The sequence below is a fragment of the Periophthalmus magnuspinnatus genome, chromosome 3, assembly GCF_009829125.3.
Source record: "Periophthalmus magnuspinnatus isolate fPerMag1 chromosome 3, fPerMag1.2.pri, whole genome shotgun sequence".
NCBI classification, from domain to species: domain Eukaryota; kingdom Metazoa; phylum Chordata; class Actinopteri; order Gobiiformes; family Gobiidae; genus Periophthalmus; species Periophthalmus magnuspinnatus.
The window spans coordinates 3,654,525-3,726,613 of record NC_047128.1 but is presented as its reverse complement, the minus strand read 5'-3'; the positions used below and the strand labels follow the sequence as shown (position 1 = coordinate 3,726,613).

The 72,089-nt window shown below is 39.2% G+C and overlaps 4 protein-coding genes across 5 annotated transcripts in view; 2 read left to right on the top strand and 2 right to left on the bottom strand.

The window, feature by feature from the left end:
- Positions 1 to 4,642: 4,642 nt before the first annotated feature.
- Positions 4,643 to 4,885, bottom strand: ctxn2 (cortexin 2). Its single transcript, XM_033986328.1, has one exon. The coding sequence runs from the start codon at positions 4,883 to 4,885 to the stop codon at positions 4,643 to 4,645; it is 243 nt and encodes an 80-aa protein (XP_033842219.1).
- An 11,661-nt stretch (positions 4,886 to 16,546) lies between these two features.
- On the top strand, positions 16,547 to 33,821 carry myef2 (myelin expression factor 2). Its single transcript, XM_033986325.2, has 17 exons — positions 16,547 to 16,713; positions 17,497 to 17,684; positions 18,397 to 18,449; positions 19,114 to 19,121; positions 19,193 to 19,286; positions 19,464 to 19,652; positions 19,987 to 20,140; positions 25,314 to 25,363; positions 25,469 to 25,529; positions 25,653 to 25,754; positions 26,556 to 26,600; positions 27,762 to 27,839; positions 29,270 to 29,365; positions 29,505 to 29,564; positions 30,512 to 30,693; positions 32,042 to 32,093; positions 33,449 to 33,821. The coding sequence occupies exons 1-17, from the start codon at positions 16,610 to 16,612 to the stop codon at positions 33,610 to 33,612; spliced, it is 1,680 nt and encodes a 559-aa protein (XP_033842216.1). The 5' UTR covers positions 16,547 to 16,609; the 3' UTR covers positions 33,613 to 33,821.
- A 3,302-nt stretch (positions 33,822 to 37,123) lies between these two features.
- On the bottom strand, positions 37,124 to 53,664 carry slc24a5 (solute carrier family 24 member 5). Its single transcript, XM_033989082.2, has 9 exons — positions 53,508 to 53,664; positions 52,140 to 52,319; positions 49,829 to 49,912; positions 49,629 to 49,732; positions 48,395 to 48,495; positions 46,185 to 46,468; positions 44,217 to 44,423; positions 39,033 to 39,134; positions 37,124 to 37,559 (listed from the first exon to the last, which is right to left on the bottom strand). Exons 1-9 carry the CDS (start codon positions 53,662 to 53,664, stop codon positions 37,237 to 37,239), a joined length of 1,542 nt encoding a protein of 513 aa, XP_033844973.1. The 3' UTR covers positions 37,124 to 37,236.
- A 12,841-nt stretch (positions 53,665 to 66,505) lies between these two features.
- The window catches only part of LOC117391317 (E3 ubiquitin-protein ligase RNF128-like), a 6,549-nt gene continuing 965 nt past the window's right edge, over positions 66,506 to 72,089 (top strand). Inside the window, exons 1-2 of one of the 2 annotated variants that reach the window (XM_033989096.2) lie at positions 66,506 to 66,777; positions 66,975 to 72,089. The exon at positions 66,975 to 72,089 is cut by the window's right edge and continues 965 nt beyond it. In XM_033989096.2, the coding sequence (XP_033844987.1) occupies positions 66,987 to 68,048 (1,062 nt within the window). In that variant the 5' untranslated portion in view covers positions 66,506 to 66,777; positions 66,975 to 66,986 and the 3' untranslated portion in view covers positions 68,049 to 72,089. Of the gene's footprint in view, positions 66,844 to 66,974 lie in introns of both variants that reach the window. The other variant, XM_055231078.1, reaches the window with a different exon arrangement.

Below are 72,089 nucleotides of genomic sequence, written 5' to 3'. Positions count from 1 at the left end.
CAAACCGAGAAAGGGGAGAGAGAGAGAAACAGGGAGAGGGAAATGGTGAGAAAGAGAGAGAGGGGAAGATAGAAATACAGGGAACATGAGAGAGAGAGAAAGAAGGAGAAGAGAGAGAGAAAGAAAGAAAGGGTGACAGAGACAGAAAGGGCAGAGGCAGAAAGAGATACACAGAAAGAAAGAGGAGGGGGAGTGAAAAAGAAGTACACAAAGAGAGAAGGAGAGAGAAAAGGAGGAGAGAAAGAGAGACAGAGCAGGACAGTAGGTCGTAAAAATTCGCCAACTGCATCGAGTCGTGTTTAAATCTCTCAGCGGGAGTTTCCGAGTTTATCTGCGAATAGTTGGTCTGGAGTTTGCCGAGTCCCACACTGCGGTCCACTCTTTGTATCGTCTTTGAAAAATAACTCTGTAGAGAAAGTCCTTTTGGATTTTTGAGTTCACAAGTGGCAGTCTGAATTATCCCAGTGGTGAAAATGCACAAAATAGTCAAGTTTACCACAACTTTACAATCAAATCATTTCAGTTTAAAGCGCGTTAGCTGTTTCGAGTCGTCGTCTTCTTCTTCTTCTAAAACGTGAAGGTGTCAGTCAGGACATTAACATATATTGTGACTAAGTGGACTTCTGTATTGTTAATGTTTTGTTTGGATTCAGTTTGGACAAAGTAAAATGTTTAAAGCGTGGATTTTAATTAAAGATTGATCGATATTTGGTTTTTCATGGCCGATGTCGATAGCGAATATGGAAAAAAAACGATGGCGATAAGCTCTGATGATATTTTTGGGCTGATATCTTGAACCGATTTGGATTATTTTGCTCAAATGCTGTTATTTAAACTCACCCACAGCTCTTTGTTTATCATAAATCTATAAGAGAGCTGTGAAGTCAGATTTTGTGCCGCTATCTCTTCGAACTTAAAGGTTTTATATTACACAAAACTGATTCTTGCAAGATTTAAGTCGTGTTATAATGTTGTTACCTCCTCGAAAACAGACCTGGAGTTGTGTTTTGTTTCATTCACACGTGCTTCAGTAACCTCTTATTATTAGTCTGTCTACATCTCCAAAGCTCAAAACACTCTGTTCCAACTTGTGATGTCATGCAGTGGAAGTTTACAAGTTTAACATCTACTTTTTTCCCTTTAGTTCAGTAGAGTTTGGCAATTCCAGAGCTGAAATCATCTAAATGATTCTAGAAATGAAGGTGTGTGGAGTTTAAAAACACAGTGGAGCACTTCCTGTATCACCACATGATGACATCACAAGGTGGAACAGAGCGTTTTCAGTTTGAGAAAACTCAGCCTAAATATACAGGTGTGTTTGTGTTAAAAAATGAGGAAACAACATTATAACATAGATCAAAATAGAGTAGTATGGCCTCTTTAAGTGTTAAAATAAATAATCGACCAACCGATACATCGATCTATCTCTAATTTGGATTGTGATGAATGAATATGGATTATTTAACAGTTTCCAGTCTGTGCATATTAATCCTATCATTTAAAGCCCATAGATGTCAGGTCATGTGACTACAAAAAGCTGATTAATGTGCACTGGAATAAATAAAATGCCACTTTTACACAATATTTAAATGCCTTTGACTAACACCTTCAGAATGGGTTGGCAGTATTTCCACTGTACTGGCCAGAGCAGCGCAGATTTAAAACAAAATACTTCAGTACGTCACATATGAAAGCAGGGTTTAGCACTGCAGACACACACAGAGGAGCCACAACATTACGACCACACCGGCTCTCAAAAAACACTGATTGGAACTGGGTTTGACAGTAAAGTTTTGGGATCCGGCTCCAAAATGTTGGCAGCTGATTCGACCTTGAACTAGTACTTTTGAAACTGCTGACGAGTAACGGCAGATTTTGTCTTTCAAGGCAGTTAGAACAAGGTCAGAATTTTGTTCCCGTGCGAGGACGCAGTTGAGAAGTCCTGGTGTAATATTGTCATTGGCCGGTGTGTGTGTGTGTGTGTGTCTATTGAATTATAATGACCTTCAGTTTAAACGGGGCAAGGTCCTCAGCCACAGCCTTTAAACCTGCCTCTGTAAACAACATATTTACTATTATACCACTGACAGAAGGACATTATGACAAGGAGCGTGATGTACTTTAAAGTGCCCATGACAGGTTTTTATGATTCTCAAAGTTGGTGGGATAAATATGAATTATAGTTTTAAACCAGTGAGGAGGCAGTTTACAAAGAAAAATTGAAAAATAATACAATAACACTGCAGGAAGTAGAGGGTTCAGTGAAATTAGCTCTGTGCACAACAGCGCCCGGCTAGCTCACTGTTAGCGTCACTACTTCCTGTCCAGTTTTATCCCTATGAGGTTTTAGCTGAGTCATGCAAAGATGAATAAATATTTAAAGATCAGGAAGTGGACAGAGAGCTGCAGGTGAGAGGTCAGAGGTCAGGGGGTTAGGGTCAGACAGTGGACAGGGAGCTGCAGGTGGGTCAGGGGTCAGAGGTCAGGGGGTTAGGGTCAGACAGTGGACAGGGATCTTCAGGTGGATGTCACTGTCACATGTTAAACACACAAATAAAATGAATACTTCACCAGAGACACTTCTGTGTTTAGAAAGAGACGTGTTTGTGTCTCAATGCTAACACTAATGCTAACTTTGAGGCATAATGAATATTAAAAACAATGCCACAAACTGATGTGTTCTACGTGTATAAATAACTGGGTAGTCTTAATTAATTCAAATTTTAATAGGTTGTTTATTTTATGTTTTCCAATTTTAATAAAAGTGATGAATAAAGGTTAGCTGCGCGGCACTGACAGCTAGCTACCATGCTGCTGTGCACAGACCCTATTTACCCAAAAGAAACACATTTTTCTGATACTTTAAACATTATTTTATAAAATAAAAGGTGTTTTCTTCTCATTTTTATTTGTCAAATAATAATCTGTGTGTACATTAGAGGAGCTTTGGCCCTGTGTATGACATGGTTGCTAGGTAACAGTTAAGGAATTCCCCAGTGTGATGTCATCATTTCCAACCAGGAAGTAACATTTTTAAACCTAAAAAATGGCCACCCTGGGGGGAAAAATGTAAATATTTTAGCAAAATCTTAAAAATATAATGATCTTAAGTGTGTTTTAGTGAAATGTTCCAACCTGTCATAGGCCCTTTAAGTCAGAGGCGGGTCACCAAAATACAAAACTAGAAATTACTCAAGTAAAAGTAAAAAGGTATTTGGGGAAAGTACTACTTAATTAAGAGTAATTGTAACAGTCTTGACAAAACATCTGATTTTGAGAAATACTTTTACTTTTTACTCTTGAAGTACATTTTTTAATTGGTATACTTAAGTAATTTTTTTTTTTTATGTGACACTTTTACTTTTACTTGAGTATTTTTCACTCTGGTGTCTTGTACTTCTTCCACCGGAGCTTTTAACACATAAACCTTAAAGACAATTTCTTCAGTCATTACCAAAATTAATGAACAGATAAATGAAACATCCAAAAATAATCAACATCGCAATTCAAAACAACATTTTAATGCATGAACTGAACTGCTGCCCAATACTGCTCTGTTCCAATCAGCTGACATGTCCTTTTTTCACTATGTCACCTCCTCCTGCTCCAGATACTAAGATTTAAGTGCTTCATACAAAAATATAACTGTCGACAAACGCCATCCATCACCTCAGATCAGACGCACACCGAAATTCTCACATTTAAACAAGAAACCGTGGCAATTCTCCCAGGCCATCACTCAACTTCACTCACAGCGTGGCCTCCTGGATCTGCTTTTGCATCCTGTACAAGCAGCGAGATTAAATACTTTTTCACACAGGCTGTGGAGTCCCTTACAGTCACTACGAATTTGGACTTTTTTACCCTGTTTCCAGCCATATATTCTTGTGCAGAGTCTTGTCCCTGAGTCTTCAGATAAATTAATCCCTCAGCGGCCTAATTTCTACACCACTGACATTCAGCTCTATGGCATGGCTCATAGTGTAATAGTGGACCCCCAGAATCCCTCCGCCTCTGGGTATGTCACATGGTAAAGCTCTCAAAATGGAAGAAGTGATGGCATATTTGGAAAAGGAAGGAAGCATGGCAGTTGAAAAGCTATCGGTTTTGTAGCGAGCGATGCTAACAGCTTGTGAACACTTTGCTCAAGGCCTACGAGAGCCGAATCGTAGTCATAGTATATCACAGTCGTCCATTTTCAAGGTAAACAATAAGATTTAAAGCAAAAATATTGATAAAATATGGCCTTTGATTGGTAGCTTTTGCTGGTTGACAAAACGCAAAAATGAAAATCTGCAAAACTGCTCCGAAAAAGTGGAAGACGAATAAATAAAAGTCATGAAAAAGTTTGTAATCCACGCTGAGAGGAAGTCAATGTCGGCATGAATGCGTGACACTCATCGTTGTTCCCTTGGCACAAAATTTCACCCTCGGCCATTTTGATTCATAAAAATAAAAATATTTCAAATGTGCTTCCGAATATCCGAGTGTCCAAGTATCTCATTCGCTCCGATAGACTCTACACGGACATACAAAAACATTAAACTCCCTTTAAATCCGTTTTCCGAATTGGGCTCGTGTGCTTGTGTCAAAACAGTCCGATCATTCCAAAGGGCAACTCCACTGTCTCTCTCTCCCTGTGTTAGGTTAGGGCGTATTCAAACGTTCCTTTCTCCAGCCCCTCTATGCCGTCCGACCAGTTGGACGATGGCATGCTGCTGTACGGGTCCAGCAGAATCCGGAAACACCTGATGATGAGCAGCGCCAAAAACACCAGCAGCATTCCCACAAAGGCGAAGGCGGTCTTCTGCTCCAGAGTTAGCGAATGGGCCATGTCGGCGCCGCTCATGGCAGCCAGAGAATGGTTATAGTGGGCACTGAACATGGTGCTAACGCGGCGTCCGACCTCCTCATCCCTCCTCAGAAAGACTCAGGGCGCTGAAAGCCTGCATCCTACCTGGACGACAGTTATAAGAAACGATATGTGAGGGCTGTCTGGGATACCCGGGAACATAGAGCGGGGATTAATATGCACAAAAACGGTGAAAGAAATAAACAAATACAATGATTTTCTACAATTACATTATAATATATGGTGAAGACAACAGTTAGCCTGGATCCTACTTGGACAGTTACAGGAAATATGACGATATGTGAGGGCTGTCTGGGATGCCCGTTAATATAGACTCAGGTCAATATGCATAAAAGTGGTGAAACTGGTGAAAGAAATAAACAAATACAATGATTTTCCACAATTACATTATAATATATGATGAAGACAACAGTTAGCCTGCATCCAGTTACAGTTATACACTGGACATATGAAGGGGCTCTCTGTTAATACGCAGATACAATACAATAAGGTGAAATGCCGCAGGTAAATAGGAAAAATTCTTAAATTTAAAGATATCAATTTGAAAGTTATCTTGTAGTTTACTTGTATGAATGTAAGAAAAAAATGTATTATAAGTTTTTCATCGTGTAATGTTTTCATATAAAAATAAGGCGTTTTAGGTGTAAAAATGGTCAAAATTAACTATTTTTGGGACACAGAAACATGAAAAGAGCTGGGTTTTACTTCATTTTGATGGCATATTTCATTAAAAAACATTTACAGAGGGGATTTTGGATCAGATTTACTATTTGAGTAAACTAAATCTGACTGAAAACTTGCCTAAAAATTCAAATTTCGCTTCATTTTTTGGAGTAAAAACTTGAATAAATCAGACTTGGAATTAGATATCAAAAAATCCTTCTGTGTGTTTCTTCAAAATCTTGTTAAGTCCAACAGTGTTAAGTTTGATGTGTGTCAGTGCTATTTTAAGGCCTGATCTTTATGTCTCTATTGCGGAAATGCATTTATAGAAAACTGTCTTTGAAGTTACAATGTCCCATATAACACTACGCAGGCAGGTGGATTAAATGAAATATTAAAACATCTTTCAGAGCAGAGAACGATTTTGTTGTTTCCATATGAAAACTTATACGCTAAGAGAACAAACTAACCAAAAAATAAAAATAAATAAATAGTTTTGCCTGTAGCGTCTCACCTATATTATGATTTTTAGCATAAAAATCATAATATTGATAATTTTCTAATGATTTTTCACAATTATTTTATGGTGAAGCACAAGGAATGAGCAATTAACGTGCATGCTACTAGGACAACAGTTACAGTATATGATGAGGATGTATGCACGGGGAATTAATGGGAATTAATATGCGCAAAACAGTTTTCAATTTAAAAAATGCACAACCGCTACAAATTATAATAAGGATCATTTTAATTAGATTTTCCTCAATATCATTAATGTATCAACATATGGGGAAGCATAAGAAATGAGGAATATGTCAGGAAGAAACAGCTGTTAAGAATCAAAACTGGGCAGTCTCTAGATCCTGGTCCATATGTATCAAATATCAGCGTTATTTCGAATAAGGGAGCTACACAAAATGTTCCATATTGCATAAAGTTTTTAGTTTTTAGGTTTTTTTCTTAACAACAACAGTCCCGTATTTGTAATGTTCCTATCACTGAGGTGTTATGGTAATCTGCCCTTTGGAGTCATAGCAATACTAAAAATAGCTGATTGGAAGGTTAAGGGCAATTAGTCTAAGGAATATGTAATTTGCACATAGATTCAGTGAGATGTACAGTATTTTTATAGTGTATTATATAGTACACGATATAAAGTACATTTTTCATAAGGCATTTTAAAGGGCCCATATTATGCTGTTTTCTGATCTGTTCTAATGTTGTTTCCTCATCACAAACAGACCTGGAGTTGTGTTTTGTTTCATTCACACATGTTTAACACACAAATCTTGCATTATTTGGGTGAAACTGAACTGAAAACACTCTGTTCCACCTTGTGATGTCATCAAGTGGTAAAACACAAAGTGCTCGGGTGCGTTTTTAAAATCCACACACCTTCACTATAATCATTTGGATGATTTAAGCCCTGGAATTGCCAATCTCTACTGAACAAAAGGTAAAAAGCTAGCTGTAAACTTGAAAACTACCACTTCATGACATCACAAGGTGGAACGGAGCATGTTGAGCTTTGGAGATGTAAAAATATTAATAAACCAGGATTACTGAAACATGTGTGAATGAAACAAAACACAACTCCAGGTCTGTTTTGAGGCGGTAACAGCATTAGAACATGACTAAAACCTCACAAGAATTCGTTTTGCGTAATACAAGACCTTTAAAATGAGTTATTTGGCTTTTCTAGAAACCCTTTGCCCGAAGATTCTATGAAACCCTATGGTCCTTAAGGCATCACAGCATCCACCTGAACCATGGCAACAAGCCCCCAACACTGGATTAAAAAAGGAAAACCTCAACCGCAAACCTCAACCTTATCTTTCACGGTCTAGTTCTACGAAGCATGTGTGTGGCTTTTTACCTGTTGCACTGGAGCAGATGGCAAACCTGGCAACGCAATTCCATCACACAAGACAAGACATGAGCGGCGATGGCAACCGACACGAGCCCGTTCACCAAACTAAAGCCAATGTCATAACGACGACTGCAAAAAAGTGTTTCATACGTGACGGGGACGCGGCAGGTGTCCGTGGAAGCGCATTGTGAGAGGTGCAGATGTACGAGCCAGATGTGCAAACCAAGTCGTACTGTGAAAACGACACTGCGTTAGCGAGGAGGGGGCGATTCCAGACTATTCTAAACTGTATACAGGTTAAACGCACGGGCTACTCACCAACAGGCTTTCATGATCATCCACACAGACCTGTTGCGTCTGCCGTCCCTCGCCAACCAACTCCCCCAGACATCTCCGCTGCCGTGCGTGCATCCTCCCCTCATCCGCCCATGGCTGCTCTGCGATCCCTTCCCACGATGCACCACTTCTAAAGAGAGCGAGATAAAGCGGGAGGGACAGGCGAGGGAGGACAGTTCTTGCTCTGTGTGGTACGGCACGGCACGCAGCTCTGTGTTCCCGGCGCCTTCTTCGACTCCCGACGGCTCATTATCATTCCGACTCCTATCTCTCCCTGCCGACGCTCGCCCCTGCTGCATGGCAACCACTTGTTAGTCTCACTCTCCGCTCCACCGCAGCTCCGGTCACTGAAAACATCCCTCCTCCGCGTCCAGCACAAGCCTGTATAAACAAGCAAGGAAAACGGATCAGCACCTTCGGCTTCTGTTCCGGGATTTTGTTTAATAAATCCAAAGATGGAACTTGTGTGTGGGATTATGTGCCCGGAGCAGAAGAGACAGTCAAATAACAGTGCCATGTTCACTTAGGCTGAGTAATAAGATGAGATTTTAATTTCTGCTCTGGTCCCTTAAGGTTATACAAGCTCTCAAAATGTATCAGCAAATAGATTGTCATAGTTTACAGAGTGCACCACTATTACATTAAATATTTACAATAACCTCAAATGAACCGAGCTCTAAAACGAGATGGGGTTTAATATGGAGACACTGAGATTTCACTTATCTCTAAACAAACATTGCGAAGTTGTGCAGTTATCGGGTCTAATAGTGATTAAATACATAAATACATACTGTTCTGAAGGACAGTGTTTGCCTACATAACCAATAAGTGGGTTTTAAAGCATAAATTTGTCAGTAAGTGAAAATAAATCTATACTTTTCAAATAATCCTGACTTCAGCTGGAGCGACAGTGGTTCAGTTAGTAGAGCGTTTGTCCACTGATCTGAAGGTTGGAGGTTTGAATCCTGCTCTCAACATAAACATCATTGGTTGAGCGGTTAGATACACTGACCCACAGGTTGGCGGTGCGATTCCAGCTCCCACAAATGAATGCTCTTGTTGTGTCCTTGGGCAAGACACGTAACCCCCCCTGAATGGGTGAATGGTTCATTGACGTAAAGTGCTTTTGAGTGCCTTTAAGGTGGAAAAGCGCTATATAAAAATTAATTAATTCATATATAAAAATTATTTCTTCACATAATCGAGTTTCTCAAATTTAAACGAAGACTTTTACAAGATGTGAAGGTGGAAAAGGCAAGGCAAGTTTATTTGTATAGCACAATTCATACATAAAGTAATTCAAAGTGCTTTACAGAATAAGAAAGACATTAAAATCACACAAATTAAAACATAAATAATCACAACAGTGTACCTTAGATTTTTGCAGTGTTTTTAGATGGTAAAAAGCTGCAGATGTTATTGATTTGATGTGGCTGTTAAGGTTCTGAGTCCATTATTACCCCTAAATTTCTAGCCTGATTTGAAGGTTTTATAGAGAGACTGGAGGTGACTGCTAACACTTTCTCTATGTTTCTGTGGGCGAAAGATGATGAATCCACTGATCCATATTCACCTGCTGCAGTGAGACATAAATCTGAGTGTCATCTGCAGAGTTGTGGTAGGACACATTATTTCTGCATATTGACTGGCCTAACGGCAGCATGTAAAGATTGAACAACAGGGGTCCCAGGATTGACCCCTGGGGCACCCCACAGGTCAGGGACTTTTTATCTGAGACATATTTTCCAATTTCAACAAAGTACTCCGTTTTCTAGATAGGACTTTCTGATGGAGTTTCTGCTACATGTCTCTGTGGCGATGTCATAAAATTTCAAATGTTCCACTGTATGATGTTAAACTTGTGCACTGTATGAAGAAGGGGACTAAGTGAGTGCGATGTCACCCATATCATTCAGCTCCAGTCAAATGAAGCTCATCGAGGCTAGCAGTTATAGCGGCCAATTTGAATTACCGTATTTTCCGAAGTATAATGAATAATGAAGAAAAAAACATATTTCACATATAAATTGCATCTAGGTATAAGTTGCACCTCCGGCTAAACTTGAAAAAAAGTGCAACTTATAGTCCGGAAAATACAGTATCCTGACTTTCCTTTGCAAAACAAATTAAATAAAAACTCTGGGATACTGGAACCATGTGTCTATTTTTCATAAATGATCCCACGGAGAGTCGTAACAAAAGTCCATACTACACAATGATAGTGATATTAGTTTCACTTGGAGAATTGGAGGAAGTTATAATAAAATAAGCAGAACAACATACGGTGACTTTGCCCAGAGCAAAACTGCATGACTGTGTTCACTTCTGTTGGATGATGTTTTATTTGCTGGGCTGAGTTAGCTTAAGGTCAAACAAGCTTGTTCTCTTCTGAGCATGCTTTACAACAAACGTCTGGACAAGCACCGAACCCTACAGCGCATCAGCAGACACACTGTGCTCAGTATAAAAGGTTATTTCTATACGGTCTATGAAAACCGGACTTATTATGCAAAATCAACCTTTTACAGCTTTTAACCATCTTATAGTTCCCCTCACCATTTACCGTTTCAAGGTTGTTTTTGGAGTCATTCGTGTAAGTTTGAGTAATCTTTAATCGACTATTTTCATGACGCCATTTTGCCGATTAATCCCCATTTTCACTGCCACTGTGAGACACCCCCTGTGACGTACACCCTTCCTTCTACAGTTTTATTTTCTTAATCAGTGACACTCGCAGGATTCAGCAGCGTCGTATAGTCATTTTGGTACAAATGAAAAAAAAAAATCTGCTACTCGCTCGTGTAATGTCCAGCTAACCATAGGGGGCTCCGACAGCTACACGGCTCTTTGTTGTGATAACGTTTACGCCGATGTCAGCTCCCATTGGACACCGCAGTTTCCCAACGTGAAAATCAGCGGTCTTGTTTCTTTTATTAAGTCATTTTGGATGAATATTGCGATTCAAAATGTCCAAATTATAACATGATGATCCACGAGTGTCAGGCATTAGAACTATAGAGCGACGCAAGCACAATAGTTCTGCTTTGAGGTAAGATGTTAAGGTCACTTTTTTCCCCGAAAGTAAATTTGTCTCGGGTTATTGCTAATCACAGTCTACTTAAAATGGTCGAGAGAGTCTGACTGCAGACCTCCACTCAGAGAACCCTGCCCCACAGAACTCTATATGATGCACCTCCACCTGTATGTCCCTCACCTTTTTTCATTAGTTTACTTTAAAAACGGCTTCAAAGACAGTTCATCACCAATAGATTTAATTTCACGTTGTGTTGTCTCCGCTCTTTAAAACCTAGTGCCATAAACAAAAAAACATGTTTACATATACAAGGGCGTTACAGCATAAAGACGTTTGGTTAAAATTAGGCACAAATCTGTAATGGTTAAGGTTAGGAACAGAGTTTGGGCTTGTCTTTAGTGTTAAACAACATCAACTTTTGTAACTAGCCTGCGTCAACCTAACTAAACTAACTAACTAGCCGCTGTGTTCCAAATAAGTGATCATGGGCTACGCTTCCGGCTCCATCGACTCTGGCTCAAATTCACTTTACATTAGAAAACTGTGGACCCTCTTTCTGTAAACTGCTGCTGTCAGACTCATCATTTTTGTCTTAAAATGTTGGTGCTGACCCACTCTACATCACCCTGCTGTTTTTATTTTGCTATTGTGTGATAGAGGTGCCTCACGTGAGAGTCCTCTGGGTGGAGGTCTGCAGCCAGATCCCTCTTAAAATGGCTGCAAAAAGAGCACGTTCAAACTGAATAAATAAATAAATAATAAACAAACTGGAACTAAGAGCTGTGGTTAATTTTACAGCCTATTCACTTTTATGACGTTTGATAAAGTGATGATTAACCTGACCCTTGACAACATTTATTGACAGGCACATTTCTGATATATAATCTGAATATTGTTATCAGGATAATCCCCAAAATATATATGGAGATATTTATTCTTGTCAGTGTCACGCGTAGACTGTACATATAAATGGGCATAGCTAACCTGCCATGTTCCAAATATGAAATGAGCATGGACGCCCTTCCGGCTTCATCGACTCTGGCTCCAATTCACTTTCTATTGAAAAACTGCGTCCCCTCTCTCTGTAACTTTTTGATCTTAAAATCTTCGTAACAACCCGCTCTACATCATCCTGGGGTTTTATTTCGCTATCATGGCTGTAAATCAAGATACGAACATTAATAACAGACAATTCAGACAGCTTCTTTACTGAAGGTTGCTCCCGTTAGCGTTAGCAACAGGTTTGATTGACAACGTTGCTAAGTGGCCCGCTCTGCGCTAAACCAGCGTTGTGGGCGGGAAGGGGCGTTACCTTCAACAGCCTCTCTCCTGATTGGCTCTTTGGTTGCCATGATACTCTGTCAGAATTCTAAATATGTAACTCAGCTCCAAATTCGCCCCTGTAACTGTTAGCCTCGATGAATTTCATGTGGCTGGAGCCGACCGTTTCTTCCGCGTCTTTATACAGTCTATGGTATTGCCCCCAGTGTTTTGTTTTTCTAGCAAGCTCTTAAAATTCTAAATATTTCAGTAGTCCATAACATTCTGTGCCTGTCTTTCTGATAAAATATAACAATAGTAACTCAAGCTGTAGCTTTTGTCCCATTTGGCCGTGGGCTGACCTTCCGAGAGAATGTCAGCCATCTTGGGACTGTTGAGTGCTATAATTCAGGTCTTACAAGTTGCCTCAAACAGCCCAACTTTGCCTGCAGTAAACAGAAAGTGAGAGGTCTTCATTTTAAAAGTTTAAAGCCTCTGCAGTGTCTGCTCTTGTGTCTCGGGTCACACAGAGACACTGGCTGAAGGCTGCAGTGTGGAAGAGAACGAGGCGAGGTACTGAAGGTCATTATGCAAGGACGGATTCTGCAAATTACTCTACTCTACTATGTCCAATGGGAATGTGCTGCTCGGGAATAAGGGCTTATGGCTAATAAAAAATACTATTACAGAAGCTGGAACAGGAAGGGAAATAGACTAGTGAGTAAGTCAATAATGTGATTAAAATAAAAGAGGAGAAATGAGAAAAAATTTTAAATTTAATTCTGAAGAACAAATATGATTGTTTCAATATAAAAGTAAATAGTCCAAAAATAACTGATCAAAAAGAGGCGACAAGAGATGTTTTTTTAGAAAATTGTAATAAATAAAAAGGTTGTATAATCGATAAATGCATCTGGGGTCTCTGTAGAAACCCTGTATTTTTTTTCTTTTTTTAAGTGAATGCTCACTCTGGCTTCTCTTGTTCCAAATCAGAAAAAGTATGGTGGTATTTCTCTGCTGTCCTCTGGTTGCTACGTCAATCAATAAGAAATTTATTTTTTATTTTTTTTATATCTCTGTGAATGTATTGATCTGAATAATGTTGTTTTAAAGGTGCACTGTGTAACTTCTCTGGTGGAGAGTCTGGCAGTGGCTCAGTTGGTAGAGTGTTTGTTCACTGATCTGAAGGCTTAGCGGTCAGATCCACTGGCTAACAGGTTAGCGGTGTCATTCCAGCTTCCACAGATGAATGCTGTTGTTGTGTCCTTGGGCAAGGCACTTAACCCACCTCGCCCCAATGTGTACACTGGTTTATGAATGAATGGTTGAGTGGTTCCTTGGTGTAAAGTATTTAAGTGCCTTGAAGGTGAAAAAGCGCTGTATGAAATTACTATTTACCTTTTGCTTCTCTCCGTAGAGATGTTATTGCTTTGTCCGGAATGTTCCACAGTCTGGCATTAAATCTATCTACTTCCATGGAGACAAGCAGGTGGTACCAGCAGGCCGAATTACAAGTCAGCTCTGTGGAGAGGTGAGACTTCTTACAGTGTATGCATATTTTTTCAGTTTTTCAGTCTTCTAGCAATAAAAACACCTCTAATTGAATAAAAAATATGAGATAGATAAGTTAAATACATGTATGTAAAGCAATACCATCTCGATGGAGACAAGCAGAAAAGTTACACAGTGCACTTTTAAAGGGCCCATATTATGCAGTTTTCTGATCAGTTCTAATGTTTCCTCATCACAAACAGACCTGGAGTTGTGTTTTGTTTCATTCACACATGTTTAACACACAAACCCTGTATATTTAGGTTGAGTTCTCTCAAACAGAAAACACTCTGCTGCACCTTGTGATGTCATCATGTGGCAATACAGGAAGTGCTCCACTATGTTTGGAAACTCCACCCACCTTCACTAGAATCATTTGGATCATTTCAGTCCTGAAATTGCCAATCTCGACTGAACTAAAGGTAAAAGGAGCTGTTAACTAAAACTACCACTTGATGACATCACAAGGAGGAACAGAGCATTTTAAGCTTTGGGGATGTTACAGACTAATAATAAAGTGTTACTTAAACATGTGTGAATGAAACAAAACACAACTCCAGGTCTGTTTTTAATGAGGTAACAACATTTTAACGTTGCTAAAAGCTTTAACAGTCCATGTTGCGTAATATGGGATTTTTAAAGTTTACATATTTTCATCGTGGCTTCTCTTAAATCTCTTTCAGACCTAAGACACAAATGCACAATGTATTAACTAAACAGTAATTAGTAACATATTAACACATGCTTCCAGATAGATTGTTTTATCACTGAGTATGTAACACTGGAACACATCACATCTGAGTCCAACTTTAACGCTGCCATTTCCTTCACAGCTCTATTAAATGCTGAGACAGTCTAGTTACATAGGTATAAATAATACAGCATCATAGAAAATCATTATCCAGTGTCCATCGGACCAGAGTATAAAGATTGCCTGGGTTTTATAGCTGCTAGACAACAGGTCAAACTGATATTAGCAAGCGATTTACTGCCTGCAGAGTAAGTAATTATGATGTTAATGAACACCACCTCACACCGGGTTTTACAGCAATGATAAAATGTGATAATGCAATCTCTACACAAAAGTACAAAGAGAAAGTCATGGCAGCTACATCGGCTATTCATGTGTAAAGTGTAAGAGGTGACTGTAAAGGGGGTCCAGCAGAGATTAAACGCCAGCACTAACAAAAACTACTCACTAGAATCAGTCCCAGCGTCAAACATGGAGGGCTCGTTTTAATCTCAAACAAAAGTCAGATTATGTGATAGAGCGAGTGGCCTTTACTAGAACAAAAGGGGAACCAGTTTTCAACAATTCTGCCAAAATCTGGAATAAATGTCCAGATTATTAGATTAGTTGATATAGTTGAGTATAGCAAGTATTTTTAGGAATGTAATGGAGGGCTGAAAAGTACAAGTATTTATTACGAGTGTCTGAGACCTGCTGAAAAGGCTAAGGGTTTATTTTTAAGATGTTTGTAGTTTGAGAAAAACAAAAAATATACAAATAAAACTAGGAAAAAAATATTGATTAAATTGTGTCTGTTGACCAAAATTCAGCACAAATCTTTATCAAAATTACTACATTTGAAGCTCAGAAATCTGCACAGAATACTTTGCACTTTAATACTTTTGCTTAAGTAGATTTTTTTATGTGATACTTTTACTTAAGTATTTCTTTGCTTTGGTATCTGTACTTTTACTTAAGAAACAAAACTGAGTACTTCTTCCACCACTGAGTGTTTTAATCAAATGTGTGTGTAATCCCTGAGTCCAGGTTCCACAGCAAAAGAGCAGATGAGCAGCCAAACGTCTTCACTGTTTTTGTCCAGTTGACAGAATAGATTTTTTTTTAGCTATTAATAAAAACTATAAAGTAAACTTTAATCTTTCAGTTCTTCATATATTTATCATATACTCTTTGGTTCATGAAGCTGATAACCAAATAGAGGAATGGTAGAGGTTTTGAATGAAAGAAAATGAATGATTTCACTGTTTATTTTTCCAATAATCACGACACTACAATTTGATATTGTGACATGCCAGGTAATAAAATAGAGCAATGAAAAAGTAAAGATTTAAAGGATCATGTCAAGAAAGCAGTCTTGTTTATAACCCATTGTATTAAAATAGTCCTTATTTTCTCAGTTTTTATGTGTCATTGTGGTCAGACTTACCTCACCTCAAACTCCATCGTCAGCATTGAACAGCAGCGAGGATGGGAATAATTCAATTCAATTCATCTTTATTCCGGACTCATGGTCCATTTTTAAAAACAGACAAGGACAGTGGCGATACAAACAGTAAACGTTTTAAAAAGACAGCCACACCAGTGTCTCACATCTTGGAGTGAAGCTTATGTTTGTGAGTGACATTATTATTTCATTTTCTGACTTATTCAGCCTGTAAATAAAAAGTACATAACTCCTTTATTGTCCTGAATGCATATAAATTAGATCATATACATTAATAAATATAATTTTAATAATTCACATTTTTGCCCCATTTTGTCCCCACCAAAAACAAGACATTGGTAAAATTGGTAAATAGTTTTATATAGAAGTAGATCTAACTAAACAGAAACAGTGATTAACAATAGACACACAGTAATTTTCAGTGATTTGACCTCAACTAAATAAAACATGTTGACTTATGCTGATGCTAATGTTATTGATGTTGAAGTTAGCTTATCACAAACTTGTTCAGACTTCAGTGAGTGTTTTTTAATTTAACTCTAGGCATAAATTCAAACAAGGACACGGGATTGTATAGCTGGATTATTAATATTTAAACTTACGCCTTTAAGTTCCCTTTGATTCCTCTGCACGAAGCTCCTCCAAAAGTGCAAAAATGCGACTTTATTTTATCAATATTTCACGGCCCTCGTGCGCCTCTTCAGCTCCTGCTCCATCTCCACTGAAGTCTCGCGGCTGCCTAGCAACAGCTCAAATCTCGCGGTGTTTCAGAGTCAAACTGCGCAGGGACAGCAGGGGCATCTTGCGTTGTAAAAACAAACCTCAACATGGCAGATTTTCTTCTTCTCGAGGATGATAAGAAGCCAGAGGAATCCACTGCGACGTCTGAACACGATGAGACGTCCCAAGAAGCGCATAATGGAGACAAAACGTGAGTAAAGACGCGCCATTGTCCCGAACATCCCGGTCCCATTCATGCGCCCTGGAGCTAGCTAAGATGGAGTCCATGGATGTTAGCTATTGTTAGCGGCGGACCATGCGACATATGCACAGCCTCTGCAGGAATAAAACAGGGCAATTTTAAAGTAAACATAGACTGTGCCTTGACATCTGAATATGCCGAACAACAAGATCGATTTATATTTCGATTATGGCGTGTTATTATGCTCACGTGTTAGCCATCAGGGTTAGCTTGAAACTGATGTTGACTAAATGGGATGAATAGTATTAAGCGTTAATTAAACAGGGATACAGGTCTTTTACAACAACGCCCTGTAAACACACCTAAAACGACTGCAGGATTAAAACAAGATGCAATATAAACGTGGGACATTTGTCAATAAAAAAATTTAATATATTCCTCATTTTATATTATATCAGTCACATTGATCATTTAAAATCACTGACCAAAGGTTTTCAATATATAGATATAGACTAAACTGGTGTATATAGACTGTTTCACTTTACAAATTATAACAAATTAAAAGTATGTGTTTAACCCACTCTTTGAATGAACATCCATCTGAGCTAATGCTACATGAGAGCTTATCCATGCTTGTTCATGAGCTTACCATCACAGATCTTTCACAGTGTTTTGGTCACCCGTTTTCCTTTACTAAAATGCTCAAAGTGAGTTGCTCATCAAATGGACATAGTTTAGTTTGATAGTCCAGTGTCATGGCAGTCACATACTGATTATCTTTCTCTGTTGCAGGGAGAATGAAGAAGATAAAGGTGATGATGACAAACAGGATGGCAAAGAGCGCTCTCGAAAAGGAAACCGCTTTCACCCATACAAAGACAAACAGGACAGGAAGGCCGGTCAGAGGAACCGGGTCTTCATCAGCAATATCCCATATGATATGAAGTGGCAGGCTATTAAAGATCTAATGCGTGAGAAAGGTAATGTGTGCAGTGGGCAGGACATAAGACTTAATATTGCTCTCTCTTGAGCCCAGAAATGCTTAAGCTACCTATTTTTGCTGATGGCTTTATTTGCTTTACAAGCGCCACACTTTTATTGTAAGCAGGTATTATATTGTGAATTACAAGTGTCATTGGTGCTTCAATTTTAAATTGGATTTATTGGTAATAATTTAGTCTGGGCTGATATGTGAGAAATGGCAGATGATAGTCCATTGTTATATGGCATAGTCAGCTCCAAAATGTAACCTCAAACTCTAGACATGATTGTTGAGTTTGTTGAATATGCTGCAGGGTGATTATTTTAAACTAGCAGATCTGAATGAAACTTTTGTAATGTTTTACACTGATACATGGGTTTTAAAGTAGCATTTGAAAGCTTTAAGGATAGTTTTTATTCATTTGAAATGCCAAATGTGGAATCTGTTGACCACTGATCACTGTTGAAGTCTTCCCCAGGTTAAATGTAGCTGTGTTTCTCTCTGGCCTTGGTCCGTGGCCTTGGGGTCTCAGTCACGGCCCACAAAGGCATGGTGTTGTCTGTGGGGTGTTGGTCTGGGCTGACTGTTGATCATTAATGGGACATTTCCATCTATAGCGGCAGTGCCAAGGCCGGCAGCGACTGAGAAGACTTGGTGACTTAAATCCCTTTTGTTCTCTTGGTATTCTTTCCTTTGTATGTCTCATGTAGTTGGTGAGGTTACATACGTGGAGCTCTTTAAGGATGCAGAAGGAAAGTCAAGGGTAAGTGATGTGGCACAAGCAGGTTTTTATTCTACAGTGATATTATTAGGTCCTTTTTGGTCTTATGTTACTGAACTGGAGTTACTGTAGTTGTTTAGAGCCTGATAGATGGCTTATGTTTGACATTCATTTGAAAGGGAGATGGCCTGTTGATCTTTGGAAAAGTAGCCCAATGAATGAACTCATTCAAGATTAGACTTTTGCTTTTGTTGCTGTTTCTCTAAATTGCTGTTAAAGTTTGTTTTGGCTATTTTCCAATGCGGGTTGTGTGAATTGCTTCCATGATTGACATGTTTCAAATTTAAATGTTACGGCTCTCTCTTCAAAGGAACAAAATAGTTTTGAATGAAATTTGTAATTTTAACATGGTAATTCAATGTTATTGCTTACTGTTAACTTCCCTGTTAGTGCTAAATAGCAATGTTAAAATGATTATTCTGACAAAGGTGGGTGTTTTTTTTATTTTTTTAAGAAAAAAAAATACAATGAATTAGTTGTGGTAAAATTCACGACTCTGCTGACTTCAGTCAGTGGATCCATAAAAATTCCAGACCATAGTAGAGGCATGTTGACACATGTTTTTCTTCTGCCCATTGTAATTGTGCTTATTCTGCTCCCTCATCTCTGGTTGGATTCTTCCTTGACTCCTGAAACTGTGTTTTAGGGCTGTGGGTAAGTTCAACATTTAATGGACAGTTTTCAATCCTTGTCTTTGTGTTTCTCACTCTGATGTTTCCTCACAGTGTGGTGGAGTTCAAAGACCATGAGTTTGTCAAAAAGGCTCTGGATGTTATGAATAAATATGTCTTAAGTGGAAGACCACTCAACATTTCATCAGTAAGAACTGTTTTTGTGACAGTCATGACTAAACCATCTCTGGGTTTGAATTAGTGGTTTAAGAAGCTATAGCCTCTGCAGCCATTTCAAACAAATATAAAACATCTGCATCGTTGTAAATTTATGCCTTCCTGGGATAAGTCTGAAATCCATTTTCCTCACCGTTCTGATTTGTAGGATCCCGATGGAGAAATTGCCCAGCGCGTGCTGCAGCGTTTTGCCAGGGGGCCACTAGGGGGCCGTCCTGACATGGCCCCTGGAGTAGTGAACATCCCGCCCTCTATCGCCAACAACCCCAACATCCCACCTGAGGTCATCCACGCACTGAGGGCTGGACGCCTCGGAACCACCATCTTTGTGGCCAATGTGAGAATACTTAAAAAAGTAGTTTGAAAGTATACTAGAACTATCCTATATTATAGGATAAAATAATAATTAAAGCTGCAAGCGGCATCATAGGCCCTTTTTTAAAGAGCATTTGAGCTTGGGATTTGTAGACAGACTAACAATAAAGGGTTGCTCAAACATGTGTGAATGAAACAAAACACAACTCCAGGGCTGAGTTTCATGAGGTAACAACATAACATGGCTTACAGCTCAAGAGAGTCAATTTTGTGTAATATAGGACCTTTATCTATACAATATTACTGAGCTGAGGACAGGCGCAACAGATTTTCTAAAGGTGTTTTTTTTGTCTCAGCTTGATTATAAGGTCGGCTGGAAGAAGCTGAAGGAGGTCTTCAGTATGGCGGGTGTAGTGAAGCGAGCTGACGTGAAGGAGGACAAAGATGGACGAAGTCGTGGAATGGGAATGGTCATCTTTGAGCAACCACTAGAGGCTGTGCAGGCAATTTGTATCCTTAAAATGATTTGACCAGGTGTCTGTTCACGCTATTCAGGAAGTTGACAGCTAAGAAGTTCTATATGGAGCCATTTTGAAGCCTGTAGAGAATCGGTGCATTGTTGACTTGCAGTGGTGGAAGTACTCAATTTTGTTAAGTAAAAGTACATATACAGAGGCAAAAAGTTACAAAAGTAAAAGTATCACATGAAAAAATCTAGTATTTATGTACCGTTAAAAAAAATATTTCACTCAAGTGTAGTTCATTTGGTAAAGTGTTAAATGTAGTGATATAGATTAAAAAATACATATTTTTATACATACTTGACAGCAGCAAAACAAATCAGTTTGTTAATTTTTCTTATGAATTTTGTGTATTTATTTTTGCTCAAAGCCGATGGTTGAACTCAAACGTTAGTCAGGATATTTCCACAAACATGGTAAAAATAACTCCTCAAATCATATGAAAAGTACTTTTTACTTTTTGTCCAGTTCAAAATTGTAGTGGAGTAGAAAGTGTAAATTCCCAAAACACAAGGATCTTATTGGAGAGAAATTTCTTATTTAGCCGCCATGTTCGCACACAGGCAAAACAGTGAAACCGCAATTACCACAAGATATCGCGATTAAACATCACCTCGCATGGGAAGTTAACAGTCTCCCTCTTTCTTTAAATAAAAAATAAAATTCAGGTAACATTTTAAGTAACCCCCTTGTTTCTGAACAATAACTGCACACAAAAGCATTAGTGGCACAATTACTAAACAGGTTTTTGGTAAACAAAAACATTATAGTACCCATGAACCCTCATCTCGAACTTTGAGAAGCATAAGGGATGAAGCTCGCTTTTTAGTCACAGTCAGCGAGCTGTGACTTAGCCTCTGACCAACAGACCTCTTTAATTTTCTTAGACTGTAGGAGCTCCTTGATGCTGCTTATTTCTAGCCTGAGCCTCTTCTCTCTGACCTGCTTAGTAGACTTAAATGCATCAGAAAGTGAATGGTTTTTGGTAACACAGATAAGGAGAAGAGCGTTCAGACTTGCATTTCCAGCACTGAGCTCAGAAAACCATGTGGCCAGAAACATTGCACTGTCTATACCATTTGACATGACAAGGATTTCTCCTGCCGGAATGCTTCTCACCACATGTCTGATCTTCTTAGAGTGACAAAACCGAGGGAAAAACTTGCCACCTTTTACCCATGAGTGCAATCAAAATTCCTCCCTGTGTACCACCGTCTGGAAGATTGCCAAGGAAACCATCACTCAAGACGACTAGACTCAAGTCAGAGAAGGTGACACTTAAGTTTCAGCACTCAGGAAACAATGCTGATTTAAGTTTACGGATCACTTTGTTCACCTCATGAATAGACTGGACAGTAGCATTTTTAATATTGGACACCAGGCTACACGTTTCAAACATTACATCTGGCCTTTAGCAACCAACAGCATCTGTCCTTTTTTGGACCTGAGCTGCTCTGTCTCTGTTTCCTTTAAAAGAACATGCCTCTGCACAGCCCGAGTTGCCTGTAAATGGATCGGTTGCAGATTTTTAATGTAACTGTGCTGATGATCTAGTATTTTATGACCAACTGTGGTAATGTCCATCCCCACATAAGAAAAACTCATGTTCTTCACGCTCTAAATGAAATGAAAGGTAGACTTAAGTACAGGATTGACATTTCTTACAAAGTGGTCTGATCCTGCCCAAAGAAAATCATCTACATGACATACCAGTAAACCTGTGACGTCAGAATCCTGGTCCTTCAGCCAATAGAACACTGGTGGTGAAATGTCTCAGTTTGATCCTGTAGAGGTCAGCATCAGTTCTTTAACCTTATTGTACCAGTAGAGGGAGGCATCTGCAAGTCCATAAACACATTTCTGTAGTTTCCACAGTACTTTGTCCACGCCCGCCTCAGGTGTGGGTCGAATGTAAATGTCTCGAGAGCGTTTCATACCCTGCAAAAAGGCAGATTTAATGTCCATAGAGGGAAACCTCCCCTTGTTTTGACTGGCAACAACTAACAGTAATGTAAGATGCACATGTGGGAGAGTCTGTAAATCTGTATTTACTTCTTCAAAACCTCTTGATACAAGCCGTGCCTTTGGGAGCCCGTTTTGTTTCTCCATGGATGCTTATCCATCCAGTGAATGAAAGAGTTAATGATCTCTGATGGTTTCTTGGTCCTCACGATGTTTCATTAGCTGAATCGTGTGAAGTGGTTCTTGATGTGGAGGCACCATATGCCAGGTTCCAGCTCATGCAGAACCATTGCCACTGTCTCATTGTACTCTGAGGCTAAAGGCAGACCAACAGCAGCCTTGGGCTTGGTTCTTCTGTATCTTTGACATATTTCACAGTCATGAATGATTTCTTGCAGAATAACAGGACAGTCTTGATCAGTATTTCCAGAGCTGGGTGAGCTTCTGCAGTCTATCTGCGGAGGTGTGGCCAAACTGCTTGTGAGGTTTCAGAAGAACTTTATGCTTTTCTTTTATGGGCATGTCTGCAGTAACAGCCAGGACATCATTGTCATTACAGCTCACTTCTGCATTTACATCTCTAATGTCCCCACAATAGTGTTCTGAACCAGTGATTGCAGAGGCACAGGCTACTTGAACATGACAACTCTGTCATTCACCATGTCTAAAACTGTTCCTGCTCTGATATTCCTCTCTTGCTCAACAAGAGAAGAATGTCAGCAGGGTCTACTTAAGTTTCAAAGTGGCACTTTGTCCTATTTTTGGCTGGGAGTTTCACAACTTGCCCATCTCCAAATCTTAATAGTCCGCAGCTGGGAGATTCCGTTTGCAACAGTTAGTTAATTTGTCTTTTGGTAAGATCCTTCAGTCATAACGCATCTCTGGTACGGCACTAAACTGGTTCAAGTCCTATTTAGAAAACAGGGAGTACTTTGTTGAAATTGGAAAATGTATATCAGATAAAATGTCCCTGACCTGTGGGGTGCCCCAGGGTTCAATCCTGGGACCCCTGCTGTTCAATCTCTACATGCTGCCGTTAGGCCAGTTAATACGCAGCAATAATGTGTCTTACCACAACTATGCAGATGACACTCAGATCTATGTCTCACTAGCAGCAGGTGAATATGGACCAGTGGATTCACTCTGCCACTGCATCCAACAGATCAGTGTGTGGATGCAAAACAACTTTCTTCTGCTAAACTCAGACAAGACTGAAGTTATCATCTTTGGCCCACAGAAACATAGAGAAAGTGTCAGCAGTCACCTCCAGTCTCTCTCTCTAAAACCTTCAAATCAGGCTAGAAATCTAGGGGTAATAATGGACTCAGACTTGAACTTTAACAGCCACATCAAATCAATAACATCTGCAGCTTTTTACCACCTAAAAAACATTGCAAAAATCAAAGGTATACTGTCAAAGCCAGACTTAGAGAGACTTATCCATGCATTTGTCTCCAGTAGGTTAGACTACTGTAACGTCCTGCTCACTGGCCTCTCCAAACGAGCCTTAACACAGCTGCAGTACATCCAGAACGCTGCTGCTCGGGTCCTGACTAGAACCAGGAAGTATGAGCACATAAGTCCTGTGCTCAGGTCTCTGCACTGGCTTCCTGTAGCTCAAAGAATAGACTTTAAAGCAGCTCTGCTTGTGTATAAGTCTCTCCATGGCCTAAGTCCAAAGTATATCTCCGACATGTTAGTGCCATATGAACCATCTCGCAATTTGAGGACTTCAGGGATCGGCCTCCTGCTGGTGCCCAGAGTCAGGACTAAACATGGGGAATCAGCATTTAAATTTTATGCAGCTAAAACTTGGAACAGTCTTCCTGAAGATGTGAGACAGGCCTCTACTTTGACAATGTTTAAATCCAGACTCAAAACAGTTCTGTTTAGCTGTGCATATGACTGACAGGTTTTTATTCTGCACTCTTCTCTTTTAATGTTAATTTTATGATGATTATTTGTGATTATTTATGTTTGATTTGTGTGATTTTAATGTCTTTCTTATTCTGTAAAGCACTTTGAATTACCTTGTGTACGAATTGTGCTATACAAATAAACTTGCCTTGCCTTAAGCAACAGGGTGATGTTACACTCACACATTTTCATTTTCAGTCAGCTTAACCTCATTCCTCCGATGAGGACAGTCTTTCGCCCAAGGGCATGTGCTCTGACAAACGATGCCTCTTGTTCACCTACTGTATTTGTCAAGTGGATTGGTGCCTTGCTATGGCCGCTGATGCGTGCCCTGTGATGGGCCATTACGTTTGAATTTTCCAATTGTTTTTTGCTCTGTGAAAAACATTGCATCTTGATTTCCGTTGCTGTTGATCGTTCCACCTGTTGTTTTTCCGCCGAAGATCCGTTCATAGATACAAAAGTGCACTCAGTAAGGGCGAGCTGTCTGTTTTTTTTCTCCAGACATGCCGTGTCCAGAACCTTGAAGGCAAGTACAGTGTCAGAGCAGAGATACAACCGAATGAATGTCTTATTTTTGATTCAATAACAAAAGAGTATGCTTCGTAAGCGCTGTCTTTTTCTTTTTTCAAAAACACCTCATCCAGTTTTGCAAGCATCGTTTCCATACCGTTGTCCTAGTTCAAACCTTGCGAGGATATTTCCAACTCTGTTTCTCGGGCTTTCCCTTTGAGCCCCTGTGCCACTGCGAGTGCTTGCTTTTTCTCGTCCAGCTCCATAATAAGTCTCCAGATATTAACTTCCTTTTTCCAGCACTCTTATGTCCTGGCTTTGTCAAACTTTGGCGGTACTCTGTACTTTGCTACCATTTAAATTGCCAAAACACATTTGTGCCTACCGCGGGATATCGTGATAAAACATCACTTTGCATGGGAAGTTAACAGAAAGTACAGATTCCTCCTCAAATGTAGTGAAGTGAAAGGTATCCACTGTAAAATGTACTTTGTAAAGTACAGTACTTATGTAGAATTTTTAGGTATCTGTACTTTAGTACTTTGTTACTTTCCACCACCGTTTAATTTAACACAAATCAACCTACTGTATACCATTTTTAGTGGTGAAACATTTCTCAAATTCTCTATTTAAATGAATGGGATTCCTGCTTAGCCAGAAGTTAGTGATTTAGGAACATTTAGGGGCAAAAGTGGTTGGGGCAGAGTAAAGTCGATAGAATACAAGGGAGCTAAACATAACAGTATATTTAACCTTAACTCTAGTATCAGCCATGTTCAATGGACAGATTCTCTTTGACAGACAGATGCTCGTCAAAATGGTGAGTATTTTCATGTTTATCTGAAAAAAACAAAAAAAAAAAACAAAAAAAAGCTAAAGTTACTACTTATGAAATACGATTCAAAACATTTTTTAACCATTGCAGGATGACAAGTCAATTGTGCTTGATGATGGTGGTTCAGTGGACAAAGGACCTCACTTGCCTCGTAAGTTCACTTATACTTGTATATTGTTATTTCCTTTTTAGATCTAACTCATTTTCCCCCTGCCTTTTTACGTGGTTATTTAGTGTGGTCACTGTGTCCTGACCCTGTGTGTCTTGTGTGTAGGTGGGCTGTCTGGTGTCGGCATGGGACTGGGACCAGGGGGGCAGCCCATCAATGCCAACCGTCTGAGCGGAGGAGGAGACATTTGCCCCATGAGGCCTGGAGGTGGGTTAGACTTTATTTTGCCCCAGTTTGTTAAATAGATTTTAGCCCATTTTTTTTTTCTATCATCTCCTTATATTTATGTCATCAAAAAATGCGCTCCTAGCTGCTCTAGTACCAAACCTTTTCTCACCTGTTTTACCTGTGGATACTGGGGCGACAGTAGCTCCGTTGGTGAGTTTTTGTCCACTGATCCACAGGTTGGAGGTGCGATTCCAGCTCCCTCAGATGAATACTGCTGTTGTTGTGTCCTTGGGCAAGACACTTAACCCCCCCTCGCCCCCAGTGTCTGTGTACACTGATGTATGAATGTGTGTGTGAAAAGCGCTACATAAAAACGTGACCATTTACGTTGTGGACTCTCGTATCCTTGTCCGACCTTTTAAGGAAAAATACATTTATGGTTGCTAAAGATGTTATAGAACAGTTTTGATCAAGAAATAAAACTGATATCAAACAGAAAATAAAATGCATTCATACCCCGTGTTCAGACTTTTAATACAACCCAGCATTAATTTTCAAACATTGATCTGAATCTTGTCCTAAACCTCTGCGTCTCGTTAATATGTAAACTCTGCCCGTGGAATAACTAACTTGGCCAACTTTTCCTTGGCTCATCTTTTGACCTGGATGACTCCTGAATGTGGGTTACACAGATAAGATCTCATCGCGCCAGCACCATTTTTATTGGCGTCTTTGTTTTTTCTTTGTTAGATTATTATCGTTTTTTTGTTTTTTTTTTGTGGTGTAAATAAAAACCATGAACTCGCTGTTCCCTGATCGACTTGTGTTCTTCTGATTTAGGGATGGACATGTCCGGATACGGTGGAATGAACAGACTTGGAGGAGGTATTGTTTGGTAATATTAAAACTTAAAGTGCACATGGCAGGTTTTCATGTTTTTCTAATTACTACTTTGTTTGGTGGGATAGTAGCAGTGGTGAAAAAAAGTTGAAGAAAAGTACAAAAATACACGATGTTCATCAACACCTTCATCCAAAAATCCATAAAGCAGAGACCGTTTATGAGCAAGGAGGGCATTTTTGTCTGTTTAGACTTTCACTTGACAAAATAAAGGTGTCGTTATTTATTTTTATGAGTGTAATCATAACTATTGTTTTGTTTAGACATGTTTTGGTCCTAGTTAACATTATGGTTGTTGGGTAACCGTTACATAATTGCGTCTACATACACAACCAGTCAAAAGTTTGGACACACCCTCTCATTCAGTGGTTATTTTTTCTATTTTCTATGTTTTATATACATACAGAAGACATCAAATATGTGAAGTAAGATATATGGATGTGTAGGAAAAAGAAAAAAGGCAAGGCAAGTTTATTTGTACAGCACAATTCATACACAAAGTAATTCAATGTGCTTTACAGAATAAGAAAGACATTAAAATCACAATACAACACATCAAAACATAAATAATCATAATAAAATGAACATTAAAAGAGAAGAGGCAGAATAAACCCCTTTCATATGCACAAATAAACAGAACCGTTTGAGCCTGGATTTAAACATTTAAACACAAAACTCAGACACTGATTCCCCAGGTTTAGTCCTGGTTTAGTCGTCCTGGTTTAGTCCTGGTTTAGTCCTGACTAAACTGTAGGTAAAAAAAAAAAAGGTAAATAACTGCTGAATACTGTTGTTATATTTTATATTCAAATCCTCTGTTTTTTCAAAAAATATTTTGTAGAGTTAATTAACTTTTTTTTCTTTACTACAAAATCCCATATATTTTACTTGATGTCATTTGTGTGTATATACATTTTTGAAAGTAATAAAAATTAAGAAAACACATTGAGAGGGTGTGTCCAAACGTCTGACTGGTCGTGTTTGTCATGTCTGTTGCCTGTGTCCAACCAGGAAGTAAAGTCATAATCATAAATCACACCTGCAAAATTTTACATTAAATATAATCAGTGAAATCAGTAACCTGTCATACGCACTTTACATAATAGAGTTTACAGACAGTGTGTTGAGAATGTGCTTCTTTTTCAGGGATGGGCGGAGGCTTTGGAGGGATGGACAACATGGGCAGTATGGGAGGATTCAGCAGAGACATGGGTCGAATGGGAGGTGAGTCCTGTACATCCAGAACAGCCAACTTCTCCACAGGGTGATTCCATCTGTGAGGCTTTGTGGTGCTTTTTTCTCGTCTCCATGGAGATGTTATTTTTTGGCTTGGAAAGTTCCTCAGTGTGGCATTTTTAACTTGTGTATCCATGGGGACAAGCAATTAACTCCAGATGTTTCTAGTAAATAAAACACATGTAAGTGCATCGATACTAGATAGATGAAATAAAAAAAACTTTGTGTCTAAACAGCTGTTCACACAAAAGTAGCACAATGCAAACAAAACAAAATGATACTTTCCTAAAATTAAAGATCGACCATTAGGGTTTTTCATGACTGATGCCAATATCGACTGTTTATCGTCCATCAGGCACTCTGGATTCTAAACTCTGATGTTATTTTTGGGCCGATGTGTCTTGGACCCATTTGGATTATTTTCACCCAAATTATATCATTTAAATGACTATAAACAACTCTGTTTTAGTGCAGTGCAGTCACGTTTTGTGCAGTGTCCTCTTCACAAGTGTTCAAATAAAGCTTTATGTGGATTCTTTTGGCATCTTGTTGGCCAAACAAAATATAGGCCTGGGCTGGAGATTTAAGGCTGATACACTGAAAAGTGCAAATATCAGCCCAAACTGTGCATCAGTGTATCTAAAATTAAAAGCAGATAAATTGGCCAAAAACCTGTGAAGACAAACATTTTGAGCAATGATTTAAAAACTTTTAAGTTCTTGACCTGGTGTAATTCTAAAGGAAAGGGGTTCCATAAGGAAGGGGCTCAAACAGAAAAGGCCAGATCTGCTCTTGTGGCCATTTGAGATCTGGACACTACAGCAGAGTTTCTGGACCTCAGCGCTTGGGGTGGAACACGTGGGTGTACGAGGTCACTCTGAGAGCTAGGCGCCAGTCCATTTAAGCATTTAAAAGTTAAAAGTCAAATCCTAAAATCAATATGAAACTTGAAGACTGGTGTAATGTGCTCGTGTTTCCTTGTACCAGTTATGAGTTTAATACCAAACTGTGGAACTTCACAGACAATGAAACAACATCTCCACGGAGACGAGCAGGTAGCTGCACCTCCACTACGAAACTCGCATAGTGCACCTAATGTCGTAATGTCTCTCCCCAGTTTTTTATTGTATTTTGCAAGATGTGAGTGAAGCAGACAATTTCTCAACTAAAAGACTTGGGACATGTCTGACTATGAGTCCACTAAAGGGTGCAGGACTGTGGAGTGAGTGAGGGGTCAGGGGCTGGGGGAGACATTCAGACACAGCCTTGATAAGTAAACATCATGCATTAGTTGAATTTTTTTCCCTGCAAATTGTATTCTAAGCCAATACCTGTTTTTTGAAAAGCAACTGAAGTGAACTGAATGTTATTCCAGCCTGTAGTTTGTTCCAGTTCTGATTTGTGTAATTCGTGCGCAGACATGTACCGGTCGGGGATGGGCGGAATGGACCGGGACTTTGGCCGCAGTGACATGGCGATGAACAGAGGGTTTGGAGACTCGTTTGGAGGAATGGGTAAACTGACCTCCATATTTCACATGCCTCACATACTTCAGCTGTTAAAGAATGTGAACTATTTTTACTGTGCTGTTTGCTTTGTGTGGACCTGCGCACATGTCTTATCTAATCTGCAGTTTCATTCTGTGTCTTTTAGGAGCCGGTGGGTTTGGAGGAGGCATGGGCAGCAGCGGCATGGGCATGGGATCAGGGCTAGGTATGAAACTTTTACAAACAGGGAGGCTGGGAGGTTTTGTCTGAAAATTAAACTTGTTTTGCTAAAAAAAAAGAAGCCAAAACAAAAATTATGTAGAATTGTTTCAGTTAAAATAGTTGTGCAGTAAATGGGAAGCTCGTTTTTTCAATTCAAGTCCAAAACAAAACTGATAAACAACGTGTAGAAGCTAAAAGGAGCTGAAGAATGTGGTGTTACATCATTATAGTCAGTGCTGGGAAGTAACTGAATACATGTCCTGAGAATAACCTGTAACCTGAATTCTTATTTTGAGTAACTGTAATCTGGGTACAGTTACTCTTTTTTTTTTTTTTTTTATTGGTTGGGTTTACAGTTACTTTACTAAAATCTGATTGTGTCATTTTGGCTTCAAACTGCACAGTATCAGTGAGAAAAAAAAAACAAAAAACCTCAGCTCTTGTAGTAAGGCCTCGAGATTTTTGCTTCTCTAATTTGTGACATGAAATGCAGAACAAACAGTGAAACATAAAGCTGTTTTTAATCCTATATTGCTTCTTTACTCTATAATTTTTAAATGTGACTTCATGTAAAAATAATCAAAATATTTAGAATACAGTACTCTGATAGGACCATGTACAAAATACATTTTAATGCAGGTATTCCGTCTTCTAAATACATTTTCAAAGTATTCATTCCTCACAATAATCTCTGATGGGAAGATCATATTTAACCATCATGACAAAATTTGAAGGATCGATTTTTCTTAAAAAAAAAAAAAGTTTTATTATATTTTTAATGCTTTTTTTGTATTATATTTGTTTTATTTATTTATTTATTTATTTATTTATTTATTTATTATTTGTTTTCCCATCCCTACAAACAAACATGGTAGAAAGAAAAAAAAAATAGATTTTACATATTAACCCCCCTTGAAATGACTGCATCCCTGTTTTCCTTGTGTTCTGCAGGTGGGGGGATGGGCGGCATGGGCATGGACAGGATGGGCTCTGGCTTCGACCGCATGGGGCTGTCGGGGGGGCTGGACACGAACCGCGGCTTTGGCGGCTTCGGAGGCAGCGGCTCGGGACACATGAGCGGAGGCATGTCTGACGGAAGAGGCAAACCAGGCTGCCAGATCTACGTCCGAAATGTAATTATAATCAACACAAATAAATACGGTAAAGACAGTAGTTCAGTTGGTAGAGCGTTTGTCCACTGATCCAAAGGTTGGTGGTTCAAATCCCACTCTCGACATAAAGCATCATTGGGAGATTGGTCATATCCACTGACTCACAGGTTGGCGGTGCGATACCAGCTCCCACGGATCTTTATTTATTTATTTGTCAGGAACCATGTACAAATTCATTAATCTTACAAAAGAAAAGATGATTTGTACCAGTTTTAGCTGCTGTTACTTTCCATGTGCAGTCTCTGGGCAGGTGAACACACATTCAAAACACACATTTCATTACAATTACATTATAAAACTAACTGTTCATTAACATTAGCAGTTAAATACAATAAAATGTCCCCATGTCCAATACAGTATGTTTCCTACAGTCCAAACAAATATAATAAAAAGAGAACGACAGGAGACAGACATCATTATGGTTTAGTCTCACCATTTTAGATTTTGTCTGTTTGCTTTTTATATTATAACTTCTCAAGAAACGCAACACATTTTTATCACGTGTTTATGATCTTGTAGCAGTTTTGTTTCTCAAGATCTTGTCCATCCCTATAATTAAATACATAAAATGAAGTTAGACTAGTGTCATTTTACCTCTAAATTACTCAGCTGAATGGTTTCAAGAGGACTCCCACACGCTGTCTCACTCTTGATTAACTTTTATTAGTACATTTCACTCCCTCTGACGCTCTTCAGGTAAGAAGGTCAGCGGGATCTGTGATTTGGGGCTTTACAAAAATAAATTGAACTAGTAAAAGTGAACCGAAAGTGAGACTGCGTGCGGGAGTCTTCTTAAAACCTGTCAATCAAGTGTCTCTCCTCCAAACGCACCTGTCGCCCGGTCAGGGGTGCAGAGTCTACGCAGAAAGGCATCTAAATTACTCGTCTATAGACCTTTTAAAGTTAACCTAAACATCCAAACTCCTCCCACAAGCATTTCAAATAAAGCTGACTTTTTGTGCTTATGTGGGCAGTACCTGGAGGACTAAAGAGGAGAGTGAGGGAGGAGGAGGGGGCGGGTCTGGAGGTATAAGGAGCAGTGTGATTGGTTTAACACATTTGAAACTCCACCCCTCCATCCAAGTGTTTGTGATCGGAAATTTACCTTGTTTGGGGGTAGGAACAGAAGAAGGTACTATTAAAACACAATATACAGAGATATAAGGTGCACAAAAAGTTGATTTAATGTTTAGTTCCTTTTTAAGTTTAAGTCAGTACAGTTCTGTCATGATTTGGTTCCATTAGTAGAAGTGATTCGTTTACTTTTAATACTATAACACATTTTGTTTTTGTTGTGTGTTTTTTTCAGCTTTCTTATGATTTGACATGGCAGAAGCTGAAGGATAAGTTCAGTCACTGTGGTAAGGTTTTTATGTACATTTATTTTTAAACTACAAAATCGTCGTTAAAACATGTAGTTTCAGTTCTGTTTACTTTCTGCAAGTTTTTAATTCAAGTTTATTTCTATAGCAGATTTAAAACAACTTAAGCTGACCAAAGTGCTTCACATTAAAGGCAACAGAAAACAAATATACAGATCACAGGATACATAGCAAAAAAAACAATAAAACACCTGTATATCCTGTGTAGCTAGTGTTAAATACCAGGGAGAAGACGTGAGTTTCAGTCTAGTCTTAAACTGCATTAAAGACTGAGAGGATCTGACAGGCCGAGGGCGGCTAATCTACATTCTATAGTGTTGAATTTTATTTATTAAAAAGGTATATAATAAGTACTGTGATAAGATTTGCAGTTTTATGGTTTCATATTTTAAACGTCCAGGAGCACCAAAATAAATATAAATAAATAGAAGTAAATTTCAGTGGTGCAGCACAAAAGAAAACAAGAAAGAACAGCAGGAACATAGGATGCAAACTCAAGACGAGTAACTGAACTGTTCATGTAAAAAAGAAGTGTAACACTTTTATAGTTGTCGGGCCCTTTAATAGCCATGTAATAATGACTATTAAAGGGCCCGTATTACGCTGTTTTCTGATCTGTGTGATAATGTTGTTTCCTCGTCACAAACAGACCTGGAGTTGTGTTTTGTTTCATTCACACATGTTTAACACAAATACTGCATATTTAGGCTGAGTTCTTCTCTCAAAATGAAAACACTCTGTTCCACCTTATGTCATCATGTGGGAATACAGGAATTGCTTCAACCTGTAGCTGGGGAGCTGCCAGTATCTGTCCAGCCTGTTCCAAGCAGCTCGCCAAAAGATTTTTGAATTCTATGTATTGTACTGAATAACTAAAATCTGATTAATTACCATTGTCATTGTATAATTTTGATAATGGTTTATGTTTTATAGGCATCTAACTGTACCCCATCTAAGACTTGCTGTGGCACTAATATTTACTCACTTTCTTGCCTTACACCCGCTAAAATTAGTAGCTCTCTGCATTGTTGTTTTATAAAGGTAGCTCACTGGGGAAAAAAGGTTGGAGAGCCCTGACTTGGATGATTTCAGCCCTGGAATTTTCACTCTCTACTAAACTAAAGGTAAAAGGAGCTGTTAACTTGAAAATTAGAGTTAGTGTTTTCAGTATGAGAGAAGAACTCAGCCTAAATCTGCAGGGTTTGTGTGTTAAACATGTGAATAAAACAAAACACAACTCCAGGTCTGTTTTTGAGGAGGTAACAGCATCAGAACACGACTTAAAGCTCACAAGAGTCCATGATGTGTAATACAGGACCTTTTTCGCGTTGCAGGTCAGGTGATGTACGCAGAAATCAAAATGGAGAACGGCCGCTCTAAAGGCAGTGGCACGGTGCGTTTCGACTGCCCCGAGAGCGCGGAGAAAGCCATCAGACTCATGAACGGAACGAAGATCAACGGGCGCGAGGTGGACGTGCGTCTGGACCGCACCACCTAAACTTTTTCTAGTCCCCACCCTCCTGCCCCGTCATTCAGCCCTTTTTGGCCAACTATGGTTTTTGTTTTGTTTTAAAAACGCTAATTACTCCACAATCATGTTCGTTCTTTTATGTTTTGTTTATATTCATCATAGGTATTTTATCTTTGTTTTGTAAATCCCTTTTTTGTCAAGGCAGTTTGAAGAAATAAACGTTTTTAATTTTTAAATTTGTTGGTTGTTGTCTCTGTGTTCAAGGTTAAACACAAAGAGAAACATTTTTAATCAAACCTGCTCCTGTTTTTAAATGTTTTAAAATGGCAAATACGATTATTTTGTTTGTTTTTCTGTATTTTAACAAGATTTTAACAAGGCAGACATAAAAAAGGGTCTGGTTCTCCCTATAAAAATAAAGATAGATTTTTAAAAATAACCAAAATACAACAGACGCTTTAAAGCTGCATTGTGTAGCTCGACTCATAGTATCATAGTGGGAAAGCCTGGTGTTCAAGGTGTTTTATGAGCAATAAAAACACCTGCTGTAATGAAATAAATGCTAGTTAGTTTAATGCCCTAGTGTGGAGCATTCCCCACACGGATAAGCAGGTATCCATCGCCAAAACAAGCTACGCATTGCACTTTTGTTGCAAATAAACAGCAGTAGAGCACTTAACCAGGAGAAGCGCCTCATTAAATCCTAAAACAGATTTAAACTATGGCCGTACTTGATTATAACAGTGATAAAATAGGGCAGAAGTGAGAACAAGGTGTTGTTTCTTCAATTGCCTCCATATAACCCAGGACAGGACACTTTAAGGTCGGCTGGAAGATTTCGTCACAGCCAGTCTGAGGTGAAGTATTCAGTTTTGTAAGTAAAAGTACATATACTGGAGCAAAGAAATACTCCAGTAAAAGTATTAAAGAAGCAGTTTAAAAATGTAGATAAATAGAAAAAAGTAAAAGTATTAGAATTTCATGCAGATTTTGAGGTTTTATAAGGCTTCTAACTGGTTTTATTTATTTTTGTTTTACTTTACCCTCAGCCTTTTCAGCAGGACTCACACAATTTAAAAAACAACAACAAACTTTTCAGTCCTGTTGAAAAATGTAGTCGAGTAGAAAGTACAGATACTGCTCTCAAATGTAGTGAAGTAAAAATTAAAACTATCCACTTTAAAATGTACATAAGTAAAGTGCAGATACCTAAAATGTATACTTAGACCAGTACTTTACTACTTCTACTTTGTTACCTTCCATGAGGTAAGACTCTTTCCCAAAACAAATGTATTCAAGGGAATGAGCTTCCTGTTATGTGCAACATTCTGAGGATTTGATATTTTGTTTTTGATTGTTTAGCACGATGGTACGGAGCCCGGAATAGGACATTTGCAAAATACAATAGTAATGCATGGTCACGAGATAATATTCCCACACAATGTTATCTTGAGGGAACGAGATATTATTTTTATTTTTGAAGTTAAATATCTCGTGCGGTTGTGAAAATATATGTATAGACACTATTATGTTCCCTCATGATAATATATTTTTTATTTTCAGTCATCTGCGAGGCTCCGTACTATGGCGACGGCAACAAGTTTTAATAATTTTGAAAACCATAAAAGTATAGAGAGTGCATGATAATACATTCAAATGGAAAAATACATGTAAATAATCCTGAAATATTCTCAATGTTCTATTCCCAGGAAGAAGAGTCTAAATATAGTTGAAGAAGCAACGGAAAATTCTGAAGTTCTCCCCTTTACGATGTCGTCTGCTTCACTTTCAGAGATTATAACAGTCTGTCCATAAACCCTTATCAAACCCTGTGTGTTCTGTCTTCACTTATTGACCCAGTTTTGAAATAAGACGAAGGTTAAACAAGTTCAGTGGACGCTGTGTGTTTATTGGCTTAAACCGGTTGTGGTCAGATTGAGGTAACAGTATAATAAACATATATGGATCTGCAGGACAAGTTTATACTCTACAACGCTGAGGTTACAAGACAAGACGAGGTGTAGTGTCCTGGAGCAGCTCATAATAACAGTTTGGAAGTTAAAAATAAATAGAAACCAAACAAAATATGCAAAAACTGATATAAAAAAAGAAAAAAAGAAGATAAAGAGGGGGAATTTACTTCTATGGGGTATTAATGAGTGACTTTAAATGCCAACACATGAGCAAAATGACACATCAGAAGTTATATTTTATCTTAAATCATTTCATCATAATAATATTAATAACAATTCAAGTACTTTTTATTATTTAAATGAATACAGCTCATGTTGAATTATTATTAGAGGAATTCGCTGCGAAAAAAAAAAAAAAAAAGTTTCCCAAATGTAAAAAAAGGGTAGTATTAATTGTTTATAAAGAGGACACTGTGAAGTCGACACTGTCATTATGTAACAGGGCGCTAGCTTTTCACGGAGCCTGACTCGTTCCACGGAGCCACACGTCCTGCTCCATTTGTTGGAAATTAGACAATTTGTGCTAAACATAAACTGTGTAAAGAAGTGGACTGAGTGAGAGTGACATCACCCACAGTGTTCAGCTCCAGTCAAATGAAGCTCGTCGAGGCTACAGCAGTTATAAGGGAGAATCTGAAGTTCCAACCTGCGAGTATCATAGCAACCAAAGAGCCAATCAGGGGCGAGGCTGTTGACGGTAACGCCCCTTCATGCCCACACCGCTGGTTTAGCAGGGAGCGGGCGCCCTAGCAACGCTGCCAATCAAACTTGTTGCTAACACTGGTGGGAGTGACATCGGGGGAAAAAGGTGTTTGATTTGTCTGTTATTAATGTTATATCTCAAGTTTTGGACACAATAGCGGAAAAAAAATCCACCAGGGTCATGTAGAGCGGGTTAATACGAACATTTAAGACCAAAATGACGAGTCTGACAGCAGCAGGTACAGAGAGAGGACACAGTTTTTCAATAGAAAGTGAACTAGAGCCAGAATTGATGGAGCCGGAAGTGCGCACATGATCACTTCCTACTTAGAACGTGATGGCTAGCAGGTTAGCTATGTCCATTTATATAAACAGTCTATGGTGCTAAAATAAATCAGTATTTAAAATAATTACAGACAGGGTGTTAAGACCGTTACTACGATGTAAATACTTTACCGCAGGATGCTTCTGTGTTTATAGATGTAGGTATTTGTGTCTTGAAGCTAATGCTAATGCTAACTGAAATGAAAAATTAATCAATGACGTACAATCTGAATTAATTTGCACCAAAAAACAATGGAGTTGTCATTAAATATGTTTTCATAAAGTTGTTTTGTGTTTTATTGTGAGATTTAGATTAGCATTAGCATTAGCTTTGAGATACAAATTGCAACTTCTATAGAAAACAGAATAATACGGGCCCTTTAAATAGTGATTTGTTTTAGTAAGACTCATGAATGAATCAAGCAGGAAGAGTGACTCCACACTTTTTGAAAGAACCGACTCAGTGAAAAGAGATTGTCTTGTCCACTCCTTTGGTTCATAACGTGACCAGCACAGTTCAAGCATAAGATCATCTGCTTACGTTGACTTTGGACGACTTAAAAGCTTAAACATTTGGAACAACTGAATTTCCGTAGCATTCTTTTGGCCGACAGAAAGCCGAGGGGGGTAATAAGTCGTACAAGTCTCCGCCTCAGTCACCGCACAGTCTTACCGGATTATTCCCTATAATTCCGAGCTCGTACAAAATGGACAAGGTTGCAAAAACGATGTAACAGAAGAGCGACACCAGGCCGAGCTTCCAGTCCAGCCTCCATTTGTTTATATGGACAGCCACGAAGAGGAAGACGATGGAAAGGAGCAAAGTGGCCGAGATGAAGACCAAACCGTTGCTGTTGACTTCCACGGGGGAGCTGGTGTCCACGAAGGCGGTTTTAATGAACCAGGGCAGACCGAGGCACAGCATGTCAAACACGTTTGAGCCCACGATGTTGGACATGGCCATATCAGCTTTACCTGGAAAGCAAAAAACGTAACTTGAGTCAGCAGATTTCAAAAGTTTACACATGAACATATCGCCAAAGTAAAAGTTTGGTTTTCCTAGCGTGACCATATCTAAACGAGGACTATTGGTACTACATGCGTGTCTGTGGTGGAATGTTTAGCTGTTACCATGGTTACGCAATGCACCCGTTAGCAAACACAGCCAAAAATGGTTTGAAAACTTAAGAAAAAACACAAAATGTATTTAAAAAGCACATTTTCAGGAGACTGTGATCAATCCGAGTGTTTGTGGTCCTGTTTTAGTTTGATTTTTGACAAAAAGGTGCGTGACTAACTGAAAAACAGTTGGCTAACGCTAGCTAGCTTGCGACTGTAATGTTATTTGAGAGGGACTTGTTTAATCACCTGTTGTATCTGCAGCTAAGTCAGTTCTTTATGGTCAGATTGTGTTAAAACGAGCTCAGATTAAAGTCAAACTTGAGTAACAGAGCTTCAGACAGAGCAGTGCCCACAGTTAGCATAACACGTGCAGGGGATGTTGATGACACCAGCTTCAAAGTGTCAATAACAGGTCTAATACAGGTCCAAAACTGAACAGCAACTGACATATTACTAAAACGAGGATGAAAATGTAGATAAAATGGACACAAAATTGGTTCTACAGCTGTGTTTTCACATCCAACCAGCAGAGGGAGGCAGTGAGCTCCACATTTGGAGACCTACTTAATTAGGTTAATTGAAGGAGTTAACGATATGATGATGAAGCACTGATACACAGTGATTTACGTGTCCAGTGTTAAAGAGGTCAACTCCATGGAAAACTCCCAAAACTCCCAAGTCCCAAGTCCAGTGGGATTAACATAAAAATAAAATACAAGCCAATACACGGGTTTATACAGAACTCCTCACTAATTATTCAAATATATATATAAAAAAGACAAGTATCATAAAAAACAAGATCAGCATTTCAATTTTAAGTGGTGCAGAGTTATAGCACTTCTGCCCCCTAGTGTTAGTACAGGGAATTGACAAACTTCCCATTCCCCTTTGACCACAGAGACACACATTTTGTATTCACTTTATCAAAATTTTGTGGGTTTATTCTGATTTCTTCTAGATATAAAAATGCAAAAGTGAAGATAAAACAACACTGTGACTTTGAAGCCTGAAACATTCACTACCAGACAAAAGTTTGGACGCACAAACTGTCATAAGTGTATGTTTTACTACTTTTTGCATTTTTATACATCAAGACATCAAATATATAAACTAAGATATATACAGTTATGTAGTAAAGTTTTAAAAATTCTTGCGTTTACTTTTTGTTTACTATCTTTCACATGCTTCGTTCATATTTTTGATGCTTCAGTGAGAATCTACAGTGTAAATAATCATGGAAATAAACAATAAACACACATGACTTTTGCCTGATCGTGTATTACGTAACATATTGAAAACACACGTCACATAATACTGATTTTTCACCTTCTCTGGCAACCATGACGCTGGCCACTGTGTCTGGGATACTCGTCCCGGCGGCGAGCAGCGTCAGCCCCATCACTGTGTCGGGGATGGACAGAGTCTCCCCTGAAACAACAAAGGAAATCATGATAAACGCTCATGTACGTTCTCTTTAAACTATTATTTAAACAATGTACAGTGGTCCCTCGTTTATCTAGGGGGTTACGTTCTAAAAATAATACTATCAGCTTTATTTTTTTTACAATTATTCTCTATGTTTTTGTCTGTAAAACCCCTCACCACACACTTTATACACTTTTCTCACTCAGGCGTTAACATTTTCTCACATTTCTCTCTTGTTTAAACTCTCTCAAAGTTCAAACCTTCGTAGGCGTCTTTGTCGGTGCAGAATGTTTCGACATTGTGGGTTTTGTCCAGGAGAAAACAAATTGCAAACGTACAGCACTTCAGAGTCACACTTAGCCAATCAGGATGCAGAACATAATGCACGTTCATACGCTGTAAAAAAAAAAACATGTGAAATTGCACTAAAACAATCTGCAAAACTGTATATTATTTTACTAGGCTGTACGTCACATTTTTAGAAGCTGTTTTTGTTTAGTTTTATTCGAATCCAGCTATAAATAAGCTTCATTATCACCAACACCATCACCATAGTAACATCCATCCATTTTCTTTCATTTCGCGGGGCAGCAGTCTCCGCAGGGACTCCCAGACTTCCCTCACCCCAGCTCCTCCAGTGGGACCCCAAAGCGTTCCCAGGCCAGGCGAGGAAACATAGTGACTCCGGCGTAGTGACATTATCGAGACAAAATGCAGAGTTTATATTGTATTGCTGTAGTTATAGTGTTTTGTGTCCATTTTATCTACATTTTTGTCCTAGTTTTAGCAGAGATGTTGGTTACTGTTCAGTTTTAGACCTGGAATAGATTGTTGTCTAATGTCTTGGTGTTGGTTAATTTCATGTTTATTAACCCTCTGGTGCATAGCGGTCACTGCAGTGGACAGCTACTAAAACATAACTTTCTCTTTAATGCATTGGTTTATGTGGTGGAGCTGCATATCAGCCTCTAGAGTGCTCTCTGCTGCCACACTCCATTGAGGTCAATTCAGTGGTCAGTCGGTGTAACTGCAAGTAAATTTCCTTGGTTTTTGATTGGTTTTCTTATTCAGGCCTAAACATATACAGTGTTGAAATTTCCCAAAAACTGTTGAAATGTTTTTCAAAGCATAAAAAGAAACATGTGCTTGTATATTTACAATAGAACACAAGTTAATTCATTTTTACAGGCAGTTCACAATGTTGTTTCATGTTCTGAGAAGAATAAAAACACTTCAGAAAAAAATCTTGACCAAGGCTTTCATAATTCATGCATCAGAGGGTTAATTATGTGTGTTCTGTCTCTGTTCTCTTCGCTGTCGCCTGAGGGATAATAGTAATAGATGTTTTGTTTGTTTTTGAATTAAACCCACGAATGCGTTTAACCAATGATCCGATTATTCACGCACACGCTGTGAGGAAAGTAGCTCTGAAATGAGTTTAAAAATGTGTCGGGGTTTGGTCCAGAAAATCTAAGCAGCTGGAGCTTGTCAGTGTGACCTTTTACAGATGGGTTTAGAGTAGATTTTTAGAAAACGTCACAATAGTTCTTAGGGTGGCATCGATCACCCACAGCGTTCGGCTCCACTCGAATGAAGCTCATCGAGTCTGTTATTAATGTTCATATCTTGATTTACAGACACAATAGTGAAATAAAAAGACAGAACAGAAACAGAATCATGTAGAGCGGGTTAATACGAACATTTAAGACCAAAATGACGAGTCTGACAGCAGCAGTTACAGAGAGAAGGGACGCAGTTTTTCAGTAGAAAGTGAATTGGAGCCAGAGTCGATGGAACCGGAAGCGCAGCCCGTGATCACTCTGTATTTGGAACGCAGCGGCTAGCAGGTTAGCTCTGTCCATTTATATATACAGTCTACGATCAGAACTGAAAAAGCTGGATTGGTTTCACTCCTAATACATTTTGTGCAATTTCACCCCCATAAAAGTGCATTTAACCAGGATAAAATCATTTAAAAAAACAAAGATAAAATCCTTCCATTTCGATATACTGTTCTTGAACAAATAGCATCTGTGAGGATAATGTTTTAGTTCTAAATGAGCACATTGTGTTTTAGATCAGAATCTGCCCCATGAGACAAAAGACACTGAAATACTGTACATTCATTTGTCAAAGGGTCATAATCTCCACACCACATGACTGCACCGTGTGAGGACATTTTACACCGACAAAATTCACAAGGGACAGAAGAAGTCGGCCTAGATATAAAATAAAATCTACCTTTTACTCAGCTTTATCACCACTTTATGTCAATTTTAGTTTTAGTCATTTTAGTATAAGCCATTTCAATGCATTTATTTTTCTTCCAGTTGAATTAAGGACGTGTTCCAGGCATGTCCCACCGGGAGGAGGCTGCGGGCAAGACCCTGGAGGGACTGTGTCTCTCGTCTGGCCTGGGGACGCCTTGAGGTCTGACCGGAGGAGCTGGAGCACGTGTCTGGGGTGAGGGAAGTCTGGGAGTCCCTGTTTAGACTGCTGCCCCCGCGACCCCACCCCAGATAAGAGGAACAAAATGGATGGATGGAACTTATGTGGGTGGCAGTGGCTCACTTGGTAGAGTGTTTGCCCACTGATCTGAAGGTTTGTGGTTTGAAACCCGCTCTCGACATAAACATCATTGTTGTGTTCAGATCTATTGACCTGTGTGTGTATGAATGGGTGAGTGGTTCCTTGATGTGAAGAGCTTTGGGTGTCTTGAAGGTGGAAAAGCGCTATACAGTAGTCCCTCGTTTATCTCGGTGGTTACGTTAAAAAAATAACCCACAATATGTTTTTGACTGTAAAACCCCTCACCACACACTTTATACACTTTTCTCACACAGGCATTAACATTTTCTCACATTCCTCTCTTGTTTAAACTCTCTCAAAGTTCAAACCTTCGTAGGCGCCTTTGTCGGTGCAGAACGTTTCATCGACATTGTGGGTTTTGTCAGGGAGAAAACAAATTGCAAACGTACAGCACTTCAGAGTCACACTGCGATCCAACATTTATGTAAATTTGTCTGAACACATTCTGTACTGTACAGGAGACACGGCACAGAGGAGACTGATGGACAATGGTCTACAGTCCAACAGCCAATCAGGATACACAACACAATGGTCTACAGTCCAACAGCCAATCAGGACGCACAACACAATGAATAATAAATAAGAAATAATAATAAATTAAATGAAATGCATTATCTCTCCCATGGTTCTTATTCTTCCCTATAAACACTCTATTCATGCTTCCTGGTGGACTTTTTCCCCATTCAAAAGCTATAATATTTAGTTTCAAATTGTTAATCGCTATGGCAACGGTCATAATTTCCCAGTATTTTGTACATGGATATCCCTCACATGACCAGGTTTTCTTTGGGGGCGGGGGTGGGTCTTATAATCCCCCCCCTCCCGGGTGCACTGGAGCTACAAGAGGCCTCGTCCGTGGTGGTATCCCAGGAATGAGCCAGCCGACCGCCATGTGACTGCGCTCGGGCTCAATAGGGACGTTTCTCACCAGCTTCAGACTCTGATCTACAAAAGTCACCGGGAGATCGACCGTTTGAGGGGCTTACTACTGCACGTGATGTACGAGACTGTAGCACGCGTCTAAGAACATCCAGTCCCTTCTATAGTGCAGGCTACGCTTCCAAGAACAAGTCCCTTAGGTCCAAACGTTTACTTGGAACAGAGTGATTATTATAAAATAGTTACCTATAAGGCCAAGCGCTACACATTTTTATTTTTACTTAAAGCGCTCATATTACGCCGTTTTCTGATCTGTTCTAATGTTGTTTGCTCATCACAAACAGACCTGGAGTTGTGTTTTGTTTCATTCACACACGTTTAACACACAAACCCTGCAGATTTAGGCTCTCAAACTGAAAAAAACACTCAGTTCCACCTTGCGATGTCATCATATGGTAATACAGGAAGTGCTCCACTGTGCTTTTAAACTCCACACTCCTTCATTTCTAGAATCATTTGGATCATTTCAGCTCTGGCGTTGTCACTTATCTCGACTGAACTAAATGTAAAAGAAGCTATTACCACTTCATGACATCACAAGGTGGAACAGAGCATTTTGAGCTTTGGAGATGTTACAGACAAATAATAAAGTGTCACTCAAACGTGTGAATGAAACAAAACACAACTCCAGGTCTGTTTTTGAGGAGGAAACAACATTAGAACATGACTTAAAGTTACAAGAGTCAGTTTTGTGTCATATAGGTTTGTGTTGCTGGATTGTCATTTTTTCGTTTCATTTGTTCTAGAGAGACATGCAGGGTCTATATTGCAAATAAACCTGTTGTATTCAATGAAACAAGGAGTTAGGCTGTGTTCTTTGTGTTGCACGTGAGTCCAGTTCACTACATGCGTGACAACAGGACGCCACCTGGCAGTGTTACAGGTCAGATCTGTGGAGAGGCGACCCCTCTTACAATAAGAATGCATGATTTTCGATGTATTTTTGAACAAGAAAAACACTTGTAATTGAATAAATACAAGATATCTGTCACGCCATTCTGTGGAACATTCAGGACAAAGGACATCACCAGGAAAACAAGCAGAAAAGTTGCATAGTGCAGCTTTAAAATGTTCTATATTGCACAAAATTGTCTCTTGTGAACTTTAAGCCGTGTTATAATGTTGTTACCTCCTCAAAAACAGACCTGGAGTTGTGTTTTGTTTCATTCTCACATGTTTAACACACAAACTCTGCATATTTACGCTGAATTCTTCTCTCAGACTGAAAACACTCTGTTCCACCTTGTGATGTCATCATGTGGTAATACAGGAAGTGCTCCACTGTGTTTTAAACTCTATATACCACGGTGGAACAGAGCATTTTGAGCTTTGGAGATGTAAACAGACTAATAATAAAGAATTACTGACCTGTGGGGTGCCCCAGGGGTCAATCCTGGGACCCCTGTTGTTCAGTCTCTACATGATACCATTAGGCCAGTGAATACGCAGCAATAATGTGTCCTACCACAACTTTGCAGATGACACTCAGAGCATTTCGAGTCCATTTTTTTTCGTGATACAGGACCTTTAAATGTGATTCCTGCATGTTCTTCTTACCTACAACGGTGACCATCCAGACCAGGACATAGGTGAAGCCTGAGATCCACACAGCCGACATGAAGAACGTGAACATGAACCACTGCTTCCAAAAGCGCCTCCTGCAGTCCGGGATGGTGAGGTACAGCAGCACGATGATGGGCAGAGACAGCACCCAAAGGACACGCTTGAGGTCGCTCTCCGGCACCGCAAACACACTTTTGTGCTCTGAAAGGGATCATAAGAGTGTCAACGGTAAGCGTAACAGTGCCTCAAGTGGGAAGGTTGACGGTTTTGTCTCAGCTCGACTTGTGAGGCCTGATGTTGTGTCCTTGGGCAAGACACTTCACCCAGCTTGTCTGATAATCAATATGGTGCGATGATGCGTTAGTGATTGGTGGTGATCAGAGGCTGTTGGGGCAGATTGGCAGCTTCTATCAGGTGAGTGTAATGAGTGAATAGTGCCATGAAAACTGACCTTTGAGAGTCAAAAAAGTGACAGATGTAATAAAATAAATGGAGTTTATATAACTAATATGTCTGAGATTCAAGAGCAGGACCACGCCTCAGCCTCCTCCTGCTCCTCTCCGGCAAACCATAATGAACCTCTACCACACCTCCAATTACCCAGAAGCCCTACTTATACACACTTTTTCCATCTTTCAAGCCTGAAGACGTCACAATCTAGAGAGTTAGGGGAAGGTTCTGAATCGGCTGAAACAGAGCCCCCATCCTGAGTCTCTACCAGCCTCCACATCTGTTCACATCATCAGTAAATATCTTCATCATATCCCAGTGGAGTGACTAGTTCTTGCTAGTGAATAATAATTAGGATTTTGCTATGGAGTTGTTTGAAATACACATTGGTTCGAGTTTAAGAAGTGAAGGTAGTTTAGGTTTAGATGATTTTGTTTTTATTGTGTACATAAATGTTGAAAATCAAATTCTATTTTCATTCTGTGCTTCAAGTATAAAGCTGTGCTCCGCAAAGTCTGAACTAAACCAGGATCAGAACAGGACCAAATCAAGTCTATGACAGGATTCAACTGAGCTCAAACCAAGACCTTTTAGTTCTTACCAATTAAGTCTGGAACATAGACTGTATAAACCCACAGCTCCGCCAAATGAAGCTCATCGAGGCTAGAGCGGTTATAGCGGGTAATCCGGAGCCGAGTTCCATATTTGGAATTCCGACCGCGAGTATCACAGCAACCAAAGAGCCAATCCAGAGTGAGGCTGTTGAAGGTAACATCCCTTCCCATCCATACTGGTTTAGTAAGGAGTGGATGTCAATCAAACCTGTTGCTAATGCTAACGGAAGCAACCTCGGGAAAGAAGGTGCCTAATTTGTCTGTTATTAATGTTCATATCTGGATTCACAGATAGAATTGTGAAATAGCAACACCAGGATCATGTAGAGCGGGTTAATACGAACATGTTAACACCACAATGATGAGTCTGACAGTAGGAGTTACAGAGAGAGGGGGCGACGGTTTTTCAGTGTAAAGTGAATTGGAACCAGAGTCGATGGAACCGGAAGTGCACCCATGATCACTTCCTATTTGGAACATGGCGACTAGCAGGTTAGCTATGTCCATTTATATATACAGTCTATGGTCTAGAGCACATGTGTCAAACTCAAGGCTCACGGGCTAAATGTGGCCCACAATGTCATTTTATGTGGCCCACAACAAGGTAAATTAAAGGGTATGACTGTTTTAAAATGTCACTTTATCAGGAGATACGCACTTACACAGCCATATTTTTGTACATCTATGGAAATGCATATGTAATATTTGTAACTTGAATAAATAATAAATACAAAAAAGGTTAATGAACAAGTTAAAGGCCCATACATAAAACCACATTTTTTTTTTAGGTGTTTGGTTTGAATTGTTTGAGAGCCCAATATATTAAATATTAAATGATATTAAACCTCATTACTTCTACTCATTTATACTTTCTGAATGAACACAAAATCCCACTGACCCTCTGGTATCTCGTTGAGTCCGTGGAGGCTGAGGGACAGGTGTGAGTACCCGGAGCTGTCCTGAAATATCCCGCTGTCTGTCCTGGAGCGGCGGTGCACCCTCAGACTGGAGTCCTGGTTCCAGCCAATCAGAGTCTGCGTCTCGCTCTTCTCCTCAGACCCTCGTCCCAAACACCAGCAGCACGGGCTCAGTCTCCTCAGCACAAACTCACTGATGCGCAGGTCAAAGCACAGCACCACGATGTAGACGGCGTACACCAGCAACAGGCAGGCCGCGTCGTACCTGAGAGCATGGGTCAGGTCAAAGGTCATATTACACTATTCTCTGATCTGTGTTCTAATATTAATGATTTGAGCGTTTGAGATGTAGACAGACTAATAAAAAAGGGTTAAACATATGTGAATGAAACAAAACACAACTCCAGGTCTGTTTTTGACAAGGTAACAGCATTATAAAACGACTTAAAGCTACAAGAGTCACTTTTGTGTAATGTAGGAGCTTTAAGTCAAATTGAAAATGTAATGCTAAAGCGCTGTGACTTCAATCCTTTTGAATAAAAAGAGAAAAATGCATCATGTTTTTTTCCTTGCATATATTAATCACAATTTTCAATTCAAGTCATTTTTTTCTTATTAAAACAAATAAATATGAAGTTTTCTACGTATAAAAATAATTGGGTTGTCTTTATTTGAACTATTTTCAGTTTTAATAAGTTGTTTAATTTGAATAAATTTGACTGTTAACTTAAAGACCATGGACGTATAATAAAATCTGGAAGGTGAATCCAAGATGGCGTCCTGTTGTTTTCAATGGCCTGAGCTCATTGGCGAATGTGCACAAAGTATTTTTTTCTCAATACAGGCTAACTCCTCCCACCATGTGATGTCACAAGCAGAGTGATAGCTGCTAGAACAGAGCTAGCGCGGGCTCAGGGCGGGGCTAGGCTAAATCTTATAAAGCGCTTTGAGGATTTAAAATTTCTTAAAGTTCATGTTGTGAAAATAGAGAAGAATCCTGCAAAATCTGACCTTTGTCAAAGCTGGATGCCCTGTCAGAACACAGGGAGTTTGAGTTCACATTGTGCTCTATGGGAGATTTCTTTCTGGGTTCAAGCTCCTGTGAACTGCAGTACCTGGAGCGGCCACTAGTTGATCTCGCCCCGGGACAGAGGGGGAGGGTCTTATCAAGCTCTTATTATAGATCCATGTTTGAGACCATGGATCTATTAAAATAACTGGATAGTGTATTGCTGCTCAGAGTTGTCTTGAGTTGGACCAGTGGCCACTCATTGGTACTACAGCGAAAAAATCCTGGGACGGCCATGTTTAGGCTTGTTTCAGACACAGACGCCGTGTTCCTATTCAACGGTTGCTCACTTTATCGGCTGCATTTGAACATTTGTCCCATTTAATGCACCCGACAAATGTGGGCGACAAATGTGCCCTGCGTTTCCATGGAGATCGGAGATGAATGAAGCGTGCATCCGAGCAGACTTCACTACACTTCTATCCCGCCATGCACCACGCGTCACTTCTTCTACGGGAGAAAATGGAGACAGCAGCCGTCACGGTTGGTAGGCGACGTAACGTAAGCGCACAGACGGCGGTTGACGTACGCCCCATGGTGTAGGCCTGTCCCATTTTGGCACGGTATTTGCGGTCAACGGAGGAGCACCCTTCGTTGGCTGGGCCCTTCGGAGGGTGCAGCCGTTGAATTGGGACACGGGAAGTGAGCTAGCTAGCGTGCTATTGTGCACAGATGTTACTGGATTAAATCACTGTAAAAAGAGCATTGTAATCAAATCCACTTTACAATGGTGATTTAATTCAAACTGAAAAGAGTTGGACTGGCCTAAAACTGCTGACTTAAACTCTAACAATCATGAAATGTGGATTAATAATTAAGCTAACAACAAAGTAAAGTTAAAACACACACTTCCTGTCCATGTTCCTGTTTATGGCATGTTACGGCTCAGTCATAAACTCTGTGACTCACATGTTTTGCTTTGATAAAACTATTTTTGTTCCAGTCTGATCCTGAACTATCATGAGGCTCCATAAACAGGTGCTTTTTACGGCACAACAAACGTGACTCACTCTCGAATTCTTCCTCCAGAACTTTCAACATTATAAAACTCAGCAAACTGTTATGGCTCTGTAAAATCTGCAAGAACGTCACACAGTCGTAAAAGTACGATCCAGATCTTACCAGTAAACTTTGTTGTCTGAGATGATGGCGATAACTGCCGACACACTGATGCCATACGCCAGGCAGTCTCTGAACAGCGGCCAGCAGGTCAGACGTCCAGCCTGGAAAAAGAAGGTACAACCAGTCAAGACTTTGGACGCACCTTCTCATTCAAATGTTTTTTCTTTACGTTTACTACTTTCTACATTTTAAATTGACCCTATTCGACCCCACCCACCTTTGCCCCTAATCACTCCAACCAGCGCTTTCTTTGTGGTGGCTCTTCAAATGGGGAATTCAGGAAAAGTTTTGCGTCGCACCTGGTTCATTGTTTCACATGTACTGGTCTTGTCCTGTGTTAATTAACTTGTGGTATTCCAAGTCCTACAGAATCAGTTTAAACCAGACACATTTTTACCAAATTCCAAACTAAAGGGTCTGAACTTTGCACTTTTTATTGCCAGACGAGCTATTTTACTTAAGTAGAAAGACTCTGCATCTCCCTCCCAGGCACAATGAATAAAAGACAATGTCCTGTATGGATTTAGAAACAAATAGATATACTGTTCATAGATCAGAAAATAGATTTTATAAACTAAGCCACGCAGAAGAGGAAGTGGCGCTTCATCTACTTCTGGAGCAGGTGGAGTTGTTCAGAAGCGGCACCGAGGATGAAGAATTCAATGGATTTATTGATTTGGAGTGAGATCCAGACGAAACTTGTTACTTGTTTTTTCTGCTTTATTTATCTGATTAACTGTTAAAATCTTACGTTAACAAACCAGACACGTGTTCAGTTCTGTCTGTGCTTCATGTCGCTGAATAAATATAAATGTGTTACGTTAGCGTGATGTACTGATATTCAGACTGTTGTTCCATATTTTATTGTGATTATTATATCTTTCCTTTAAAGATAAAATGTCTGTTCTTGGTCTCGGATTTTGTAATATAAATTTCCCCAAAAAGTGCATCTTATATATGTTTTTTTCTTCATTATTATCAATTTTTGACTGGTATGACTTACTCCAGAGCGACGTATAATCCGGAAAATACGGTACTTTACAAAGACATAAGTCTGGTGAGTCACTGGTGAATCTCCCCGTTTTCAAACAGGCATGATTGACAGGTGGATTAGCCAATCAGAGACATGCATGGGCCGGAACTAATAAAGGAAAAAATCTCACAGGGGGCTGAAAAACATTTTGGATTTCTGCAGAATCTATGAAGCACTACAGACTGACAGACGGTGCTGTACCATGGAGGCGAGGAGTCCGCAGGCTGCACAGATCCCCAGCAGATTGTAGACGGCTGAGCCCACGATGGTGCTCACTCCAATGTCTCCCTTTGTCACAAAAACACCTGAGACATGGTAAAAAATGTACAGCGTGAGGGATGGTAACTCATGGGATCATAAAACAGTGATTAAACCAGATCTACAGTTGAAATGAGACTTACCCAGAAAGGCAGTGACCAGTTCAGGTGCAGAGCTGCCGGCCGCCATAAAAGTGGCCCCTGCTACATCCTGAGAGAGTCCCAAGCCTGAGAAAACCAACATGTGTCATTAAAGTCCATCCATACATTTATGGAACACAATGCACGTTCATATGATGTAAAAAAAGGATGTATAAGTGCCTAAAAAAATCAGCGAATGGTGAACGTGCTATAGCGAAGGACAACTGTACATGATTAAAGATTACTCAAAAAAGAATCACTCCAAATACAAATGTGAGACAGTAAACAAGAAGGAAACATCTATAAAATGGCCAAAACTCTGAAAAGTCCATTTTGCAGAATAGCTCTGACTTAAAACTATAATAAAAATCAATCAATCAAATACTAGTGTTAAAGTATTTCCAATGAATGTGTATTATGAGACATGAGAGACACACTGATGTAAAAGCTCCATGTCCCACACTGTTGCTAATCACTTCTGTTGTGTTACTGATCAGATCTGCTGGTTGGAGTCACTTCCTCCCTCGGCTGTCCACTCTCCCCTCGGGCAGACTAAGAGTTACGTCACCCAGAGCCCTCGGGAGTCCCTGAGGTCCTCCGAGCCCAGTGCGTGACTCTCACTCCCTCCTCCATAAAAACACATGATGCTACAGTAGAATGTGAGCTGTAGAGTGGAGGAGAGACGAGTGTAGTGTGTGAGAGGCAGACACAGAACGATGACTTTAAAGAGGCCGTATTATGCAAAATCTATTGTTTTTTCGCTTTCTCCCATGTTATAATGTGGTTTCCTCCTCAAAATCATGTCTGAAGAGGTTTCAGATGTCATCCATGCAAGTTTGAGTAATTTAGTGATCTCTCCCAGGCCCTATTCAAACCCTCCTTACGGTTAGCTGTAGGATTTGTCCAAAGCTCCGCCCACAAGCCTACTGTGTCCCAATTTGACGGTTGGACATTTAATCGGCTGCATTTGAAGGACACTTACGTCACTTCCGGCGCGACAAGGCCTGTCCCATTTCATGCACCTCACTAATGCGGACGACAAATGTGCCCTGCGTTTCCATGGAGATCGGCCGTGAACGAAGCGTGCACCCGAGCAGACTTCGCGCACTTCTGTATCACATCATGCACCGCGCATCAGGGAGAAAATGGAGTTAGCAGCTGTCACGGTTGCTAGGCGACATAACGTAAAAAAAATCACCTATAACGTTATATTTGTCTATTGATATTCAAAGGGAAAGATTCATTCTTTACTTCAATCTAAACAGAAATAAACGGTTGTGAGAACGACACCTTGACTCTTCTTCAGTTAAATAATACATAATTAAAAGTAAAAATGTAATTATTTCGGAGTCCATTTTAAATGTTTAGCTCATTAGTTAACATATGAGCACAGACAGCGATTGACGTACGCTCCGTGTCCCATTTTGGCACGGCCTTTGCGGTCCACGGAGGCCACACGGAGGAGCACCCTTCGTCGGCCGGGACCTTCGAAAGGTGCAGCCGTTGAATTGTGACACGGCGTATGTCACCCATGCTCCCACGTGACAATTCTCCATAAATATACAAAAATATGATACAAAACAACGCACTACAAATTCACAAACTGCAGTAGCTGATTGTGTTGCGATAGCGCTCTGAAGGGGAGTGACTTAGCACGAAGAGCAAAGGGAGGGGGGACTCAAAGCATCAAAAAACAAAGAGAACTTATAAAACATGTTAATACTCATAGATGTGTTTTAGTTTGATGCAAAAGCAGCGGTGGAAGAGGTACACACTTTTGTTACATAAGTGAATATACAGACACCGGAGCAAAAAATATACTCAAGTAAAAGTAAAAATATCACATGAGAAAATTTAATTAAGTAAAAGTGTTAAAGTACCTGTTTAAAAATGGACTTAAAGAGTAAAATGTAACAGTATTTCGCACAGATTTCGATTCTTATAAAGCTTCAAATGTGGTGATTTTGATAAAGATTTGAGCTGAATTTGGTTCAGCAGAAACAACTGAATTATTATTTTTTCTATCTGTTTTTTATATTTTTGTTTTGCTTAAATAATGAACTTGATAAAAAAATTAAATAACCCCTCAGCCTTTTCAGCAGGTCTTAGACAATGATAAAAAAATACTGTTACTTTTTTAATCCTGTTCAAAAATGAAGTGGAGTAGAAAGTACAAATACTGCTCTCAAATGTAGGGAAGTAAAAGTAAAAAGTACACACTGTAAAATGTACTTAGGTAAAGTACAGATAGCTACATTTTTACTTCAGTACTTCCTGAGATTCCTGATGGTCAAGTTTCTCTCGTCAGACTCACGTTCGCTGATGACCTCGAGCGACGGGAGGAAGTAGTCGTCGCACACGATGGACACGGCCAGCAGCATGTAGAAGATGATCATGAAGTAAATGACCAGGCCGCCGTCTTTCCTCTCCTGAACCGTGAAGAAGCCGTCAGGAAACTCAGACGACTGCGGAGAGACGCACTCGGTCTCATTCTCTGCAACAGAACGACAAAAAACAAACATGAACGTTTAAAAAGCCTGAATTACACTGTTTCCTCATCACAGACAGACCTGGAGTTGTGTTTTGTTTCATTCACACATGTTTAACACACAAACCCTGCAGATTTAGGCTGACTTCTTCTCTCAAACTGAAAAAAACACTCTGTTCCACCTTGTGATGTCATCGTGTAATAATACAGGAAGTGCTCCGCTGTGTTTTTAAACTCTACACACCTTCACTGCAATCATTTGGATGATTTCAGCTCTGGAATTGCCCGTCTCTACTGAACTAAAGGTAAAAGAAGGAGGAGTTAACATGAAAACTACCACTTCATGACATCACAAGGTGGAACAGAGCATTTTGAGCTTTGGAGATGTAACAGACTAATAATAAAGTGTTACTCAAACATGTGTGAATGAAACAAAACACAACTCCAGGTCTGTTTTTGAGGAGGAAACAGCGTTACAAACATTTAATACTATATATACTCTACCAGAAAAGTTACACAGTGTAGCTTTAATTTAACAAGTTGCATTTTACTATTATAGCCCATTTAAAGGGCTGGATTACGCTGTTTTCTGATCCATGTTATAGACAGAGTCAGGTCTAAACCAGGACGAAACCAAGACCAAATCAGGACTAAACCAGGACAAAACCAGGACTGAACCAGGACCAAACCAGGAGTAAACCAGGAATCAGTGTTTCAGTTTTGTTCAGTTAAAACCTGGAACATTCTTCCTGAAGATGTGACACAGACCTCGACTTTGACAATGTTTAAATCCAGACTCAAACGGTTCTGTTTATCTGTGCATGTGACTGAAAGGGGTTTATTCTGCACTTTCTTCTTTTAATGTTACTTTTATGATGATTATTTATGTTTTGATTTGTTGTATTGTGATTTTAATGTCTTTCTTATTCTGTAAAGCACTTTGAGTGACTTTGTGTATGAATTGTGCTGTACAAATAAACTTGCCTTTCTTACTAATCACTTCTCATTGATTTGTGTTGTTATGAGGCCTGAGCTGATCTGCGCACACTCACACTCTCATTATGAAACTCACAGTCCATTACGCACAACCCAACTGAGCCGTAGCGTCACTAATCAGCCACTGAAGCACAACAAACCGCTGTAAAATCACAATAGACACGATAATTACAACAAATTGGCGCAATCTGGCCTTACCCAAAGCTCTGCGCGCTCTGCTCCTGCGCGTTTCCTCTGCGCCTTTGGCCGTGAACGACACCAGGTGAACGGTGCAATACAAAAACACTACAAATCCAACAAAATATGGTATGAAATCTCGTCGTTTCTTCCTTGGGTGAGATGGGGGCTTATTCATGGCTCCTTTGGTGAGAATAAATAAATAAATAAACAATAAATAGGCTACAGTTCGAGGCTGGCGCGCGGATTCATGCGGGTTATGCGGGATTATCTGGAGCTGGAAGAAACAGTGTTCTACTACTACACTACAGCTACAAGGCGCACAGGGGGGATTAATGGGGGTGAAGTTATGTTTTAAAGACTGCGGGGGATCACGAGGACGCAGTCATTCCGGTGCAGATGAGCGCGCAGGAGCCTGGGGGCGCGCGCAGAGGAGAGCAGCAGACCAGACTCTACAACCAGAGGAAAATGAGCTTTGTGTTACGCAGCATCTGTCACGGGTTTACATGGGTTTATTTTATTAAAACTATTTCCTCCAGGTGACTTTGACTGTGACCTGAAATGAGCGTATCACCCACTGGAAGCAGAGCATTCAAATAAATAAAGGATCACAAACTGAAGCGTGAACGAAAGACGCTTATAATGATAGTTTTAAGTGGATGAAATGGGGATTTTACGCGTCGTGTGGCTCCAAGTAAAAGTAGTAAAGTACTGTACTTAAGTATAAATATATTTAGGTATCTGTACTTTAGTTAAGTACGTTTTACAGTGGATACTTTTTTACTTTTACTTCACTGCATTTTTGAACTGGACTGAAAAGTAAAAAGTACTTTTTATATGATTTGAGGGGTTATTTTCTGTACTGGTTTAGTCCTGGTTTAGTCTTGGTTTAGTCCATGTTTAGTCCATTTTTCGTCCTGGTTTAGTTCTCGTTTAGTCCTGGTCCCTAGTCCCTGAGCCAAAGGAGCCAGTTACTTTTACGTCACTACATTTGAGAGCAGTATTTGTACTTTCTACTCCACTACATTTTTGAACAGGACTGAAAAGTATTTTTTATGATTGTCTGAGACCTGCTGAAAAGTCTGAGGGTTTGCGTTTTACGCGTTAATAATTTGAACAAAACTAAAATATACAAATAAAAACAGCTACAAAACCTTTTTTTTTTTTTTTGCTGTGGAACAAAATTCAGCACAAATCTTCATTAAAATCCCTACAATTGAAGCCTTAGAAGATCTCAAAATCTGCGTGAATTGCTTTTACTTTTTACTCTTAAAGTGCATTTATAAATGGCTACTTTAAGTCTTTTATTTAAGTATTTTTTTCATGTGATACTTTTACTTTTCCGTGAATATTTTTTGTTCCGGTATCTCTACTTTTATTTAAGTAACAAAATTAAGTACTTCTTCCACCACTGATCATAGAGATTAATGGACTGACACATTCAATTTCTAATTTATATTTGAGAAGTGGCACCGATTCTCCCTTGATGTGGTTAAACTTGTGCGTAAAGGCCGTGCCAATGCGCTTTTACGCACAGCCAAACAGACCTCTACTTTGCGCCTATTTACCAAACATTCACAAGACAATCACATCTAAACAAATACTGATTATTGCGAATATAAATGATGTGTTTAGCTCAAAGGATTTCACTTTTGACTTGGTGAAATTAACGGATGAGACTCAGCGAAGGCCATTGGTGAATTTAAGGCAGAAGCTCCAGCAGAGGGCGCTACGTGTTCTATTCCACAAAACACACGAAGAAGATGTTAACGTTTACATTTTAATTCCAAACTTATCATGGAGCAGTGCAGCGTGGCTTTTTACAGCAAACTCAACGTGAAGTAGATATTTAAGCTCAAAATATCAAAACGGTTTCAGAAAGGTATAAAAAGAAGGAGGAAAGAGAAAATTACCGTGTTATGAGCAGAAATAGTGACGTCCAAGTGACTTCTCCCGCTGGATCCTCCAAAATGGCGGACAGCAGTGCCCCCGTGTGGATAGTGTGGGTAAACTCGGGTGAAGGGGTTTTGTTTGGACATGCCCCAAGTTTGACTTAAACCCAGATTTCAAGACCCTCTGCAGGACTTGTCTCTGGTCTTTTTGGACTTTTACATCTCCAGAATTACGCGTAAACTTATTGCGTTTTTTGGTCTGTGGTCAAATAAAAGAGAAATATGGACAAACCTGCGTGAGGACAGGGACAGGATTGGTGAGTTTTGGCACGTGTGGGTCGCTAATGAAAAGATTTACAGTCGTTATTAATTATCTGTCACCTTTATTCTCGTTTGAAGGATTTAAAAATTAGAGTAACCAGGTTTTCAGAATCCAAATCTGTTACAGACCAGGTTGGGAGGGTTGGTATAAATAAAACTTTAAAAAGAGAGCGTAAAGCTGTCCATTCTCATGATCTGAGGGACTTTTGTCTGACCTTTTTTTTTGTTTTTGTCATGATCATTTTCAAGTACTTTTTTCTGTATTTTAGCTAAATTAATGAGAATATATTAAAACATTTACTGCTGACGGGGATCAGATCTAAAATATGGACGTTTAGTTTAGTCCTTGTTTAGAGCTGGTTTAGACCTGGTTTAGTCTTGGTTTAGGCCTGGTTTAGTTTTGGTTTAGACATGGTTTAAACCTGGTTTAGGTAAATTTGAGGTAAATTTGGTCTAAAATGGGGACACCTGGGACATTTTTTTGTATAAAACTGGGACTAATCAGTAGTTTTGTTTAAATCAACTGGGACAGGGCACACAAGGCTCAAAACTGTGACTGTCCCAGGTCAAAATAGTCTGGTCACCATAGTAAAAATCTTATTCATCAATATAATTTTAGTGCAGAATTCATTGACGTCTTGTATCTCCTCATCAAACAAAACCATAACGTACAAAATATTACCTCCTATTTTTTGTTCAATTTGAGATAACTGCGCTCATGATGAAGAAAATCTGAGCACTCTCTTTGGCCTCTCCCTGTGTAAATAAAGATTTGAAAAAAGAAGAAGAAAGGATTGAATCGAAAAAATAAGTATACAAAACATAAAAAATAAACGTAACACAATTTACATTTTAATATTCCATTATCACACGATATTCAGACAAAGTTTCAGACAGCAGAATGTCTCATTTAGAATGTGTGTCCTTGTCTTATCACAGGGACTTCAGTGTCTGAAGAGGATTTCGTCTAGACTTTTTCCTGTATCTTCAGCACCAGGAACGCCGTGGGACACTGGACCATCTCCGAACTGAGTAGGCAGAAGCTCCAACCAGCAGGACCAGCTACAGGTAAAGAGTGAGGCAATGTTTTGTTTTTTTGTTTTTGTTTTGAATTTCTGTATTTTAGCTAAAGGAATAACAATATATTACTCAATTTTGTTGCCGGGGATCAGATTGGTCAAAAATAGAGGCATCTGGTTTAGTCCTGGTTTAGTCCTGGTTTAGTCCTGGTTTAGACCTGGTTTAGACCTGGTTTAGATCAGCACAAACAGTTTTGTTTTGTGTTTTTTGCTTTGAATTTTGAAAGCAGCAGAAATTAGGTAGAATGTCATGATGTTAGTACTTGCGTTTCCTTCCTTGTGGGTATTTTATGCAGTTTTTGTAGATTGTTTCCCATAAAAGGCTTTTAAAGGTGCAGATGTGATGCTCAAAATTCTCTGTGCTGGTTTGAGCTGCTCACGACTCAACACTATGGTTAATGTGGGTAAATGGCGCCCCTTTGTGGTGAGACGCAGTAACTTGGAAATAGTCAGAGTTGGCATGAGCTCTAAACTATTGTGGTAGTGTTTTAGCTCAGCCTTTTATGCAAAACCTGATTATAAATTGTATATTCTTTGCTGTTTTGTGTACATGTTTAAAATCTTCTGAAATAAGTAAAATTAAAAAAAAAATTACAGTAATGTTTGTTTATGTTTTTTGTTTATTTTTTATTATTTTCCTGGTTCCATTGAAGTATAAATTGGTAAATCAAATATACATCCATTACATTTGATCTTTCATTACAATAAAATCACATTTGCTTAAAAATAATCAGTTGAATTCAAGCTCATCTAAAGTTATAGTACATTTAATTTAACTTAACATAAATTGAATGCATAATGAGCAAATATTTACTTTCCACTCCAGAATATGGTGTAATACATTTTTTCAAACATTCACATTTTGTTTGTTAAATATATGGCTGAAACATATTCTCCTCAGTGTGATTCATTTTTACAGACTTCATATTGTGCAGACATTTTCTGTTGCGTAAGTTGTTTGATAACTCGCTGATAAGGTATTAAACTCCTGATTAGAGATAGACCGATATTTGGACTATGTAGCATATTGGATATCGGTCGTAAATCTCCAGCACAGACCTGGTTTAGACCTGGCTTACTTCTTGTTTAGTCCTGGTATAGTCCTGGTTTAGTCCTGGGTTAGTCCTGGGTTAGTCTTGTTTTAGACCTGGTTTAGATCTGGTTTAGCCCTGGTTTAGATCTGGTATAGTCCTGGTTTAGATCTGGTATAGTCCTGGTTTAGTTCTGGTATAGTCCTGGGTTAGTCCTGGTTTAGTCCTGGTTTAGACCTGGTTTAGTCCTGGGTTAGTCTTGATTTAGACCTGGTTTAGTCCTGGTTTAGATCTGGTATAGCCCTGGTTTAGATCTGGTATAGTCCTGGTTTAGATCTGGTATAGTCCTGGTTTAGTTCTGGTATAGTCCTGGTTTAGTCCTGGGTTAGTCCTGGTTTAGACCTGGTTTAGTCCTGGGTTAGTCTTGGTTTAGACCTGGTTTAGTCCTGGTTTAGATCTGGTATAGCCCTGGTTTAGATCTGGTATAGTCCTGGTTTAGATCTGGTATAGTCCTGGTTTAGTTCTGGTATAGTCCTGGTTTAGATCTGGTATAGTCCTGGTTTAGTTCTGGTATAGTCCTGGTTTAGTCCTGGGTTAGTCCTGGTTTAGACCTGGTTTAGTCCTGGGTTAGTCTTGATTTAGACCTGGTTTAGTCCTGGTTTAGATCTGGTATAGCCCTGGTTTAGATCTGGTATAGTCCTGGTTTAGATCTGGTATAGTCCTGGTTTAGTTCTGGTATAGTCCTGGTTTAGTCCTGGGTTAGTCCTGGTTTAGATCTGGTATAGCCCTGGTTTAGATCTGGTTTAGCCCTGGTTTAGATCTGGTATAGTCCTGGTTTAGATCTGGTATAGTCCTGGTTTAGATCTGGTTTAGTCCTGGGTTAGTCTTGATTTAGACCTGGGTTAGTCTTGATTTAGACCTGGTTTAGTCCTGGTTTAGTCCTGGTTTAGTCCTGGTTTAGCCCTGGTTTAGTCCTGGTTTAGTCCTGGTTTAGACCTGGTTTAGTCCTGGTTTAGTTCTGGTATAGTCCTGGTTTAGATCTGGTATAGTCCTGGTTTAGTCCTGGTTTAGACCTGGTTTAGTCCTGGGTTAGTCTTGATTTAGACCTGGTTTAGTCCTGGTTTAGTCCTGGTTTAGTCCTGGTTTAGCCCTGGTTTAGTCCTGGTTTAGACCTGGTTTAGCCCTGGTTTAGTCCTGATATAGCCCTGGTTTAGTCCTGGTTTAGTCCTGGTTTAGTCCTGGTTTAGCCCTGGTTTAGTCCTGGTTTAGACCTGGTTTAGTTATTTCTATATTTCTATATTTAGATAGAAGCTGATATTTATTTTTGGTTGATTTGTCTGAAACCCACACACAAACCTCTATTTTAACACTTTAATATGAAGAGACAACTGCACTAAATGTGATGCACGGCTCTATTTAAGGTTTGTGGTAAAAACAAAGGGCTGTGTGTCAGTTTGTAGTAAATATAAATGACAAAATAACCAAAATTGCCCCAACAATTATTGGAACAATCGGCATTGTCCCATGAAAAACAACATATCAGTTGATCTCTATTCCTGATCCTCATCCAGACATTTTGTATTAGTGGCTTGAACAGAAAGATAACAGTTATCTGATATAGAAAGGTCACAGATAAAAATGCATGTTTCCAAGAGAGTATGTTGTAACAGTGTTCAGTTTACAGCGCTTCAGATACTGCATTCTTTTTTTTTTTTTGTTATGTTCTGATACTAGTCTGGGAGTGGGGTAATACTGACCCAAATAATTATCTCATTATTAGAATAGCTCATAATGTATTTGGATTATCTTGATGACAATATAGAGATTCTGCAGATTTTGGATATGGATAATTATAGTTTTAATATTATGAAGAGGTTCCATATTCTCACATTTTGCTGTTTATTTATTTATTTAATGCAGCTCACGATTTTTAACAATATTGTAGATTTATAATAGTTTTTCTAGAGGTGATTATATTAAATGTCCCCTCAAAGATTGTGGTTGAGCCTTTTAATCTTGATAAATCATGTTTTCTGTCTGTTCCTAAACGTAGATGACATCACAACAATCTGAATTTTTAGAATGAATGACAAAGATGTAAGAGTCGATGATGAGAAATGAGATTTTCTCCTGTAAAAGCTCAAAACACTAAATCTAAAATGTGACAGAGCTGCTGCAGTTTAAGAACAAAAATAAACAACTACAAATCTGACAAATAAACAAGAACATCAACAAAACAGAAGACCCGTTAAACGTTTACTTAACCTAACCGAGCTAACCTAATCCATCCTAGTTAACTGAACCCATTCAAGATAACCTACATAGCTAACCTGACCTAACCGAGCTAATTTAACCCATCCTAGTTAACCAAACCACTCTTGTGGACTGGGACAGTGACAGAGACACTCCTGTGGACTGGGACAGTAACAGAGACACTCCTGTGGACTGGGACAGTAACAGAGACACTCCTGTGGACGGGGACAGTAACAGAGACACTCCTGTGGACTGGGACAGTAACAGAGACACTCCTGTGGACTGGGACAGTAACAGAGACACTCCTGTGGACTGGGACAGTAACAGAGACACTCCTGTGCCGTCCACTTATGGGCAGTGCTGTTTATAAAACCATGTGGGTCAGTTGCTCAGCTGAACTCTGAACTCTGTAATTCCGTTGTTATTGTTGTTATCTGTGAGTTATGATCTGATCTTACTCTTTCACAGTGGTGAGGTAAGAAGGTAAAGTACAAGTAGTAAAGTGCTGTACCTACATAACATGCAGATACCTAAATATTTGACTTAAGTACATTTTACAGTTTTACTTCACTACATTTGAAGTACTTTTCATATGATTTGAGGGGTTATTTTTACTATGTTTGTGGCCAAAGTACATTTTTAAGCTTGTACTTAAATACTCTAGTTAAGTAGATTTTTCATGTGATACTTTTACCTGTATCTGTACTTTTACTTAATTGACAAAATGGAGTACTTCATCTCTCACCTCTTTTCTTTGGACACATTGCTAAACGAGCCACAAATATGCAGAGCTAGTCTCTTATCTTAACGTGATTAAACTTGTCTATTTCATTAATTTATTTATTTTTTGGGTGGGGACTGTAATTCAAATGTTAAACTAGTTTTACAAGTGTTAAACAGACGCAGTGATGATTCTTCAGCTATATTTATGAGTTTTGGTTTAGAATCGTGACTTTAGCCGCTATTAAAGGTCCTATATTATGCAAAACTGACTCTTGTGAACTTTAAACTATGTTCTAATGCTGTTTATCCTCAAAAACAGACCTGGAGTTGTGTTTTGTTTCATTCACACATGTTTGAGTAACACTTTATTATTAGTCTGTAACATCTCCAATGCTCAAAATGCTCTGTTCCACCTTGTGATGTCATGAAGTGGTAGTTTTCAAGTTCGCAGCTCCTTTTAATAATGATAATAACACATTTTATTTATGTAGGGCTTTTTTTTTTTTTACTCAAAGTCACTGCATAAAGAAGAGAGTGCATTTAAAACACACACAGTAAGCAGATAAAACAGAGGCGTACTTCTATAAGCAGGTTAAACATTAAAAGCTGCTCTAAATAGTTTTATTTGAGTAGTTTTCTTGAAGGTCGAGAGTTCAGTGTCTCCAGGGTCGGAACTTTTACCTTTAGTTCAGTCGAGATAAGTGGCAACGCCAGAAGCTGAAATGATCCAAATGATTCGAGAAATGAAGGTGTGTGAAGTTTAAAAACACAGTGGAGCACTTCCTGTATTACCACATGATGACATCACAAGGTGGAACAGGGTGTTTTCAGTTTGAGAGAAGAACACAGAAGAACTCCAGGTCTGTTTGTGACGAGGAAACAACAGTAGAACAGATCAGAAATGTCGATTAACACCTGTTCGTGGTAAATAAAATAAAATAAATAAATTTCTTGTTCAGAAATAAATAAATAAATAAATAATAATCAGGTAAATGTTGTAAATGAGAATTGGTTCTGCTTTGATTAAATACAAGTTAATTACCGTATTTTCTGTAGTATAAGTCGCACCAGCCAAAAAATGCATAATAATGTAGAAAAAAACCAAAACATATACTTCACATATAAATCACATCTGAGTATAAGTCGCACTCCTGGCCAAACTATGAAAAAAGTATCTTATGAGCCCAAGTATCCTAAGTAAAACGATGGCTGGGGTATGTGGCATAGTAATACCTCATACTTATACCCAAATTCCAATGAAAAATGACAATTCCGATGCAAATTTTGACAATTCCCACTTGTTGTAATCACTCACATCCAGCAGAGGGCATAGCTGAGACTCTCGCACAGGCAGAAACATGTAAAAATAAAACTGTATTGTAATTATTAACCCTGCTAATTGTTCTCATTAACACTAAGGCTGAATGTTTCCTTGAACTGCCACTGTATTCGTTTGCATTAGAAGTGTTTTTTGTTGAATTCTCCTGAGAGGGGACATTCGGAGAAGCCGCTGCCTGACGGTGGTTGTGTTCTCAGGACTCGGCGTGTGGCTGTGGGATTAATAATGGAGCGGCTCTTTTGGGTTGGCTGTGGCTCTGCGGGGTTGGTCACTGGAGAGGCCGGGGGCATGTGCTTTCACTTGTAACGCGATACAATGGAAACTGGACGTGGCTGGACGTGTCTCAGCTGTCAGGGCTGCGCTCTAGATAAGTGCGACTAAAAGAGGCGAAGATGTCGTTATTGTTTGTGTAAAGACGCTTCAAATCCAGACGTTCAGTTTTGATACAGATACTTAAGTTTTAACGCGGTCCTATTATGCAAAATTATCTTTTCAGAGCTTTTAATTGTTTTATAGTCGTCTCTACGCACATTTACTCACCCGAAGTTGTTTTTGGAGTGATTCGTGCATGTCTGAGCAATCTTTAATCACTTCTTTTCTTTCTTTTTTTCATTAAATTCATATTTTTTTTGGAAGAACACACATTGTACAGACACATTCCTTCCAGTTTAAGTATAGTATGAAACATTATTATTCAAAGTCCCTTAAAAGTGATTTTCATAACTCTCTCTGGTCCCAATCACATTTTGGTTTATTAAAACAGTAAAAAGGAAAAACAAAACAATTTACAAGAACTGGGGCGCTTAAAGGAAAATCAAAATGCATTCAAAAAGTGTATAAGCATTGTACAATAAAATAAAATAACCAAATAACCTTCACCCAAAATGGAGACGTCATAAAAAAATCACTTCTAATTGGGGCGATATATTTGATCCACTTATTCCAAATACAATACAATTTGTTAATTTGGATGTTTATTGTGTACGTTACTTTTTCCATCCTAAATATTTCAGACACCATATCAATCCAGCCGTTCACTGACGACGGAGCAGAATTTATCCATTTTTTTAGTGATGTTCTTTTTACTCGCCTACAGGAGGACTTGAAACAGCTTTTTATCATTTGTCCGTTCCAAAAGAGCAGTCCTACCTAAGTACAAAGTTTCAACGTTCACTCCAAAAACTAAGTCTAATCCATCTAATCCATTTTCTTCCGCTTATCCAGGCCGGGTCACGGGGGAAGCAGTCTAAGCAGGGACCTCCCTCACCCCAGACACTTCCTCCAGCTCCTTCAGTGGGTCCCTAAGGTGTTCCCAGCGGTGCAGGCGGGAAGGGGCGTTACCTTCAACAGATTCGCTCCTGATTGGCTCTTTGATTGCTATGGTACTTGGGTCAGAATTCCAAATTTTAAACTCTGCTCCAAATTAGCCGCTATAACTGTTCTGCCTCGATGAGCTTCATTTGACTGGAGCCAATCGCTGTGGTGACGTCACACTCATCCACTTCAGTCTGTGGTTCAAACGGGTGGGTCAGGTTCGGTCTCTTCACCTGTTCTGTCTGTGAATAATTAGCCCTACTGTATAGACACCTGTGTTTCTCTATAGGCCGCGTGTTGCTACGAGACCGCAGAGACGTGCTCGCAAACAAACGGCTCATCTGGTCTGCTTTAATGAATCGATGCTCCCGTTCTGTTGACATAAAGCTGAGGGGATGTAAAGAACACAAACATCCCATAATGCAGTTCACTATAGACGTTAATCGACGTTTGTGTGTACATAGATATCCAGCATGTGTGGGAACAGTGGGCATGTTGACACGGCCACGGAAAAGCAGATAACTAGAAAGTAGCCTGTTATAACTCAGTATTTAAAGCCTCACTGTGTCACTTTAGCACAATGCTTCTCAAATAGTGGGATGAGATGCCTGGTGTATGACTCTGCGTGTGACACTGTAGATACTGTAGACAGTGCGTACGCAGCAAAGAACAGGAGAGAGCAAACGTGACACAGGACAGTGAACAAGAGACACTTTTGCTAAAGAGACACTATGGAAAACATTTTAACAGGGATAAAAAGAAAGGCGGATATAGACGGACGTAATGAGACGTACGAAAGTCACCTGAAAAGTAAGACAAGGAAGTCTGATGAAGCGTATTTAGCACTTGGCTTCACCGTGACTCTGGTGGGACACGTGGACAGACCGGTGTCTGCTGTGGCAGTGAACAGTATGAAGCCAAATAAGTTAAGGCGCCACCTCATTACACCTCAGTCACGCTGATAAGACGCTGGAGTTTTTTCAGCGTAAACATGCCAAATATTAACAACAATCATCCCACTTTGTGAATGTCACTTAAACAAGCGAGCACTGTTAGCATCATATAAGGTGCCGTACCAAATTGCTAAATTACTTGTTTTAATTTGATATTTAATTTTAATGTATTATTTTGATATTTATTTAATTTAAATTTATTCATTTGATGTTTATTTTTATTTTTTTTATATTTAATTAAATTTCATATTTTATTTTATCAAATTTTATTTTATTTTTGTATCAAATGGTTCGATCAGTTGTTCCAAAAATATGTATATGCCTGTTATAACTCAATATTTAAAGCCACACTGTGTCACTTTAGCATCAGATAACTAGAATGTAGCCTTTAGCATCACATAATTAGAATATAACCTATTATAAGCCAATATTTAAAGCCACAGTGTGTAACTTTAGCATCACATAACTAGAATGTAGCCTTTAGCATCACATAATTAGAATATAACCTATTATAACCCAATATTTAAAGCCACAGTACGTAACTTTAGCATAAAATAAGTACAATGTAGCCTTTGGCATCAGATAATTAGAATATTCCCTGTTATAACCCAATATTTAAAGCCACTGTGTGTAACTTTAGCATCAGATAAGTAGAATGTAGCCTTTAGCATCAGATAACTAGAATATAGCCTATTATAAACCAGTATTTAAAGCTTCACTGTGTCTTTTTAGCATCAGATAACAAGAATGTAGCTTTTTATAACCCAATATTTAAAGCCACAGTACGTAACTGTAGCATCAGATAAGTAGAATGTAGCCTTTAGCATCAGATAACTAGAATATTCCCTGTTATAACCCAATATTTAAAGCCACTGTGTGTAACTTTAGCATCAGATAACTAGAATTTAACTTGGTATAAGCCAATATTTAAAGCCACAGTACATAACTTTAGCCCAAAAAAGTTATATAAATGTGTGGAACTTTTTAAATGTGATTTTTAGTCTTATGTCACTATGAGCCCAATCCAACTTTTTTCTTATCATTTCTTTTCTCTGATCCAATAGAGCTCTGGATTGTGACGTCACACCACATTTTCAGCCCGACGTTAAACCAGCGGCGATTTTAAGAAGCTAACGACGTACTAGCGTTAGCATTCATTCAAAAGTGTTCTGACTCATTAGAGAGAGGTGTATTTAGCAGCAGTGATCCAGCAGTCCATCGGCTTGTTCCATCATGCTTTTCTTTACTTGTTAACGTTGTTTTGGTGGATTTCCATAGCAACAGCCTTTTTTATTTTTTTTGTTTTTTTTATTTTTGACGTTCCATCCCAGCTCTTCACCCGATACTAGTCTGTCCGTGAAGTGTCATTTCCTTTAAGTGCGTAAAGATTTTTAGAGTTGTATTTGGAAAATCATAGTACATTTTAAAATAACTTTCTATATTTCTATTTCTTATTAGTCTGTCTACATCTCCAAAGCTCAAAACGCTCTGCTCCACCTTGTGATGTCATCAGGTGGTAGTTTTCAAGTTAACAGCTCCTTTTACCTTTAGTTCAGTAGAGACTGGCAATTTTAGGGCTGAAATAATCCAAATGATTCTAGTGAAGGTGTGTGGAGTTTAAAAACACAGTTGAGCACATATTACCACTTGATGACATCACAAGGTGGAACAGAGTGTTTTCTGTTCGAGAGAAGAACTAAAGAAGCCTATATCTGCAGGTTTTGTGTGTTCAGCGTTTGAACGACATAAATTTGCGCTGCCCCCATCTGAATAAAATATTATCCTATAGAATACTTTAGTTTCTCTAGTGCGACGTCATCGACCGACAACTCTCCACGTCCTGTAATTTCCAACTTTTCTTGCAAAACTATAATTTACATTCCCAACAGGCGTTATCCCACCACATCGAGTCAAAAGAGCGAATCATAAAAACGCGCAAATGGAAAAAGACGCAAGTCATACCCAAGCCCATATCTTATCGCGTGTTCCGTTTTGTCCCGGGATACGCTGTTCCAGCCCGTTTGACATTGCCCTCTGGAGTAAAGTCAGTGTAATATCATCGTGGATCATGTTTTCAGTTGGTCCAGACCAAAATAGAGGAAGGAAACCAGCCCAACTTGAAGAACTGGTGTGTTTGCATTGCTCATCGTTATACAAGGAGAGAACCACAGGGCTGCTTTTTCATTAGTTTGCAACAACGGCACACGCAACAGAGTCGACCTTTATGAACGCAAAGTAGTTCATTATACTTCTTATCAGACTGTTCCTTGAGTTGAAACTGGCTTGTGCATTTGTGTGTGCGTGTGTCGACACTTGTTGCGGCTCGCGTGCACCTCCCTCTCTGCTGTAGGAGTGCCCTGCGTTCAAGGTTCAGGATAACTAGGAGGTGAGTAGCTGACGCAAGCAACGTATTGGGTTACCACTGGCTGCTATCGTGTTACATAGACTCCAGGTTAGTCTGAAACCGTAGCTCTTGAGATCCCGAGCCGCGGAGCAAACCAGGGGACAAAAGGGGACTTACTTTTTTCGTTTAAGAAGCTGAATGCTAACACGTTGCCTCCTGGTTGTTGTTTTTTTTTACAGAGAAGCGTTACCATGGGTAGTGGGAAGACGCAACTGTTTTCTTGCCTCCTGTTCGGCTGTTTGCTTCAACACGCAGCCGGGTTCGTGTTTTGGACTGCGGTGGTGGAAATAAGCTACGTCAACAACCAGAATGTGACTATAGACAAGTATTGCGAGTGTGGGATTTTTGGTCGGAACTCTGCGGTGGAGAGGGCGCAAGGTGTCGTAACTCTGCCCAAAGGAGATCCGAAAGGGTGCGGGCCGGATCCAGTTTACAACCGCAACTCCAGCTCTCCGGCTTGGATAGCTTTGGTGAAACGTGGCAACTGCACCTTTAGCGAGAAGATCCAAGCCGCGACTCGCCAAGGAGCCGCCGCCGTCATCATTTACAATGTCGACGGGAGCGGTAACACCACCACGCACATGTCCCATCCCGAAACGACCGGCGCCGTCGCTATCATGATCGGGAACTTTCAAGGTATGGAGATTGTTAGATTGCTTCAAAACGGCACTGAAGTTCAAATGATAATCGAAGTCGGCAGCCCGCACGGACCGTGGATGGACATGTACTGGCTCTACTTCTTGTCTATCGCGTTCTTCATCGCCATAACCGGAGCGATAGCCTATTTCGTGTTTATCTCCGCTAACCGTTTGTACAGTTTACGAAGGCACAAGCGAGCGGAGAAGAGACTGAAAAATGAAGCGAAAAAGGCCATCCAGCGCTTGGAGGTGCGCAGCCTCAAACGCGGAGACGAGGAAACCACTTCGGAGATCCTGATGTGCGCCGTTTGCATCGAATCGTACAAAATCGGAGACGTGGTCACCGTGCTGACGTGCGACCACATTTTTCACAAGGCGTGCATAGAGCCGTGGCTGCTGGAGCGAAGAACCTGCCCTATGTGCAAGTGCGATATTCTCAAAGCCTTAGGAGTCGAGGAGGACAGTAAAGACGGGTTTAGCCACAACTCGCCACCAGAGGTCACTGTGATAACCGTAGCCGGAGGAGAGGCGATGTACGAGGTGCCGCTGACAGACACAGCCAGCCCGCAACACTATGAAAACAGGGCCTTTGAGGATGAGCCGTCCAGGGGATAAGGAGCGAGCGGAGGAAACAAAAACAAAACAGCAACCGGCGAAAAAGACTATGGAGATTTGACTGTTTGAGCGAGACTCAGGAACATATCAAGTATAAGGAATCAACGTGAAATCAATGATCATATATATGCACAGAATGGGACTAAAATACTGGTAAAAAAACTCAAAAATTTAATTGAAAAGTTGAAGTAGCTACAATGTGAACTGTATGCCGATGATATACTTCATAATGAGTGACGTACTTTAAGCATTTATCTTAATAGGTGATTATCGAAACGCAAAATCTCAACTAAATAAATGTTGTTTTTTTTCAGTTTGTCTATAATATCAATATGCCTTTTGAGATTTAAATTGATTCACTTCTGTCATTATAATCCACTGATGCTGGACTACAGGGCTGCACAACGTATGAAAAAACGCGTAAAGTCGACTTGTCTCGATAACGAATTCTGAAGTATATGCGATATTTTGTTGTAAATATAGACGATAAACGATAATATTGAAACCAAAGCAAAAATATCTCCCATAAAAGTATTCTAAATGTGCAAAATTGTAAAAAACAAAACTCTGAGCTGCATCATTTTAGTAGTTAATGAGACAAAAGTGATCCAACATGGCCGCCGCCTTAAATGATAACAAAGCAAAAATATCTCCTAAATCGTATTCTAAATCCTTAGTTTGAATCTATAATGAGTCAAAGGAGTTAATAATTCAAACTTCTACATCTCAAATCTCATCGTAGAACAGAAAAATAACCAAAGAAAAAGTCCCTACGAAAATATCGAAATATGTGTCACGTATTTTTATTTATTTTTTTGGTATGTCTTGTATTTAATAAGTCAATATAGTAATTATCATGATGGGTTTAATAATGAAGAACTTATTTGAACACTGCAAATTGATAATGTAATATGGAAATTGCCTTAAATCGATTAATCAAATTTGAAGTTCATTTTTCTTGCATTGAAAGTGTAAAAAAAAGGCCTCTCGCTGCAGTCACAGGGAGCAGAGGTTTGCACAGAGGAGACGGGGCAAACATTGTGTCGAAAATCAAAGTTTTCTTCAGACAAAATCAGTTTTATTTTCAGGCAAAACCACCCAGCCCTTCTTTGCTAATGTACAAAATGTGAGCACGAGGATCGGTTAGTAACACGAATTTGACCATGTTTTGGTTCTCAGTTACAAATATAGAAATACTTGGCACCTCTTATTCATAGGATTCCACTTCCTGTTTTTTTTTCCCCATTGAAAAGATATAATATTTTGTTTTAAATTGTTAATCACTATGGCAACAGTGACTATGATTACCATATTGAATATTTGAAAGGTGGAACAATATTTTTGGGCTTCAGTATTTATTATGTGCACATTTTCTTTGCGCTACTGGGACATTTTTGGTAATTTTTTTGGCTATATGATGATATTTAATCCATAAAAGGTTGAATTAGTCATTTCTATGACTCATTACAGATGTAGACCAAGTGTTTCAGAAAAAGGTTGGCGGCAGCAGTGCTACTTGGTTGTGTAAAGATTGTGAAAATTGTTCTTTTGGTGCTCAAAAAGTACAAAACAATTAAAAGCCTTTATTACCATATGGCAGATAAAGTTAAAATCATGCCAAAGTCTGAGTTAAAATCAGTGCAAAAGTGTTTCATTCTGGGGTTTTTTGTTTGTTTTTTTTACTTTGCAGCTCATTTTTTAACAATATTATAGCTTTAGAATAGTTTTGGTAGTTTAAATCTGCGTTTGTGGCATACATTAGTTTCCATATTTTCGTTTATCGTCTATTTACTCCATTACTCAATCAAACTTCAAAATGTGTTATCGTGACAGACCTAGCAACAGTTCTAATAGCTCATCTGAAACCCATAAATACATTTACTGATAAGACAGAACGGGGCAGTATAACTTGAGTGCTGCTCGTTTTGTAGCGTCCAGTCCTGTTTTCCCTGTTCGTGTTGTGAACTCAAACAAGGGGTGTGTTCGTACTCGAGCTCGCCAGACCAGCTCGCCGTTTGCATGCCCCAGATGCCGTCCCGTTTCACATTTCTGTTTTGCATTGGGTCAATTTGCAGTGAAGGCTCCCATCTGTACGTAGACTTGCAAAACACAACCAAAACAGCTTTGAAATTTGCTTCTCGGCCACAGAAACTCGCAGCTCTGATTTGAAGACCGGAGCATTTCTAGTTTGTTTGTACTTGTCTTAAGGTAGACTGACATTCACGGCCTGCGTTTGAACACACCCCATACTGGAAATTCAACATTACGCTACGAGCTAACCTGAGGGCTGAAGTTTTTCCATCAACATGAGCAAACGTGAATCATGACGCTGCAGCCTGAGGGACTTTTGGGTCTTTGTTTGTGTCAGAAATACTGAGGTTATGTTCGCTCTGAGAGGATTCGTTTCTTTAAAAATGTGTTTAGCTCTGAACCCTGAACTTTTAAAATCAACATGGGCTGTGTCATTGTGTTTGCAGTAGGGTTGTCCAAGGTATGCTAATCGATGCTAAAGCTAGTATCAAAGCTTGAGCATGTTTCGATACTGAACAAAACAAAAAAGACAAAATTTGACCAATCTGAACAGTTTTGAAATGACCTTTGACTTTAACAAAATTACTATAAGAAAGACCACACTATTATTTTGTGTTGAATATTAGTTTATATATTGTGAAAAAAAAAAAAAAAATTGTGCTGTTATCATTGTGCTATCGCCTATTCCTTAGTATCAAAATCAAGTTGAAATTTTCAGGATTGTGACCACATAGTATGCAGTAGAGTTGTCACAATATGAACAATTTAAACTTGATTTTGGTGCTAAGTAAAAGGCTTGATATTTGTTGATAAAATACTCTTTTTCAGACAATAGAATGTAATGTAAAAAAAAAAAAAAGACAAAATTCAACCTTTCCTGAACAATTTTCAAAATTAGTATAAGACCACAAGGTAACATAAAAAGTACTACTGTTTTGTGTTGAAAATTACTTTATATATTCTATCATTGTGCTATTAAAATCGGCATCTATATCAAGCCTGTTCCTTAGCATTAAAATCAAGTTTAAATTTTCAGGATTGTGACCACATAGTATGCAGTAGAACTGTCACAATAAGAAGGATTTAAACTTGATTTATATGCGAAGTAAAAGGCTTGATATTTGTTAATAAAAGTACAAATTTACAGACAATAGAACATAATTTTCCACATAAAGTAACAATCGTTTCTTTTAATATTACCATGTGCGCTTATATTCCTTCTGAAATACACCAAAATCATAAAACTACATGAATAGGACAAATTTGGACCTTTTCTGAAGCAGTTTTTGAAAAAAGTATTGTTGCTAAATTGATACTACTAAATGGAGTATCTAGTGTCGATTAGGATCTGGGATGGTAACATTCTTAATGACCTTTTGTTTTACTGAAACCCAAAGATGGTAAACCTTAAGTGAACCAGTAAAACAACTTTATTTCCTGATTTCCTGGTTTCGTGCCTATGCAAAGTCATGGTGCCCTTTATTATTTGTTTATTCAAAAGAGTTTAAGAGCAGTGTACTTGGTTTTGCAATCTGCTTTTAACACATTCACGCTGTTTAGAAAAAAATCTATTCATGATCTTGTTTATTTTTATTTAAAGGTCCTATATTACGCAAAACTGACTCTTGTGAGCGTTAAGCCGTGTTATACTGTTTTTACCTCCTCAAAAACAGACCTGGAGTTGTGTTTTGTTTCATTCACACATGTTTGAGTGACTTTATTATTAGTCTGTAACATCTCCAAAGCTCGAAACGCTCTGTTCCACCTTGTGATGTCATCAAGTGGTAGTTTTTAAGTTAACAGCCCCGTTTACATTTTAGTTCAGCCTGAATATGCAGGTTTGTTTGTGTGTTAAACATGTGTGAATGAAACAAAACACAACTCCAGGTCTGTTTGTGATGAGGAAACAACATTAGAACAGAGATCAGGACACAGCGTTAATTTGAACCCTTCCCTTTAATCTCTGTTCCGTCGTATTGTGTAATCTCGTATTGTTGTGAATATATTGGA

Coding starts and splice junctions, on each gene's coding strand:
- myef2 (XM_033986325.2), top strand. CDS start 16,610: ATGGCAGATTTTCTTCTTCTCGAGGATGATAAGAAGCCAGAGGAATCC. Junction 20,141..25,313: donor AGAGGCTGTGCAGGCAATTT/GTATCCTTAAAA, acceptor CTCTAGTATCAG/CCATGTTCAATGGACAGATT. Junction 25,755..26,555: donor TTGCCCCATGAGGCCTGGAG/GTGGGTTAGACT, acceptor CTTCTGATTTAG/GGATGGACATGTCCGGATAC.
- ctxn2 (XM_033986328.1), bottom strand. CDS start 4,885: ATGTTCAGTGCCCACTATAACCATTCTCTGGCTGCCATGAGCGGCGCC.
- slc24a5 (XM_033989082.2), bottom strand. CDS start 53,664: ATGAATAAGCCCCCATCTCACCCAAGGAAGAAACGACGAGATTTCATA. Junction 39,135..44,216: donor CTGGATGGTCACCGTTGTAG/GTAAGAAGAACA, acceptor TTGTTGTTTCAG/GGGAGACTCTGTCCATCCCC. Junction 37,560..39,032: donor CGTCATGGTTGCCAGAGAAG/GTGAAAAATCAG, acceptor TTTGCTTTCCAG/GTAAAGCTGATATGGCCATG.